Source organism: Carassius auratus, chromosome 37 (assembly GCF_003368295.1).
Source record: "Carassius auratus strain Wakin chromosome 37, ASM336829v1, whole genome shotgun sequence".
NCBI classification, from domain to species: Eukaryota; Metazoa; Chordata; class Actinopteri; order Cypriniformes; family Cyprinidae; genus Carassius; species Carassius auratus.
This window is the reverse complement of record NC_039279.1, coordinates 17660138-17731426: the sequence shown is the minus strand read 5'-3', so window position 1 is coordinate 17731426 and position 71289 is coordinate 17660138. Positions and strand designations below refer to the sequence as shown.

The 71289-nt window shown below is 36.8% G+C and overlaps 6 protein-coding genes and 1 long non-coding RNA gene across 7 annotated transcripts; 3 read left to right on the top strand and 4 right to left on the bottom strand.

Annotated features, from left to right (window-relative positions):
* Positions 1-3978: 3978 nt before the first annotated feature.
* On the bottom strand, positions 3979-6635 carry LOC113056561 (uncharacterized). Its single transcript, XR_003277711.1, has 3 exons — positions 6594-6635; positions 6369-6481; positions 3979-4659 (listed from the first exon to the last, which is right to left on the bottom strand). It is a non-coding gene; the product is annotated as an uncharacterized LOC113056561 (long non-coding RNA).
* Positions 6636-15658: 9023 nt separating this feature from the next.
* LOC113056514 (uncharacterized) lies at positions 15659-23714 on the bottom strand. The gene is made up of 7 exons (XM_026223295.1): positions 23610-23714; positions 22572-22766; positions 18017-20129; positions 17550-17918; positions 17317-17444; positions 16842-16931; positions 15659-16658 (listed from the first exon to the last, which is right to left on the bottom strand). The coding sequence occupies exons 1-3, from the start codon at positions 23712-23714 to the stop codon at positions 18051-18053; spliced, it is 2379 nt and encodes a 792-aa protein (XP_026079080.1). The 3' UTR covers positions 15659-16658; positions 16842-16931; positions 17317-17444; positions 17550-17918; positions 18017-18050.
* A 725-nt stretch (positions 23715-24439) lies between these two features.
* lrrc45 (leucine rich repeat containing 45) lies at positions 24440-34197 on the top strand. The gene is made up of 18 exons (XM_026223223.1): positions 24440-24560; positions 25007-25270; positions 26694-26755; positions 26836-26906; positions 27585-27763; positions 28584-28712; positions 28791-28903; positions 28981-29039; positions 29134-29211; positions 29303-29438; positions 30092-30169; positions 30245-30356; positions 30805-30875; positions 30956-31048; positions 31719-31811; positions 31895-32068; positions 33277-33424; positions 33570-34197. The coding sequence occupies exons 2-18, from the start codon at positions 25039-25041 to the stop codon at positions 33764-33766; spliced, it is 2025 nt and encodes a 674-aa protein (XP_026079008.1). The 5' UTR covers positions 24440-24560; positions 25007-25038; the 3' UTR covers positions 33767-34197.
* Positions 34198-34665: 468 nt separating this feature from the next.
* Positions 34666-40419, top strand: rac3b (Rac family small GTPase 3b). Its single transcript, XM_026223225.1, has 6 exons — positions 34666-34853; positions 36192-36263; positions 37119-37236; positions 38167-38229; positions 38342-38501; positions 39751-40419. The coding sequence occupies exons 1-6, from the start codon at positions 34819-34821 to the stop codon at positions 39879-39881; spliced, it is 579 nt and encodes a 192-aa protein (XP_026079010.1). The 5' UTR covers positions 34666-34818; the 3' UTR covers positions 39882-40419.
* A 2338-nt stretch (positions 40420-42757) lies between these two features.
* On the bottom strand, positions 42758-47811 carry dcxr (dicarbonyl/L-xylulose reductase). The gene is made up of 9 exons (XM_026223224.1): positions 47707-47811; positions 47543-47638; positions 45563-45660; positions 45235-45389; positions 45113-45155; positions 44938-45037; positions 44791-44855; positions 43316-43433; positions 42758-43019 (listed from the first exon to the last, which is right to left on the bottom strand). Exons 2-9 carry the CDS (start codon positions 47592-47594, stop codon positions 42916-42918), a joined length of 735 nt encoding a protein of 244 aa, XP_026079009.1. The 5' UTR covers positions 47595-47638; positions 47707-47811; the 3' UTR covers positions 42758-42915.
* Positions 47812-48485: 674 nt separating this feature from the next.
* Positions 48486-60001, bottom strand: rfng (RFNG O-fucosylpeptide 3-beta-N-acetylglucosaminyltransferase). The gene is made up of 9 exons (XM_026223222.1): positions 59689-60001; positions 56223-56724; positions 53547-53595; positions 53233-53335; positions 52982-53135; positions 52376-52461; positions 51779-51944; positions 50107-50192; positions 48486-50006 (listed from the first exon to the last, which is right to left on the bottom strand). The coding sequence occupies exons 2-9, from the start codon at positions 56652-56654 to the stop codon at positions 49940-49942; spliced, it is 1143 nt and encodes a 380-aa protein (XP_026079007.1). The 5' UTR covers positions 56655-56724; positions 59689-60001; the 3' UTR covers positions 48486-49939.
* A 1344-nt stretch (positions 60002-61345) lies between these two features.
* sgca (sarcoglycan, alpha) lies at positions 61346-67127 on the top strand. Its single transcript, XM_026223221.1, has 9 exons — positions 61346-61466; positions 61580-61708; positions 61799-61953; positions 62575-62644; positions 62732-62930; positions 63962-64124; positions 64197-64405; positions 64499-64525; positions 65345-67127. The coding sequence occupies exons 1-9, from the start codon at positions 61376-61378 to the stop codon at positions 65487-65489; spliced, it is 1188 nt and encodes a 395-aa protein (XP_026079006.1). The 5' UTR covers positions 61346-61375; the 3' UTR covers positions 65490-67127.
* The last annotated feature ends 4162 nt before the right edge of the window (positions 67128-71289 follow it).

Here is a 71289-nt window from a genome sequence, read left to right as displayed (position 1 = left end):
AGACTCGTAGAACCAGGACCTCAACGCTCACTATCGCCGTCTCATGGCCCCTCCAAGAGTGCAACAAGTTCTTCTGTCAACTGAGAGAGACACTCATCCCATATGCCATTAAATCGAGACTTAAATAAGGTAAACTAAGATTCCTTTCGCCATTCGTCCTAATGCAGAAAGGTTCATTTCCATACCTCCATGAGATATCCCAGACCTTGATGGATCCGGGGGTGTCTCCGGTGACTTCCAGGTCTGTGCTTAAACCCATCACACTCTTATCAAATTCATCAGGCGCATAGAACTGTCCTGCATCAGAAAGGATCGCCAAAACAAGTCATTAATCTTCTGTTTTGTGCTTTTAACCAGACAAATATCTGTGCACCCAGAAACTGAGTCAGAGAAAAAGATGTTCAGCTATTTCAGTATTGTGGAGTGTTTGTGGCATTGCATTTTGGGATTCTATAGTATATTTTATTATCTATAATACTGACCAATGCCACATTTATTTGATCAGAAATTCAGTTAAAAACAGTAATGTGGTGAAATATTATTACAATTTAAAACAAAAGTTTTCAATTTTAATATATTTTAAATTATTATTCCTGTGATGCAAAGCTGAATAAAATCAGAAATCATTGCAATATGCTGATTATTATAAATGTTGTGCTTATCTTGTGCTGCTTCATATTTTTGTGCAATCTGTGACATAATTTTTTCAGGATTCTTTGAATAGAAACTTTAAAATAGCAGCATTTATTGTTATTTTTTGTTTATTTGTTTTCACTTTTGATTAATTTAATAAAAGTATGTATTTATTTTTTATTTTTCTTTACTTACCCTAAACGTTTTAATGGAGGTGCATCAAAGTTTCCCCCCATACATTGTGGTTTCTGAAGTAAAGTGCAATTTAACAGAGTCCTCAATTTGAAATGGTCTGTATTATGGTGTTTATGATGTGTTAAGTTGTCATCAGTTCCTCTCAGTTATTATGTTTACCGTGTGCCCACAGATGCTCCACCAGCAGACATATTTCATTTAAACATTATTACCGCTAAATCGAAAAAATATGGACAAAGACACCGCAACTAACACTGAATTAAACATTAGATGAAAGTCTGTAGAAAAACTCTTTTTTTAAACCCATTGAGAACCATACTCTAGACAGTCATTTTATATGTATATTTCACTGTGCATGATTTATGTATGCAGTGACTCTCAGCAAATGGGAATAATGCTGGTAAATCAATCATGCAACTTTAATTTAACAACATATGTAAATAATTACAGCGCACATTGCAGGGATGCATAAAAAGGGCACATTCTACACTTTTTTGGGACATTTTATCATACTATTTTCCCTCCTGAAATCCACTTATATTGTTAGTCATGGTTTATTATCCAGAAACAATAGTTTCCACCCTCTCTCTGACCCTTACAGCAAAACAGGCTGTTTTTGTACTTGTAAATTACCTGTGTTATGATTGGCTCACAAGCCACTGAATACTTATTTTCCAAAAATAGTTAAATGCATAGAGAATTGTCCGTGTTTAGTACTGTGTGTGTACTTAGTACATTAAACCATTTACAACATTTAAGATAAGTAAGGAAAATGCTATTTTTGGCAGGCTCATTTCGTACTAACTTCCCTTGGTGCATCGTCTGCAGTCGTGTGATGGGCTTCTGAAGAGCCAGGCTCCATATAATGATCTCTAGCTCCCAGTAGCCAGAAGTCCCAGACCTGGACAGTGATCCATGGCCAGGATATCCTCGCTGCGCTGATGACCAGACGTCCAGGACAGGTCTGCTTTTACATAGATCTCCTGTTCTCATAGATACACTTCAGTAAATGTCTTTGAGATCTCCAGTTCTCCAGACTGAGCTGCTGTGGAAAACATGTTCTGAACTGGAGACGTGCTTTACATAAATCGCTTCAAACTTACTCAGTATACAGTTTAAAGCAGCTTTCCCTCTGGTCAGATGAGTGTGCTGCTTAATGCATTTGAGACGTGATTTCCTCAGCATATAACTTAATCTTATGATCCTAATGTTAATATTTTAAAGATCACATGTGTTTTTCAGCCTTTACAGGAAATGTTTGCATTGCAGTCTATGTAAAGCCAATTCACACTGCACCATCAGACACAGATGGTCACCAGATTACAGTATGTAACATTTCAGACAAACCAACACCCAAACTGGATATTCAACACGTTCAATCACTGAAAATAAGCTCTGAATAACATCAACAGATACTGATGGGTAACACAATAATTTTGAGAAAAACATACAAAGGTGTCTGCTGCCATTTGTCTGCATCTGTTTGCATGCTGACTACTACTAAAGACTTTAAAAATTACAAAGATTGTCCACTCATTTTACTTATGAATGGGAGAAAGTGCAATGCACAGTATGGCTGAATAGTGCTGGCTTTTAAATAATGGATTGTCCCCAGTAATTTGGCTGCTCTAGCCTGAAAAAATATGGTTTTTAAAGATATTTGAGCACAGGAAAATACATTTAAGAGATGGCCGTTCTAAGATTTTAATGGTGATTATAAATATGATATTTAATTGTAAGCTTGGTGAACTGCTTTGGAGAATTTGATGTTTTCTATTCAAAGAGATGTACCTGAAATAGCTGTCCGAAAGGTGTTTCAAAGAAAGCCCTCGAGTGAAATTACTCGCTTTAAAGGACTTTGCTATTATTAATCTTAAGAGTAACTCTCACACTTGCTTTAATAGTGCCATTCGTGGCTGCAAAAATGAGTCTGTGCTGATTTACGTCCAGTGCCATACAGGAAACCTCCTCCTTACGTGAGTGTTGCTTACTTATCTTCTTAATGCCTGTTTTCACATCCCGCACAGTCAATGTGGAGTCAGCGCAGGCTGTGATTACCGAGACCATGCACATTCAAATAAGAACCTATAATGTTCTGTCCACAAACCATCAATCAAACAAACCCAAACACCGACCTGTTGAAGATGTGGATTAGAGAAGGCGCTGGTGTAAATCCCAGACCTGCTGTTGGATTCGTTCTTGTCCAGATGCAGCACGGCCAGATATTCCCTGCAGGTCACCAGAAGCAGGATCTGCGGTCAGGATGAGGAGCAGAGGAAAGCTGCCCTGCTCTGGAATAAAGCCTAGTTGGATATTAGGGAATTGTCTTTATGCAATGTTGAGAAGGAATGTCCCAGACCGGTGCTTTTGACTTGCATTTAAACTATTTATCTTTGACTTTTCTTGCATGGAAGAGGCATTTCCATGACTTTCTTGCCTCATGCCAACAGTCATCAAACTGGCATGAAACTTTAGATGCAAAACAGGCCTGCTTAAAATGTCTTTATCCTTAGGCCATCCAGTATGTAGATAAGTTTGTTTCTTCATCAGTTTTGGAGAAATGTAGCATTCCATTACTCTGCAGTGAATGGGTGCCGTCAGAAAGAGAGTCCAAACAGCTGATAAAAACATCACAATAATCCACAGCACACCAGTCCAACAATTAACTGGAGAAGACAAAAGCTGTGTTTCTAATGCTAACTTTATACAAAATTTGTTCCGATGATGAAACAAACAGATCAACATCTCAGAGGGCCTGAGGATGAGTACATGTTCTGCAAACCTTCACTTTAGGGTGAACAATTGCTTAAAGACAAAAACTTAAGTATTCAAATTCTTGAAACTCTCCTTAAATAACTTCTTAAAGTTAGGATTACCTCCAGCCTGTCATAACTCCACCAAATTAAGTTATTTTCAGACCTTTTAAGTTGTTTCAAATATTGTAATTAAGAATTAAAACATAACAATAACTGTTTATAATATCTGCACAAGTTCTCTGAAGTGACACCAACAATTGATAACGCAAGCAATGGATCATTCATGATGATTATGCTTGAAATGACTTTTCACTGAATTTGAAACTCAGAAACAATTTTACAGAAACAATTCAAAAAGTGACCTTATTTTTTATTTTAATTTTTTTATTTTTTAACACAGAAGAGGATGCATTCACAAAAAATTCTGTGGATGCATATCTTGATTATCCTGATAATGCAGGCAAGTCCAAGAACACAGCCTTTGAGCTGCTTTTTATTGAGATGATCAGCGAGTCATAGGCTCTGGTTTTCTTCTCTAGCAATTAAATTTGTTACTACTGTGGGGGCGGCTTATGACTTCTCAGAATATTACAGCATGGAAAATACTGGGGAATAGTCCGTTTTAATAAATCCGTCAAAACAACTAAAAGACGACTTTTTATTTAGTGTGAACACCCTGAAAACCACAACAACAACCTCTCTGAATCACGAGTGTGTGTTTAGATTTAAATGCTCTGTGACTGTGCAGAAAGTTGTCAGCTGTCACCTTGTTATAGCTATAGTGGTGTATTGTAATTTTTTTTTAAGTTTGTCTTTTCAGCAGTTTGTGACAAGTTTAAGATGTAGATAACCACACATGGAATACCACAGGCCTCAGTGAATAACTCCTCCACGTCACTTCTCCTTTATGGCCTGTCACTTCTTTCAGAGAGGAGGAAAAAAAAACATCAAAACTCATGGAGCTAGACGAGACTCTGTCACGTGCTCGGACTCTTGCGTGAAGAACGACTCCATCAGTGACCTCAGATGACTCGACTTCAGTGACTCCAACAGATGGAAACTCCGGCAAGCCAAACTGGAGATTTAATGGAGAGAGAAAACATGGTGTGAAAATAAATACACGCATGTACTGTATGAGTTATACAGCAACTGTGATTCAACGTTATCGAAAAGATGATGACCATGAAATGCATGAAGAAAAGACAGAGAAAGTACAGCAGAGCAGAGGTTTGGTAGAGAGAGACAAGAAGTGTTGTGCTTGTCTGTGTGAGAGAGAGACAGAGACCCACTGTGGAGCAAACAGCAAGTGCAGTTACTTTCTCATTGTGTCTATTGTGTATCACGGACAAAAAAAGGTAATGAGCTATTGAAAAAAAAAAAAAAAAGATGGCTCATAACCTTTCATGGTTTGAAGCTTCCTAGTTGTTTTCATGCTTGATGTCAAAAGCCATGCAACAGCAATTTCTAGTTTTATTTTAATTACAATATTTAACCCAGTACTTAGAATGGGAAATTATACTTTTGCATTAACAAAATTTTATATTTTCAGATTCTATGTCATGAAAATGTAAATATATATAATATATATACACATTTATATATATATATATATATATATATATATATATATATATATATATATATATATATATATATATAATATATATATATATATATATATATATATGTATGTGTGTATATATATATATATATGTATGTGTGTATATATATATATATATATATATATATATATATATATATATATATATATATATATATATATATATGTATGTATATATATGTATATATATATAAATAATGATACATTAGAGACTAACGAATAGATATACAAAGCTATGCCCAAATTGTTCATACATTAATACAAAATTTAAATAAAACAAAAAAATAAATTAAAAAAGAATATAAAAGATTAAAATAAAAAATGTATATATTTATAAATATATTAGAAAAGTTATGTGTGTGTGTATATATATATATATATATATGTAAGTAAAAAATAAATTACTGAAATAAATAATTTCAAAGCTTCAGGCATTAAAATTTCATTGTCACAGTGAAAATTAAAATTAAATAATTTATTTAATTTTCAGTTTGGCACATATTTTGTGTACAGTTTCCTAAAATGAAATGAAATTATTAATCTGGTTTTCATTTTTATAATTGAAATTAATGTAATTTGTTCTATATTCAATGTGCATTCAAATATTCAAATGTGTGTTTGCATCTGTTCCTATAAGAATACATTTTAATACAATTATTTTTCACTATAGGGAAAGCGCATTATGGACAGAGAAAGTTTAACCCATGTAATGTAAATGGTCAAAAGCTTGGCTCAGGTCAAGAGATTAAAATAAAAAACACAATTATGCACTAGCTTTGATTCCCCGCATCATACAAAATCAACATATGATTTTTAAACCAATCCTCTGCTTTTTTCTCGCTTTGGACAACTACATTTATTTTAAAACTTAACCTAAAATAGGATATCTTTTTAAAAATCGTTTATCAAATATAGCCTATTTGATAATCCAGAATTAATTATCTTTAAACAACCTCATGTTCTTATTTGATTCACAATATTAATAAGATTAAAAGTGAAAATTTCTCAGTTACAATTAAATCATATGGTTGCAGACATATTATTTATATGTTTTCTACAAGTATGCAAACTAAAAGAATGAATGTTATGGCATGCATAAATGTCTGTATGAGCAGAAATGCTGTGGCAGATGATAACCATGTGAGAAATCAGACAGCACTTACTTTTTTTCCTCTTTGTGCTCAGTGTGTTGATCTTTGTTTTTCTGGTCCAGCCTCTCAGAGCTTCAACACGCAGGTTTCTAGATTAATTATCCATTAGTTACTAAAACAGTGTCCTACAACAACAGAATTAAGGCACATTTTCTGAACACGGGCATTAAACAGACACCATTTATTTTTATCATGTGCTGATGGTTTTTCTATTTGATGCTGGAATTCTTTCCTTACCTTTCTGTGGCACATGAAAAAATAAAAATACATGAATAAATAAATCTGGAAATAAATAAACACATGAATAAATACATTCAAAAGAAATACAAAAATAAGTAAATAAAAGTTAAAAAGAATAAAAATAAATGTACAAATAAAATACAGAAAATATTCAATGTAGGGAAAATGTCATAAAACATAAACTATTAAATATGATTATGAAATTACCTATATTTGTTTAAATATAGCAGATTTTATGTAAAGTATATAAGATAACGTTAGCACAAAGGAAACAAACGCTTGTTGTTATACAACCAAGAAATGCTCTTTCATGTTTGATAAATACACAGTAATTAAGATGAATTGCTCAGTTACCTTTATTTCTTGTCAGTGAAATCTCAGTCATTATTTGAAATTGTTTAAAACGAACTTAACGTTAAACGACGCAACGGTTAGTTTTTGAATTTATGGAGCGCAGTTTCAATAAAGTCACAAACTCCAGTCCTCAAGAGGGCGATAGAGTCACATTCAAATGATTTTGATATTAAATTTAAATGTATGTTTTGCAGATGGCATTATGCGATATCAAGCACGGACCCTTTGTACAGGTAAATTAATGAGACACCCGTCGCTGCAGACTGTAGCGCGGTGACGTCACGTACGTACGTCACGTATGTGTTTACTGCGCATGCGCAATGTGACATAAGGTATATGTTTAACACGCATGCGCGTCGTACATATTGGCGTTACCAAGGAGTATAGAAGCGCTATATACCTAGGGTTACTGCGCATGTACAGGTTCATTCACTTCCGGATGTATGGTGGATTCGAGATTCGTTGGCAGTAAGTCAAAAAAATATTAACTTACTTATGTTTTCTTAAAAACAATGTGTGTTTGTGTTAACGGCTTTTAATTGCAACGATGCTTTGGTCATAATCGTATATTGCAATTGCGATTTCAGACATTTATGACATGTGTTATGATATATGTTAGGATTCAAAGTGACAGGGATTCTGCTGCTGGTCTGTTAAAGGGTCTTTAAAAGTATTTTTTCGCCGACAAATTAGCCTTTAGAGATGTATTTAAATAGAGCAGAAAGACTTGCATTAATAAAGTAGGCTAATGTCACTGATTGTTGCATGTGTTGTTTTTGTATTTGTCATACTTTTCATTAACTAACATTATCAAAGATTAATAGATACTGTAACATTTATTGTTCATTGTTAACTAATATTAACCATTGACAGCTTATTGTAAAGTGTTACCTCTTCAATTTACCTTTGTGTGACTGACAGAGTTCATTTAAATCTGACATATAGAAACCTTAACTTGACTGTAAATGTTCTTTTGTTTAGATGCATACTACAGTCCTCAGAAAAGGAGAAAAGATAACAATAGAACAGTGCATCTCATGCTGTGATAAATATCCCTGCCCATTTTGTGAGACCTGGGTCTACAAACCAGTGGACTTGTACAGTGTCACGAACAAGGGGCAAGGAACTCGGCCGGAAGTTGAAGTCGGGTGGGGGCTGCCATCTTTTAGCAGAACTTCACTTGCGTTAGCATTCCCATTGACTCCCATTCATTTTGGCGTCACTTTGACAGCGAATAACTTTACATCTGAGGCGTTTAAAGACTCTGTTTGTCCATTATTTATTTCTAAAGATACACGACAATGTATAAAGGGCTCCATTACCTTCTATGTTACATTATGGCCCCGTATAAACAGTTTTTGTAAAAAATAGGCTAACGACTGCGTCATAACCACTCGGCTCTCTGTCGCATTACCGTACAGACAGGAGGAGAAGCTCGCAGGCAATTAACTTAATATGGCGTACTGGCGTTACATTTTAAAATACTATACAAAATAATTAATCAGAATACTTACTCCTGCTCACTCACGACAAAGAACTCCCCGCTCAAGCTCGCCGTCTCTGCAAGATTAACGATGGCAGTTTGCACGCACAGCCACTTAGAAGATTTACATCTGGCAGACAGGTTGCTGACGTCGTCAAGCTTCGTTTGAGTCTGCGCGTCAGAAACGGAAGTGCTAAAAAACGCTAAAACTGGGCTTCATTTGTCTCAATTGGGTTCCAATGGGGTCGCTGTGTCCATTTCTTTTACTGTCTATGGTCACGAAGCATGTGCAGGATCATCTGAAAACAGCTGTTCGTGAAGAAGGTGTGTAGTGTTTGAACATCCATAAACATGGTTTTGTGAGTGGATATGTGTTTTACACTGTTTTTTTTTTTTTGTAAATTTCAGATTTTATTATCATAAGATGCAGCTTAAAATGCAGAGATGTTTCTCATTTTCATTGCTGCTATTGTTCTGCTACAATCATACGAAAAGCACAATTTAACATCCATCTTACAAAATGCAAGCAAAAGAAACAAAAGTTTCCATCTCCACAAAGAACTCCATCACCCATGGTTCTGATTGGTAATACACCTCTGCCTGCAGCTTCTGCTCAGACAGCACCCCTTCTTCAACCTCAGCCTTCTCCAAGTGAACCACGCACGTCTGTGTCTCCCACGCCCAGTACTCCACTGTATCAACCCAAAGTATGTAAGGGACCACCACTTCCATCTCCTTTGAGTACCTTCACATCTCTGCCTGCAGCTTCTGCTCAGACAGCTATAATACATTTCAAAATATATTAAAAATCTTTACCTTGTATGACTCTTTTGCCTTTCTTCAAAATGATTTGATTTTGTTTAAATATTGTTTTTTCTTTTATGTAAATTAGGTGTCGTGAACTGGAGTGCATTTTCTGTAGGATACAGACAGGAGTTCCGGGTGCCGTATTCACTGACCCAGTGCCTATGGTGCCATGAAACATTCAAAGACTGCCCACCTGGCTATGTTGGGAATGGCAGGAGGGGAGTCCTGCGTGGATTTTATTCCTACAAAGACTTTGAGGGCTACTGCTCAGTTGATTGTTTTATTAAAGATGGAGGTGAATTTTAGAATGTGTAGGTGCAGATGCAGTTTCTTTTTTCTTTCTCATGTGTCATGTTTATAGTTGTAATCTCTCTTTCTCTCTTTCTCTCTCTCTCTCTCTCTCTCTCTCTCTCTCAATCATATATGTACACACACACAATTATATTTTGTTTTGTACTTTGCAATAAAAAAAAGATTACTGTTATCAGTTTGGTTTTTGGAGGCAAGATGCATAAAATGGGAAGCAGACACTGAAAATATAAAGTATGTTGTCAATTTAACTGAAAAATACTTTATTGGCATAAATATTTCACATGCAGAATTGTCAAAGTAACAGAAGCATGTATAAAATTATACTAAATAAATAAACAAGAACCAGGACAGAGGACAGATTAAAAGAAATAAAGAAAGGTTCAATTAAAGTGTAGTGTAATGTTACAATATAGCTACACAGTGAAGTACTGCTCAACAGAATGTATATATGTATATGTATATATATATTACTACACAGATATTAGGCTACAGAATAAACACTCTAATTCCGTATATTTTTACCTCAGATGAGACATGATTAAAATCATGGATATGCCCTGTACTACATTTTACTGTTTAGAGTTTTTAAATACTCATCTATTTTATTGGTATGGGCTATTCTGTTAAGAATGCGCATGCGTTTTACTGATGTATTAAGTCACACGACGCGAAAACACCTAACGTCACCACGCAATGCAAATTACACACGCATGCGTGTTAGAGACATACCTGGCCTCACTTTGCGCATGCGCGGGAAACACATACGTGACGTCGATACGTGACGTCACCGCGCTACAGTCTGCAGCGAGGACTTCTTGAAATTAAGGGGGGAGCTCCAAGATGGCGCCGTGGATAGTAGTGGTTTTCTAAGCTGAGAAACAAATTGGGTATTTCTCACAAATGGTCGTATACATTCCGTAAAGTTGCTAGCTACTATTGATAGATTGTTAATAGTTGCCGAGATTGAATAAATATTGAAGTTGGAGTGCTGCATCAAAACTAAACTTAATTAAGAAATCATCAGGTTTACTGCACATTTCAGAAAAATGGCTGAGGATCTTGGCGCAGAGATGGAGGTTGATACTATAAAAGAGAAGAGAAGTTTTAACGAAACTCACTCGTATGCATGTAAAGTGAAAAGCGGAGGAAGTTGTGAGTCTTGTCCGAACACACCAAGCAAAAATCAACCTCCCAAAAGACATAAAAATGTCGTTGACTCCTCTTCCAAACAAACTGAACTTTCTTTGAATGACGTGCAGGAAAATATTATCCGAATTCTCTCTGAGAAAATCAATGAGCGATCCGACCAGCTAGAAAGAATGGTTAAAGAGAATTCTTCCAACATTGAAGCTTTGGGCAAATCTCTCACCTCAGTGCATGATGATGTGATGGTCCTTCAGAAAGAAAACGAAATGCTGAAAAATGCGAATGCTCTTCTGGAAAAAAAGGTGAAGGAAATGAACACAAAAATTAATGATCAGGAACGCTACAGCCGCAGATGGTGCCTGCGTTTGTATGGGCTGTCCGAACAAACTAATGAAAACGTGAAAACGAGAGTCATGGAAGTTTGCAAAGCAGTGGTTTCGGACGGGGATAAACGGGTGGTAGCAGATGGTTTGGATGTGGCACATCGGCTTGGTAGGCTTAAAAATTCGGATGATGGCAGAAGAGTGAAACCAAGACCAGTGATCATAAGATTCGTTTCCCGTACAGCCAGAGATTTAATCTGGAAAAACTCAAAAAACAACGAGTGTCTAACTACCAAGGGGCTGCGATTTAAGGAGGACTTGACAGCTTTTGTCGTGGAAGCACGGAATCGTCTTTGGCCGACTGTGGAGAGAGCAAGGAAAGAAGGCAGAAATGCATACTTCAGTGGAGCGAGGGCTTTCGTAGACGGGAAAGAGATTAGTCTTGAAGGAGGCAACGGTCCTACATAGGCTTATGGTCGTCTTGTTGCAGTCTGCACAATTGGCGGTGTTTTGCAAGACATGTTAATCTTTGTTTGGGAAAAGAAGAAAAGAAAATAAGAAATGTATACTTTTGGAACTGAATGCTCATTACTTTTTACTTTCCCTAATGTTTGCAACTTTAAAAATAGTAATAGCTACTTTTGTCGAACTTTTGTGAGGATCCCATTATGTAAAAGTCTAGAGTTTAGGTTTATTTTACTCTTGTGGTTCTTAATTAATCGTTGAACGTTTATGTCTCTTTCTTTATTTTCTATCAATGCCAGAGGTATTCGTGATCTTTTGAAGAGAAAAGCTTTATTTTTGTATTGCAAAGGGAAAAATGTAGATTTTTGTTTAATTCAGGAAACGCACGCATGTTCTTCAGATGCTGTGTTTTGGAAAAATCAGTGGGGAAAAGAGATTTGGTTGTCATTTGGCAGTAACCGCTCAGCGGGGGTCGCTATTTTACAAGATAAATTTACAGGGCAAATAGTAAACTACGAAAAAGATGACTGTGGTAGATGGATATTGCTTGTGTTAAATAAGGATAACGAACATTTTGTAGTAGTCAATTGTTATGCCACCAATAACAAAGTAAACAACGGAATACTTTTTTCACATATTGAATCTAGGATTCAGCATTTTATTTCCCTTTATCCTTCAGCCCAAGTTATTTGGGGAGGAGATTTCAATACTGTGTTTAATGAAACCATTGATAGATGGCCTCCTAAAACTAGAACAGGCCCTTCTAGTGAATTGGAAAATGTATGTTTAAGATTGGGTCTTATTGATGTGTGGCGAAGTAAAAATCCAGACAAGGAAGAATATACATGGAGTAATAAGGACTCGTCTCTTCATTCTCGTATTGACTATTGGTTAGTGTCTAATGATTTAACTAATAATGTGACCTCTGTATTGATAGAACCTTGCATAATGACAGATCATAAAGGAATTTTTATAAAAATAAATATGGTACAAGACAAATTAGTTAAAAATCATGGCAGCTATTGGAAATTAAATAACAAATTGCTTGAAAATGAATGTTTAAAGGAAAAAATTAAAAGTATTATTGAAAAATATAGAAAAATTGCAGAGTTAGAAAAATCATATGGAAAGTATTGGGAATTAATGAAGTTTGATATTAGAAAGGCATTTATTAATCAAGGAAAATTAGAAACAAAGAATAATAATATTAAGGAAAAATCTATAATTGAGGATATTTTTAATTTGTGTAAAAAGAAGAAGGAACTGTTAACTGATTGTGAGTTACAAAAATTAGATTTATTGCAAATTGAATTAGATAAGATCTATGAGGATAAAGCAAGAGGAGCATTTGTTAGAACTAGACTTAAATGGTTAGAAAAAGGGGAAAAAAATACAAAATATTTTTTTGGCCTTGAAAATAGAAACCATGATTTTGCCTCAATTTCTAAATTAATGATTAACAACAAATTAGTAGATAATTCTTCAGTTATTTCAAAATATGTTGCTCAGTTTTTTAGTAATTTGTATTCTCCTATATCAGCTACTTCAAATATGGATACCTTTTTAAATAATTTAGTGAGTGATACCAAAAAAATAGACCAGAACTTTCAGAATAATTGTGATAAAGAAATAAATAGTGAAGAGTTGAGAGAGTGCATTAACTTATTAAAGAATAACAAATCTCCAGGCAACGACGGGCTAACCAGTGAGTTTTATAAGACTTTTTCTAAAGAACTTTTACCTTTTTTATTGTTAGTATTTGTGGAAGCTATACAAAATGGAGAATTGCCTGCTTCATTAAAACAAGGAATTATAACATTGATTCCCAAACCTAAAAAAGACAAGTTATTTATTGAAAATTGGAGGCCTATTAGTTTATTAAATAATGATAGTAAATTGTATGCAATGATTTTTGCTAGAAGATTGAAGCAAGGTTTAGACAAAATAATTGATATAGAACAGTCTGGGTTTATGAAAGGCCGTCATATTAGGGATAATATTAGACTAGTATTAGATATGATTGATTATAATAACTTTATCGAGGATGATAGTTTTATTTTATTTATTGATTTTTATAAAGCATTTGATACAGTGATTCATAATTTTATTTTCAAAGTTATTAAATGGTTTGGTTTTGGAGATATGTTTTTGAAAGCAGTCAAAACATTGTATAGTGGGTGTAATAGTTCTGTCAAACTTGCGCATGGCACCTCACAAAGATTTGATATTCATCGTGGCATTAGGCAAGGATGCCCTCTCTCTCCTTTTTTATTTTTGTTAGTTACTCAGGTTTTAGCATCGCATATAAAACGAAATCAGTTTAATGGTATCACAGCTTTAGGTGTACAATTCAAACTTAGCCAGTTTGCTGATGACACTGCAGTGTTTTTGAAAAACAAATTTGAAGTACCCAAAATAATAAGATACGTTGAGGAATTCACTGGTGTTTCAGGCCTTAAAATGAACTTAGATAAATCTGTATTATTTCCCCTTAAAGATTGCTCCTCTTCAGAAATAGAAAATATTCCAGTTAAACATAAATTAACATATTTAGGTGTAATAATTTGTAAAAATGAAAAACAAAGGAGTCAATTAAACTTTGAACCAATTATTGAAAAAACTAAAAAGAAATTTAATTTGTGGTTATTGAGGGACATTTCGATATTTGGGAGGGTTTTATTGTCAAAGGCGGAGGGTATATCTAGATCTGTTTATACGTCATTATCATTAGATGTGCCTCCCAAAATTATTAAAGATCTAGATCAGATTCTTTATAATTTTATTTGGAGGAAAAAACCACATTATTTAAAAAAGGAGGTAATTTGTAATCCTAAAGAGCAAGGCGGACTGGAGGTCTTAGATTATAATACTCTCAATGATACTTTTAAAATTAAATGGTTGATAGAGTTTATGAAAAATAGAGAAAGTCCTTGGAATGCATTTCCTAATTATATATTTAATACTCTTGGAGGCATAGACTTTTTGTTGAAATGTAATTTTTCTGTTGACAAAATTCCTGTTAAATTGGCCGGTTTTCACAGACAAGCCCTGTTAGCATGGCAATTGGTTTATAAGCACAATTTTTCACCCCACAGATATTTCATATGGAACAACAAAGACATATTATTCAAAAACAAATCTTTATTCTATCATACTTGGTTCAAGGAAGGTATACTTTTAGTAAGACAGTTAGTTAATTCCCATGGATACTTGTTATCGTATACTGAATTTCTTCAGAAATTCCAATTACCAGTTAAACCAAGAGAATTTGCGATTGTTTTTGATGCAATTCCAAAGAGTGTGATGTTACTTTTAAAAAACTGTAACTTAGAAGAAATCAGCATAGTTAATCCTTTTGGTAACATTTTCATTGAAAATACTGATGTTTTAAAGCAAAAGTGTAGCAATAAGATTATAAGAAATGCTCTTTGTTCTGTCTCCTTACCCGCAGCAAGATTTTTTTGGTCATCTTTGTTTGGTAATATCAATTGGGTTAAAGCGTGGAAACTGCCAAATAGGTTTTGTATCAATAACAAAATTAAGGAAGTGTCTTACAAAATACTCCATAGAATTTATCCTGCTAAGCATGTTTTGGAAAGATTTAAGCTTAATATTTCATATTCTTGTGAATTTTGTGGTCAAGAAAAAGAAACTATCTTACATCTTTTTTTTCATTGTATTTATTCAAGAATATTTTGGAAAGATTTGGAATTCTATATTAACAGAAAAATTGAAGGTATGATAGAAATTTGTATATTTGATGTAATTTTTTATACAGAAAACGAAAATTTGAATAGTAAAGAACAATATATTATACAATTGTTTATTTTGTTAGGAAAATTCCATATACATAAGAAAAAGTGGGCTCAATGTAAACCAAATTTTGTACATTTTATAAATGACTTTAAATTATATCTAAATCTCTTGGAACAAACCGAAAACAAAAAAGCACTGAAAACATGTAATGCTCTGAAATCATTGAAATGTATGTAACTTTTTCTCTCTCTCTTTTTCTCTCTCGCTCTCTTTTCTCTGGCAGCTAATGTTTATTTGATTATTTGAATATGTAATACCTCATGTTCTTATGGCATTGAATTAATAAAGCATAAAAAAAAAAAAAAAAAAAAAAAAAAAAAAAAAAAAAAAAAAAAAACTTCTTGAAATTAATCGCAAGTGATTGACACCGACCGGAAGTTATAAATGCTCACGCCACTATTACATCAGAAATAAGGTGCATTTCATGTAGTGATTATTTTCACTACCTGTTTGCGCACATGTGCAAAAACGGCGCTTATTAAGGACGCGCTAAAATTAGTGATGGCGTCTGAACGATCTATTTATTCTGCAGCAGAGCTAGAGAGAACTAATTTGGGTGAGATGCGTTTGTTGCAGCTCCACATTATTAAAAGTTAAAAATATGAGTTTCATATCGAATGTTAGAAGGGGATTTAACACAGTGAACACTAATCGATTTTAAGAGTGTGTTTTCTGTTCATATTTATGCATATTTTTATAGTTTTATTTAAGTTTACATGAACTTGATTATCTTTCCATGTGCGCCATTTTCCCCCATGTGCTTTGCTTCCTAACAAATTGAAATCTTTTTCGAACAGATGGAGGTGTATTATATCATAACATGACAAACTATTCTCTCCTTTCCTCTTCTCTGTGTGCAGGTAATTGTTTGTCATACAGCATTTAAGAATTGACTGTTGTTTAGCAAATGTTTATTGCAAAATGTATTTTTCTAAAAAAATATTTCCATTAACTTCATATGACATTTAACATAAAGTGGATTATTATTAACTAATATTCAATATATTATATTTCCTCTGTCTATTCATATCATTCTTAATTAATCTTGAAAATACATTATACATTCACAAAACATTACATTTTAGAAGAGAGAGAAAGAAGAAAGAAAAGGCGATATTGTATTGGCAAAGTCTGTATAACTCAATTGTATTTCAGATGCTGTCACATTTTCTATAACCTAAAAAACTGAGTATAAGAACATAACTGTTAATGTTTTCTTGTTTTGGATGGGGGGGCTTGCAAGGATGAAAATGCATTAAGCCCATAAAATGATGAGCCAACTGTACATGACAAGACCTGGGCTGGCTGTGACTGAGAACATGGCCACTATATGCCAGTTGTCTTCATATTTGTGCCCTGAAACCCAAAGCAAAAATCAGGTTTATTATTTATCCATATTTTGACTTGGAAACAGATTTTGACTTGGAGGGTCTTCCTACTGTTACAACTAATCATTAATATGTATGAGGATTGAGTATATGACTAACAAAAGGCTTTCAGAATTTATATTAATCTCTTAAAATATTTTGACTTCAGTACCTTAAACCATTCATGGTGCAGGATCTTGTCCAAATCGAGTCTCTTTTTTTGGATCTCGCTGCAGGCAAAAGCAGATCAGTTGGCAGCAGTCTGCGCAGAATGAAAAAGAGACAACTGATTATTACCTGTAACTTCATACCTTCTTCATACCATTTACTTTTATTCTACAATAAACTTTACAACATGACCGGAGGTTAAGAAATCTGACAAACAATCCTGCATAATTTTCAACACTTTTTCTGTTGCCCGTCTTGCTTCTTCATTCTCTTTTGTATGATTTTGAGCTACAATCTGCTTCCTTTGTTGTCATGAAAATCTCACCTTGTGACAAGCCAGTTATGAACCAATGGTTCAGATAGATCATAATCTTGTCATGTTTGTCTGGAAATGTCACATGTACTAGTCAGAACTAGAGCACTCCCAATGAATATACTGTCAATAGCTCAATTAGTCTAGGGTGTCCTTGTTGACCAACCGGGCTTCCTGTTTGATGTCCCGGTGCAGCACTCCACGTTGGCAGCTCATATAAGCGGATTGAGTTGCATGCCTCCTCGTGGTACTTTCCCTGTGATAGAGATTTGGGTGGACAGAACATTTGTGTGCCTAGAAAAAGATTTTGTTATTTGCATTGCATCACCACTGCATTTTGTCTAGGTGTCTATTAGTGTGGTACTTTAGTGATTCTTGTTCTATGGCTTCAATACTTACCCATGAATGTAGTGTAGGCTGCGCATTGAAGGAAGTCCCTGCACCCAAAGTCAATTGGTTTGACTTCTAGGGTGTCCTTGTTGATCAACAGGTTTTCCTGTTTGATGTCCGGTGCAGCACTCCACGTTGGCAGCTCATATAAGCGCCTTGAGTTGCCTGCCGCATGATAACTCAAGCCAACTCTTCGTCGATTCTGCCTCCGCAGTGCTGCACAAAATCAAACAAGTCTTCACAGGGAATGGGCCGCTCCATAACCATGATGTAGTATTCACCCAGATCCTAACAGTCCAGCAGCTGGATTATCTGGGGGGCTCTGGGGCCTTCATTCATGAGGATTAAAAGAGCGACCTCCAATGAAAGATGTTCGGGCTAAAGAAAGAACAGTTTAATGATTGTTAGACAGCGTTGGTTTCCCAAATAATGAATACAGTGATTAAAGAAAAATACAGAAAGCACAGTCTACTTACAAAGTTGATATATTTTGTTTCCTCTGTTTTACCCTTAGTCGGACTCTGGATGGACTGGAGCTTGAAGAGCATCAACACTCCAGTCGGACTCTGCATGGACTGGAGCTTGAAGAGCATCAACACTCCAGTCAGACTCTGCATGGACTGGAGCTTGGAGGGAATCAACACTCCAGTCAGACTCTACATGGACTGGAGCTTGGAGGGCATCAACACTCCAGTCGGACTCTGCATGGACTGGAGCTTGGAGGGCATCAACACTCCAGTCAGACTCTGCATGGACTGGAGCTTGGAGGGAATCAACACTCCAGTCAGACTCTGCATGGGCTGGAGCTTGGAGGGAATCAACACTCCAGTCAGACTCTACATGGACTGGAGCTTGGAGGGCATCAACACTCCAGTCGGACTCTGCATGGACTGGAGCTTGAAGAGCATCAACACTCCAGTTGGACTCTGCATGGGCTGGAGCTTGGAGGGAATCAACACTCCAGTCGGACTCTGCATGGGCTGGAGCTTGGAGGGCATCAACACTCCAGTCGGACTCTGCATGGGCTGGAGCTTGGAGGGCATCAACACTCCAGTCGGACTCTGCATGGACTGGAGCTTGGAGGGAATCAACACTCCAGTCAGACTCTGCATGGGCTGGAGCTTGGAGGGAATCAACACTCCAGTCAGACTCTACATGGACTGGAGCTTGGAGGGCATCAACACTCCAGTCGGACTCTGCATGGACTGGAGCTTGAAGAGCATCAACACTCCAGTTGGACTCTGCATGGGCTGGAGCTTGGAGGGAATCAACACTCCAGTCGGACTCTGCATGGGCTGGAGCTTGGAGGGCATCAACACTCCAGTCGGACTCTGCATGGGCTGGAGCTTGGAGGGCATCAACACTCCAGTCGGACTCTGCATGGGCTGGAGCTTGGAGGGCATCAACACTCCAGTCAGACTCTGCATGGGCTGGAGCTTGGAGGGAATCAACACTCCAGTCGGACTCTGCATGGGCTGGAGCTTGGAGGGCATCAACACTCCAGTCAGACTCTGCATGGGCTGGAGCTTGGAGGGAATCAACACTCCAGTCAGACTCTGCATGGGCTGGAGCTTGGAGGGCATCAACACTCCAGTCTGACTCTGCGTGGGCTGGAGCTTGGAGGGAATCAACACTCCAGTCAGACTCTGCATGGGCTGGAGCTTGGAGGGAATCAACACTCCAGTCGGACTCTGCATGGACTGGAGCTTGAAGAGCATCAACACTCCAGTCGGACTCTGCATGGGCTGGAGCTTGAAGAGCATCAACACTCCAGTCGGACTCTGCATGGGCTGGAGCTTGGAGGGCATCAACACTCCAGTCTGACTCTGCGTGGGCTGGAGCTTGGAGGGAATCAACACTCCAGTCAGACTCTGCATGGGCTGGAGCTTGGAGGGAATCAACACTCCAGTCAGACTCTGCATGGGCTGGAGCTTGGAGGGCATCAACACTCCAGTCTGACTCTGCATGGGCTGGAGCTTGGAGGGAATCAACACTCCAGTCAGACTCTGCATGGGCTGGAGCTTGGAGGGCATCAACACTCCAGTCTGACTCTGCGTGGGCTGGAGCTTGGAGGGAATCAACACTCCAGTCAGACTCTGCATGGGCTGGAGCTTGGAGGGAATCAACACTCCAGTCGGACTCTGCATGGGCTGGAGCTTGAAGAGCATCAACACTCCAGTCGGACTCTACATGGGCTGGAGCTTGAAGAGCATCAACACTCCAGTCGGACTCTACATGGGCTGGAGCTTGGAGGGAATCAACACTCCAGTCGGACTCTGCATGGGCTGGAGCTTGAAGGGAATCAACACTCCAGTCAGACTCTGCATGGGCTGGAGCTTGGAGGGCATCAACACTCCAGTCGGACTCTGCATGGACTGGAGCTTGGAGGGCATCAACACTCCAGTCGGACTCTGCATGGGCTGGAGCTTGGAGGGCATCAACACTCCAGTCGGACTCTGCATGGGCTGGAGCTTGGAGGGAATCAACACTCCAGTCGGACTCTGCATGGGCTGGAGCTTGGAGGGCATCAACACTCCAGTCGGACTCTGCATGGGCTGGAGCTTGGAGGGCATCAACACTCCAGTCTGACTCGATCGATCATAATCTTGTTGTTTCTGTCTGGAAATGTCCCACATACTAGTGAGAACAAGAGCACTCCCAATGAATATACTGACGCTGACTCTAGGGCTGCAACTAACGATTATTTTGATAATCGATTAATCTGTCGATTATTTTTACGATTAATCGATTAATCGGTTTATGTACTTATATATTTTAGTTTTTTCCATTTTTTCCCCGAGTAAATTATTAATAAAGGGTCTTTATCATTCAGCAGCATAGATTTTTAAGAGATTTTAACCATTTTGCATTGTCATATCCTCATCAAAAATATACCTGGAGTTGTTTTATTATGTTAGTAATCCTTTGTCGAACTCTTCTGCAATCAAAACACTGACCCATACTCTAGCAAAATTCACAAGGAGATTTAAAATATTGTTTTCACCATGGCAGTCCTTAGAGCTCCTAAAGTAGTTTAACATCCCAAACAAAGCTTAAGGAATCTTTGAGAACATATTTTCAAGAAGTATAAGGATAAAACAGAATAAAATTGCAGTGCATTGTATTTTATTATTTACTGGAAAAAGCTTTATAGCTTATGCTGTGAAATTGTAAACAATCCTTCGAAAAAAAAGTGCCAATGGCATGAAACCTGAATGGAACTCACAATTTAAAGTAAAATCCATCAGAAGGTTGTCCAGAAAAAAAAAATTGGGACACACACAAAAAATCTGCTGTGTGAAAAAGAGCAGTGAATACTTAGAAAAGAAGTGCATTTTAAATATACTCAAACATTTACCTCTCTCATTCAGTCATAATTAGGCTGCAAGTCTGAATTATGAACTGGTAAACGACAAACTGATCACATAACATGTTTGTAAAGCTTTAAATGTTAACTGTTAAAAAGCAATGTTATCAGCTTTTACGACTAAACATTTGCAAACAACCTTGTACTGGAGAATCTGCACAAATAAAATTCTTAGGGGCCGTTCACATATCGCACCTAAAAACGCGTGGAAAACGCTAGTCGCGCCGCTTTCTCCTTCTTTCCAAAGCGCTCGGGCAGAAGCGCCCCTGAGGCGTCTGCCTTTGCTAAGCAACCATGACGTGCTCTCTCCATGACGTGCCCTCTCCATGAAGACCCGGAAATTTCAGCAAAGGATAAATGGATGCGGTGTGGACGCGCCTGGAAAAACGGGCGCATCGCACCGCGTGCGTGTCGCGACCGCGTCGCTTCCATTATGAGAGTGCATACTGCGCGCCTACATTGGAAATAACGAACTTGAGCTCGCAAAAGACACGATATGTGAACGGCCCCTTAAACAGTTCAGTAGTGCAGAGTTTACAGGTTAGTCTTCATTTTGAAGGCTCAAAGTAAAGTACTCCCACTTCCCGCTGAATGCTGCAGAGACGCTGTTCGGGAAGCACGTGACATAAAACGAGGCCAGCTATTGGCTATTCGCTACTTCACCTGCTGTACTGGCTGAGTAAAACCTCCGGTGGCTCATTACTGCCACACTTTGGTCACCGCAGATTTGAAATATGCACGAAATGAGCCGCTTATGGCAAATAAAATTTATTTAGCGACGAATCGATTACTAAATTAGTTGACAACTATTTTAATAATCGATTTTAATCGATTAAATCGATTCGTTGTTTCAGCTCTAGCTGACTCCCCATGGTACTTGCCCTGTGATCGAGATTCGGGAGGACAGTACATTCGTGTGTCTGTAAGAAAGAGATTTTGTTATGTGCATCACCACTGCATTTTGTCTAGGTGTCCGTTAGCATGGTACTTTAGTGATTCCTGTTTATGGCTTCAATACTTACCCATGAATGTAGTCAGTGCCGGCCCTACCTAATAATCAATATAAACGGCTGCATTAATTTTGTGGCAAAATATTTCACAGTGCTTGAGCATTGTCTGTTATTGCATATAATAATTCATTCTCAGAAAGCAGATATGGCATTTATATGACATTAACATTTAAAAAAGTTTCAAAAATTTGATTAAATGGGTTGTTGCATGACGTGACTTTTTCACTGTCACAAGATAAAAAAAGTTAAATAATTAATATTGTCATCATTTAAGATGTTTTTGTCTTACAAGGAATCAGCATTGACATAAAAACGTATTTGTTATTAGATTTATTATTATTATTATTTTTTAGCTAAATCTCAAAATTGTCATATGTTGTGTCTCAAGGATGTTCAATAAATTACAACTTTTATCAATTTAAAAGAAAAGCATACAACTGTTAATAAAAATACCTCAGGCATAATTTTACAAGATTTATTTTTTATACATATATTTCTAAAAGCATATTAAATTGATACATTGTGACACTAAAATCTTTGTCCTCTGGTGTGACACCATATCCATATTTTTGTCAACTACCTAAATGTATTTTCCTATCTATATCTTAAAAGATGAATGTAGTGTAGGCTGCGCTTTGAAGAAGGTTGCCGCACCCAATTGGTTTGACTTCTGGGGTTTTCCTGTTTGATGTCCTGGTGCAGCACTCCACGTTGGCAGCTCATATAAGTGGATTGAGTTGCCTGCTGCATGATAACTCGAGCCAACTCTTCGTCGATCTGCACAAAATCAAACAAGTCTTCACAGGGAATTGGCCGCTCCAGAACCATGATGTAGTATTCACCCAGATCCTAACAGTCCAGCAGCTGGATTATCTGGGGAGCTCTGGGGCCTTCATTCATGAGGATTAAAAGAGCGACCTCCAATGGAAGATGTTCAGACTAAAGGAAGAACAGTTTTATGATTGTCAGACGGTGTTGGATTCCCAAATACTCAGTACAGTGATTCGAGAAAAACACAGAAAGCATGGTCTACTTACAAAGCTGATATATTTCATATCCTCGGTTTTCTTGACAAACTTCACTGCCATTCGATCAACAAAAGAAAGAACAATTTGTGTGAGAAATATTTTCAGTTAACATGTGTAGAGGTCATAGCATTGCAATCATTAATACAGACATGGAACATTTGTAAATATAATTTCCAGGCATTAATTGAAAAACTGTAGAGTATATTTAAAAGGGTGAATTGTTCTAAACACTGTATATAACATACACATAGAAGTACCTGCAATAAATGCAAAGGGATGAAGATAAATGACTAGCTAAATAAAAAAACTTGAAATGATATCTGAAGGCCATCCTTCACATGCATCCTTTCGTAGACTGCTCCAAATCCTCCTCGACCCAGCATATCGCTGACTTCATAGTAGAAAAAGATATCTATAAAAGATAAATAAGAGTAATTGACATAATTACAGAGTTTATATTTATTTAACATAAAACTATATTAAACATGTTTTCTAAATTTTCTCACATCTTATATAATTTACCCATGCAGTTTTAGGAACTTATTTTTTGGATAAAACTTCATATTCATCAACTCCCCATTAAGTGCATACAAAATTTAATACTAACATAATAATCAATATTAAATGTTAACCTTCAAAGTGCAAATTAATGACTGCTTCATACCTGAGCAAGGATCAAACAAGGGCTTGGTGTGGCCAGAAGTTTGTAGAACGTCCACACTCCATTCGGACTCAGCGTGGACCGGAGCTTGGAGGGCATGATATACATGATATCCTATTATATATTTATTTTACTTAATATAAAGTATATTCCAGTCTGGCCTTTTCATGCACTGGAGCTTGGGGAGCTTTCTGGTGGGCCACAGTGCATGCTGGAGTTTTTACTAGGTCTTAAACAAACAAATATTACCTTCCAAAATGATTTTTCCTTTTTACATTTCTCCTTCATTCTTCCTCCTTTCCCACCATTGACTATACTGTCTATCTACTATAGACTATATATTCTATACTCTATTTGAGACACATCACGTGTTTATTAGTTGCCTTAAGTAATTAACCTCATGGGATATCAAAATATAAGAAGAATATTAAAATAATGTATCACTTTTTCATTACAATACAGTTTATTCTGTATTGTACTGTAGATACAATACATTGTTTACTTATGTTTAAGCTACTCTTTTTGGTCAGCTAGGTTAGTAATAATTTTCTCATGTGCCATACTTGCTAATGTTTGCTTTAAGTACCTATTGAGAAACATTCCAGCTTATCAACCAGGATCTACAACTACACCTACATCTGAAAAACAAACAAACGTTTACTTTGTCAAAGTTAAATGTAGACACTTGTAATATGTAATATAGATTATATTTTCTCACGTTGTAATACACGGACATTTGGCTTAGTTGCTTTGTCTCTTGTCAAAGAAATGTATTTAGTACGCGGACTCATCTGAAACTACATATCCCATAATTCCGCTGTTTCAAACCGGAAGTCGTTTCACTTCCTGGATACTTTAAACTGTCAAGCAAAACAATAGTGTAGATAAAAGGCTGAACAACATCTGCTGTCACAACCGTGGATAAAGTCATGAGTTTTAACTGCAGAAAGAAAGGTAAGTTGCCATTTTATCACTCTGCGTTTAATAATAAACGAGTTTTGCACGTAGAGTATCACATATGCTACAAGTCGGAGCTTCGGCTATTCTAGACTCAAGCAGCGTAACGTTATGTCTGATTTACATTTTATTTTTTTAACTTCTGAACTCAAAGGAAATGCACTATTAAAATTGATTTCCATTTATTTTGTATTTTGGGAGTAGTAGTAAATATTGCAGTACATATATTTAATTATTTATGTTTAGCCATATTGAATTAATGTAAAAATTGAAGAACTGAATGTCAAAGAGACATTCAAAAATTTGGATTTCTGATGAATCGTAACAAAGCAGAGCCCGTTTTAAAAGCAAATGGAAGCAGGTTGTAATTCCACTCATTCTTTCAGTAATCTTTGCCATTTCAATTGTCTTCCTGTCTGTTGAATGTTTTCTTTCCTGTGCAGCCCAGTGAGAGGCGACGGAGTCACAGGGGTTCATGGAGGACTTTAGGAGGTCGTACCTGAGGCTGTGTAAGGAGGGAGGAATAGATACACAGGAATCAGTGCTGGCTCAACTGCACGACACGAGAACAGTGACAGGCAGCTGTAGACTGGACCTGAGGGGACAGAGCATCACTGTGGACACCTGCAGCGTGCTGGGACGAGTCCTGCAGAATGACACCATCTTCACAGAGATCCTCCTCAGCGACTGCATGCTCAGTGAGGAAGGTGGGAGAGGAAACAAGAAAGAAAACAAAAATGCATTGCATTAAACAAAAAGAAAACAAAAAAATGCATTGCATTAAACAGAAAGAAAACAAAAAAATGCATTGCATTAAACAGAAAGAAAACAAAAAAATGCATTGCATTAAACAGAAAGAAAACAAAAAAATGCATTGCATTAAACAGAAAGAAAACAAAAAAATGCATTGCATTAAACAGGAAGAAAACAAAAAAATGCATTGCATTAAACAGGAAGAAAACCAAAATGTATTGCATTAAACAGGAAGAAAACCAAAATGTATTGCATTAAACAGGAAGAAAAAGAAACAAAAATGCATTGCATTAACAAAAATGTCAGTTTGTATGATCATTTTTGCATTGTAGCTTATTTTTTGGGAGTTAAAAAAAATAAAAAATAAAATTCCAGGGCAATATAACAAATATTAACACTATTAATCAATCACAATATTTTGCATTACAGAAATGAACATTTATGGGTAAAACATGCTTAATTGTCATAAACGTAATGTCACAATGCAAAACATGAAACACACAGAAAAATCTTCACAAGCCAATGTATTTAATTATACAAGAAAGTGGGTTTGTTGTACTGTTTTTGCATTGTGATTTTATCATTTATATAAGACACAATTTTACGGAAATTGCTACATTTCAGGAAGTGCAACAAATATTAACACGGTTAAGAAATCTTTTACAATTTTTGCACCATGCACATGAGTACTGATGGGCAAAATATGCATAATTAACATGAACATAATGTCAAAATAGAAACTAAATATGAAAATGAAACACAAAGAAATTGGATATCGAAAAAAACGAGAAAGACAGTTTGTAGATCAATTTTCTGCAATGTGACATTATTTTCCTAACAGAGAATATTATGGCAGTTGTAAAAAATGACTGTTATGTTTGATATATTCACATTATCAAATAAGTCTTTTATTTTTTTTATGCATTAAAGAAATTAGAATATAATGGTAAAATGTGCATAATTGACATGAAAGTAATATCACAAAGCAAAATAAACATTAATACTGCACACACAAAAAGTTGGTTTGTAGGATCATTTTGGCATCATGACATTTTCATAAGAAAGAATTTGATGTATTATAAAAATGAAATGCAAAATAAATGAATGCATTTAATTGGAAATCTTAACAATACATAACATTTATAAATGTACTTATTAAAGATAATAAAAAATGAAATATCTAACTTCTTTTGTTTCGTGTGAAACAAGTCCTGGAATTTCTCATCCAGTTTTCAGAGATTGAATCTTTCAGATGAGGGCATAATTATCATATCGATGTTTGCTTGAGCCAATTAAGTTATTACTATTTTATTACTGTATTTTTCCTACAAGAACTTGTGTGTAGCTGATCACTCACACTGTTCCTGCCGTCTACAGGTGTCAAGCTGCTACTAAATGGGCTTTGCTTCAACACCACAGTGAAAGTTTTGGATCTGAAGGTAAATTTAGATTTTTTATTTTAACTTCTGTTTTTACTCAATCTTTAATACCGTTCCTAAAAAATCTCATTTCTTTTCAGGGGAACAACATGAGAGGAACAGGAGCCGAGGCTTTGGGACAGTTGTTAGTGAGGAACAAGATGCTGCGCAGGTGAATGAGTTTAAGATTAGTTTCTAGCCTATAATTGTTCTGTTCAATCATTCCTATTTCCTCCAAATAAAAAAAAGAGACTGAAAATGTCTAAACGATGTGTCTCAATGATTTAATCACAATATGAGAATGTTTCTTTGCCGTTTGTATATTATGTTTTGTATAGTATGTATTTAACATTTTTAAATCATAATAAAGTGTCTTTTGCAACACATTTTACCTCTGTGACGTGGAAAACTAGATTTTCGTGACATCAAATGTAAAGGAAGTTTTTACATGTTTAATAAAAAATTACAGTGACAATTTTTTATTTGGAATACCAAGAAATGGCAAAAATAATAATAATAATAATAATAATAATATGTGCAATCATTTATGACCTGGAATGACACTATTTGGGGACACCAAATAGTATTAATAACCAAAATAACCACTTCATAGCATAAATTTCATTGGAAATAGCTTTAAAATTATTCAAAAGTACTCTACAATTTCTTTACACAGCATAGAGTTAAGGCTGCTCTGTGTCTGCTCAAAATGCTGCTCTGACCCACCTCTAGTATTAAAGTGAAGAAATTAGTGTAAATGCATCCATGCCACCTCTGAGCAGCATCTGAAAGGTATAACTATCAAGAAGATACTGTACATGTGAAACTCTTGTTTGTGTTTGTCTCGGAGACTTGTGCTGGAGTGGAATGCTCTGGGAATGTGGGAGGAAGGATTTGCTGTATTCTGTGAAGGTCTGGCCTCCAACGCCTCTCTCGCTCAGCTTGACCTGCGCAATAATCAAATCAACCACCAGGGAGCGGCGGAGCTGTGCATCGCTCTGAAGAGGAACACCACTCTAGGAGAGCTGGGTGAGGAGAGAAACACATTCTGTCAGCAAGCACTGTGGTGCTGTGCTGGTGCCCCTGTTATTTGAGGCTGGTGTGAGGTCAATATTTGATGCTTTTTCCTTGCACTGTGCGATTGCAACTGTTGTGTGCAATATTTATAAAGTATTTGTGAATTATGTATATCAATATTAATAAAGCTATGCAATCATTTAAATATATATTAATACCTTTCTTATGTTTGTTAGCACATCTATCTAACCTAAAAAATATATCAATAACTGATAGAGAAAGACACTATTGGTGGCTCATATATATGGCCTATATATATATATACTACCACTGGGTCTGTTAGATTTTTAGTCTCTTCTGCGCACTGAGGCTCCATTTATTTAATCAAAAATACAGTACAAATTATGAAATATTATTACAATTTTAAATAACTGTTTTCTATTCGAATATCTGTTAAAGTGTAATTTATTTCTGTGATGTACAGCTGTATTTTCAGCATCATTTCTCCAGTCTTCAGCATTACATGATCTTCAGAAATCATGAAAATCTTCTGATTTGCTGGAAGATTTCTGATTATTTTATTTCTGGATTTTTTTGATAAATATAAAAGTAGAATAAACAGCATTTATTTGTTATAGAAATCTTTTCGTAACATTATAAGTGCATGTACTGTCACTTTAAATAAATTGAATGCATCCTAATAAAAGATTATGGACAATGATTACATTTTAAGAAGTCTTGTGCATGCATTATTTTTTTCTAGTGAAGCTCTATAATAATCATTGTGTAGAAATGTTTAATTTTGAGTGTGTGTGTGTGTGTGTGTGTGCAGATCTCAGATGGAACAACATTGGGCTGCTGGGCGGTCGATCTATACTGGAGGCAATGCAGCAGAACCACACACTGAACCAACTAGAGATGGCTGGAAACAACATTCCCAGCGACACGCTCCGGGCCATCGGTGAGGCTCGACATCAGCTGTCAGACACATGTCAAACACACAGCCTTTCCTTCATTCTGCAAACTCAAATATTCCCAGAACAGGCCATGAATCACAATGCGGACAGACAGTCGACTCTGAGAGAGAGCCGGAGCAGGACTCAAGTGCTCAGCAAAGAGATCCAGCTCCTAAAGGAGGAGAAAAGCCGACAGGTGAGGAGGACGGGGATTATTGGGTTAAACAGTGGATGGATTGAAACTAACCTCCTTTCTCTACATGTGACCTGAAGTTTCTCAGTCTGATGGAGACCATTGATAGACAGAAAGACGAGATGGGAAGAAGCAGCAGGTCAGAGTCACATTATCAAAAATAATGAATTCACTTTGTGCTTAATGAGTAAACAGAGACTATGGATGTATAACAGGTCTTGTATTTATTGTAGGAATTCATCCATACGTCTGGGGCAGTTACAGGAAGTGCTGAGCGAGCAGAAATCATCTGTAAATTCGCTCACAGCCAAGTAAGCAGCCGTTAAAACCGTCATGTCTGAAATCGGTGCAGCATGTTACGATATTTTGCGAAGTGGCAAGTGTGTTTGTGGTGCTCTTCAGACTGCAGATGACGGAGGCGGCTCTAGCTCTGTCCGAGCAGAAGGGTCATGACCTCGGCGAGCTGCTGACTCGAGTTAAACTGGAGAAGGCCGAGCTCCGAGACCGACAGTCCAGAGAGATCAAGAGAGAGCACGAGGTGTTCACTGTGTTCAGCTTTTAAACATGACATGTGATCCTCTGATCCAATGCATTTTAATTCAACTAAAATAGAATTAATATAAGATGATTGGTTATTAAAGGAAGTGATAATTGCATATTTTTGTTATACATATGAACCACCATTAATAAATGGGGTCAGTCAGTGTTTTTTTTTAAAGAAATTTTATTCATCGAGGATGCATTAAATTGATTAAAACTCACAGTATGAAGACATTTTATAATGTTAAAGATTTCTATCGCAAATAAATGCTATTGCTCTCAACTTTTTATTCATCAAAGAATCCTGAAAAGTTAAATGCATCACCGTTTCCACAAAAATATGATGTGGCACGGTTTTCATCATTGAAAATAATCAGAAATGTTTCTTGAGCAGCAAATCAGCATATGTTCATGATTTCTGAAGATCATGTGACACTGAAGACCGGAGGAATGAAGCTGTGCATCACAGAAATAAACTACACTTTAAAAACATAGAAAACAGTTAATGATATTTCACAATATTACAGATTTTACTGTATTTTTGATCAAATCAATGCAGTCTTTTGAATAATAGTGTATATGATAACAATGTAACACTTGATCATAGCTGTTACTTCATAGTAACTGTTTTGTCGTGTTTCTGCTTTGTAGGAAAGTGCTCTGAAGGAAGCCAAGCTCTTGAAGGAGGTGAACAGTTTGTCAGAGAAGAACCTCCAGCTTAGGAACAAGGTACAGAGGCGAAGCACTTCATATATGAGCATCTTGAGTGTGTGAGATTAAGTACAGGACGTTTAACCCTCACAGCTGGAGGAGAGCGAACGCAGATGTAAAACACAACAGGATCAGATCTTTGAGCTGAAGCAGGATCTCACAAACACCACTGCTGAACTAAAGCTGCGTCTCGCACAAACTGAAGGTGCTCATCACTTCCAACTCGGCTCTGTGGCAAAATCCTCTGCTTTTACCGTATTTTCCGGACTATATGTCGCACTTTTTTTCATAGTTTGGCTGGTCCTGCGACTTCTAGTCAGGTGCGACTTATTTATCAAAACTAATTTGACATGAACCAAGAGAAATGAACTAAGATACATGAACCAATAGGAAACATTACCGTCTTCAGCCACCAGAGGGCGCTCTATGCTGCACAGTGCTCCTGTAGTCTACACTGAACACATAGAGCGCCCTCTCGTGGCTGGAGACGGTAATGTTATCTCTTGGTTCTAAATAAATGCGACTTATGTATGTTTTTTTCCTCATCATGACGTATTTTTGGACTGATGCGACTTATACTCAGGTGCGACTTATAGTCCGAAAAATACGGTAGGTTGTATTTAAAGTTTGAAATGTTTTCTTGGTTCCATTAGAAAGGCTGGAAATGGAGAAGAGGAGATCCAAGCAGGCACTTGAAGACACGGACAGTTTACGACAGAAGGAGGTGAAGCTGTTAAACTCACAGAGAGTTATGATGTAATTCTTAGTCGCTGTTGCTGAAAGTTCATCGTGCTTCTGCTCCAGGTGGATCATCTGACGAGACACCAGGAGGAGAGCGAGAGAGCCCTTCAAGAACGCATCCTCAAACTTGAAGGACAGCGCATCCAATTAGAAGAAGTACTCTAGATCATTCCCAAAACTAACCTGAAGATTCAAGAAATATTACATTTGATCACTTGCAAACCCATATTGCCGTTATTCATCATATCATATTTTGAATGTTTTTACTTAAATTTTAGTTAAAGCTTTAGTTATTTTGTTGCATGTTTTTGTCATTTTATTTTCGATAGTTTTATATCAGCTTACTAACTGAAATGAGATTTATTTATTTTTACAATTAGCTGAAATTAAGTATATTTATTTTTATATTTATCTTCTATATTTTTATATATTATTTTATTTCAGTTAAAGTTTTTAATAAACAAAAGTTTGTTTTTTTTATTTATTTTTAACATTTATTTTATTTTTATTGTTTTAGTTTATAACCGTAAAAATTATTAATATTTTTTTATTTTTATTTTTTTATTAAAAAACTTGGAATATACACACATACAATTTTTAGAGTTCATTTTATGGTTTTTAGGTCCTTGTCATTTGTCAAATTCAACTTTTGTGTAAAAAAAAAGAAAGAAAAGTGAGGTTTGGAATAACATTTTTGGGTGATTTGAAAACTAACATCAGCCTTGTTTTCTTCAGAATGATTGTTGGTTTTGGAATGTGATTGTTGTTAATGACACATAATGAAGATTGACAGAATGAAGAATCGCGTCTGCACTCTTGCATGCAGGAGCTGAGCAGAGCGAGAGCGTCTGTGGTGACTGAGAGAGCTCAGGCTGAGGAGGAGCTGGGGAAAGTGCGCGCACAAGTGCGACTGGAGGAGGTATTGCACACTTTGTGAGTTGTTGCTACACCTGCAGTATTGTTCCTCAAATCCACAAGATCCTCTGCGTGTTCCCTCTGCAGCAGCAGCACCTGACAAGCCTGGAGGAGAAACTGCGAGCGCTTCGTCAGTCTCGGGATGAATCGCAGAACCACTGCACCCATCAGAAACAAACCATCGCTGAGCTGCATGCTAAAGTGGGTCAGCAAAGCATCGAGATGGACACGCTCCGCCGCAGGATAGACGAGTTACAGCAGGTGCAGGATACAAATACAGTCACTGTCAGTCATGGAGAAGCTAGTATAGGAGCAGTTTTACATTTTTCTTTTAGTTTTTTTCAGCTTTTGTCATTTTATTGTGCATTTTTGTGTCTATGTCTATAGTTTTCATTTCAGTTTGGTCATTTTATTGTGCGTTTTTGTTCATTTTATTAGTTTATGTATATATATATACTTTTTTTGTATGTCTTTGTCTAGTTTTCATTCATTTCAGTTTTATTCATTTTATTGTTTTTTTTTTTCTTCATTTTTATTAGTTTATATGTATATATATATTTTAAAATATCTATAGTTTTCATTCATTTTCAGTTTGCATATTGTGCGTTTAGGGTTATGTCATTTTTATTAGTTTATATATATATATATATATATATATATATATATATATATATATATATATATATATATATATATATATATATATAAAATATATTAGTATGTCTGTAGTTTTCATTAATTACAGTTTTAGTTATTATAGTTATTGTAGTTCATCAAGTTAAACTAAATGGAAATGTGTGTAAAGTGGGGGTTTTTTAGTTTGTTTTTTTTAGTTCATTATAATAACCAAACCTTTTTGACTCCAAGGTCCCCTGCTGTCCGCAGCTATTAGTTTTATTTACAAAAGTTGTGCCCATTTATTCATTGTATTCAAATAATTATAAGTAATTGTTTTAACTTATTTTAGTGCATGTTTGATCTAAGATGAAAACATTTGAAGTCATCTTGCAGAAATGTAGAAGTTCTCTGAAGTCCCTTAGTAGAGAACCACCGCACTGTGATTTATTTTGATTCGTTTTACCATTAAATGTCCAACGGCCATGAACATAGATGTTATGATAGCGTCACCTTAAAAAATATGTTTAGTAAAAAGGAAAAATGTATGCAAGTAAATATTGTTGTTGATTATGGTGTCAATTTATGATTTTGTTTTTAAATTAGAGTTTTAGAGTTTAATTAGAGTTATGATGTTGGAGGAATCACAAGCCATTATAGACTTAAACATAAATATTGCATGCTGAAGAAATTCTAAAATCATTTTTATTTCTCGATTTATCATCTCAGAAAGTTTTTTTTTCTCAGTAATATTTCATATAATGAAAATGTTTGTATGGTTTTAGTTGACAAAAATAAGCCTGATTTGAAATAAGTCAATATAAATGAGCTCTTGTTGTATCTTTGAATCTCAGGACCTTGCAGGGAAAGAGCAGGAGAAGGTGGCAGAAGTGACACGAGTGCGAGTGGAGCTACAGGAACAGATCGGCCACCTGCAGGCCGAGAGAACGGCACAGAGCGGCCTTAAAGAGAAGATCTCTGCACTGGAGAGAGAGATGAAGGGTACATATTTGAGTTTGGTAATATAAAACAATAATGCCAGGAATTTTGCATGCAACTCGAGGTTGTTGTTGTGCCTGGTGTGTTTGTTATGTAAGCTGATGCCTGTTGCAGGCTGATGGCTCATTGTGTTTGTGTTTTGGAGCAGTTCTCTGTTCCGCCCACAGAGAGGCCCTTCTGGACAAAGAGAGTGAGATCTCGTCTCTGCTTGAGCGGCTGCGCATTAGAGAAGGAGAGATCCAGCGCATACGTGAGGACGAGGCCCAGAGAGCCAGCTTCCTCCAGAACGCCATTCTCACATACGTCCAGGGCTCTCCTCTCGCTCACTTCAGCCCCAAAAAGTGAACTCTCTTGCTGGGATTTCTGTTATACAGTTTCCATCAGGGTGCTTTGCAACTATGCATAATACATGTACTGCATATTGCAAGTTTTTACAATGTTTTACATATTTGAGTGACATGTTTCCATGAACTAAAATACTTTCAAATGTATACATTTGGTTCGGAAAAAGAGTTCGCCCTGGTGAATAATCAGAAAGCTTTTTTTTTTTTTTTACATGGTAATTTTAAAATTTCACTTTTTTAATGAATATTCACTTTTATTTAAGATGTTGGAGCTCTTTCAAAAATGTGTCTTTTAAATATTCCCAGTGTGCCATATTGTCCATCAACGCTCTTATATAACGGCACTTACAAAGTGTATTTTTTTAATTATTTCTACTGTCGGAGTTCTTCCACTTTTGTAATGTGTGCTATTAAATAAAATGAGTTTTTTGTTTTCGTTACAAAACTCTGAGCTGTTTGTATGTAATGGACTTTTTGGTTTTCTTCATCAGATTTGGAGAAATTTAGCATTACATCACTTGCTCACCAGTGAATCCTCTGCAGTGAATGGGTGCCGTGGAGAAAAAATCTACAGCAAAAAAAAAAAAAAAAAAGGAGAGTCAGTTTACATTTTTTGATTGAACTATTTTTATTCCTAATCCTCTGCTACTTGTAAAACATACTGTACTATAAATAAATATTTGCATAAGTGATGAAAGGTCACGTGACAAACATCTAGCCTACCACTTTTATAAAATATTTAGTGTGTTTTAACTCCAACTGTTACAATTGCTATAAAAAAACTTTAATAGTAGGACATATTCCGTGGTGTTCAGCAGCTACTGTTCAATCCTGTTCGTAAGCGATGACTCGACGCTGTGTGGGCTCCTGTCTCTTTAAATCTCCTCGGGTTTTCCCGGAGAGTCTCGGTGAGGTTCGCTGTCAAAAGCGCTGCTGCAAAGAGGGCAGAGACCGTGTTTGTGCAGATATCTATCATTTCTCGTGATAAGTGGGTGCTGTGGCGTAATAAAACACATTTACTCCTGTGAAGTGAAGCAAACTGCCTCTCCACAAATGCAAGCTATTAAATGCGTGGTTGTCGGCGACGGGTAAGTAGTGTTTTTGGCAGCTGATGGAGAGGGAGCATCCTTGGAAAACCCGTGTTTGGCATTGCAATTCATTCATTCCTAGATCTGGCATTTGCATTTTATTATTCAACGTTGTATCATATATTTGACGCCAAACATGTGCATGTATGCAGAATGCTTGTAAAACTAAAAATATCGGAATCTATATGGCTATTGTAATGGATGCTTTGCAGCGCGAGACATTAATAATTGTTTCTTGTCTTGTATTATTTTGAAGTGTAATGCACGTGCGGCTTGACAGGATGCATCGTTTATTGGACATTAAATGAACGGGCTCTGAACAGAAATGTGCCATTTTTGTCCACTGTATCAGAGAGTGGTTTTAATAGGGTGACCCATGTTGAATGGCAAAAGCCTGAAGCAGAAACGCTATGGTTACCACTCCCTCTTACGCGCGCGAGTGTGCACGAGAAGTGTGTGGAGCGCGTGCACGTGAGCGAGAGTTTCCCCTGCTGTCTAGTGCTGCGAAGTTTCGAGTCGTTCTACGAATCGGTTCTTTTTAAAGAAACATGCTTCGCTATTATTTTACGTCAAAGTGTCATTGCGTACAACTTTAAGCCAATTATAAGATACACAAAGACAAATCAAAAGAATAAGAAAAGATGGTAAATGGCTTCTTGGTAATAAATTACCACATTTTGTGCCCTATAAATAAATATAAATCAATTATTTAAGGCTTCACAGTAATTTACAGTCTTTTATTTGTAATTTCTTTTGATTTGTGAAGGTCTTAGAATTAATTAGTACACGGGGGTTTATTCAATGCCCATTTGTGGATAAAACATATATAATGAGAAGGTTGATATAAAATATAACCTTTATGAAATCGACATCATTATCACATATCACATATTTGTATTTTTCATGTTTTTTAAAGAAAACAGCTCGGTTAAACGAATCAGTCAGGTGGTGATTCGAGAATCGATTCGTAAACGAGTCCTTCATTCGACTCAAAAGAACGATTCTTAGTGGCTAGCGCTCTCGTAGTGCGCGCTTCATTGGTAATGGAGCTCTCTCTCTCTCTCTCTCTGTGTGTGTGTGTGTGTGTGTGTGTGTGTGTTGCCCTCAGGCGAGTGTGAATCTGGGACAGGGTCTGTCACTATCTGACATACTAACATCCACATAAAGAGCACACTAGCAGCATTAACAACTTTTACTTGATGCAACCTTGTTTATCATATAATATGACTTAGTGCTCTTCTCACTGTTATTTCCTCTCCTTCTGTGAGTGTTTTTTTATATGCACACTAATGCATCTCAGAAGTACCTATCTAAGCGTTCTTGTGTGTGTTTCCTCAGGGCGGTGGGTAAAACCTGTCTCCTGATCAGCTACACCACAAATGCCTTCCCTGGCGAGTACATCCCTACAGTGTGAGTATAACGTGTACATCTGCTCGAAAAGAATCAAACTGAGCAGTCTATTCAACTTTTAGACAAAATATAAAAGCAATTATAAGTGATACAGTGTGATATAGTGAGACAGATGCTTCCATAAAATGACACGAATATCAGTCGTCACTCTACATCTCCAAGAATGTCTTTAAGAATGTCTTTCAGATGAGATGAGATGAGATTTAAATGCTTCGTTTTATGATCAAAACCTATAATGCATTGCAATACCATGATGATTGAGAGATGAACAAAAACCATTTTCTCAAACATGATCTTTGTATGGTTTTTATACACCCTCATAAAGCCAAAATAAATGACAATGTTGCAGATACAGCATCTAATAAAAGTGCATTTGTTTTTGTTTTCTGTTTCAGCGAGCCTAATAATTCCTCTGTTTTCATATATATATTTCCCCCCCCCCCCGGGATAATAACCTTGTGCCTGGTTGCTCAAACTCGACTGGACACATGATGTATTGTGTCCTCACTGATGATCTTTGGCCTGATGTGCTGTTATCATGAATTGCATGTGACAGCATTGATTTACATTTCAAAAAGACAATTAATCGAGCATTCTAACGATCTAATGAACTCTATCCTAAAGCTTTCTAGGGAGATATTCCAAAAATGTGAGCTGATCCAACCCACTGACATTCAGGAATGTATTCTGAGGAATTGCTTTATTCGTCATAGAGATGGATGAGGGTTCAGGAAATGGTTAATGGCTCAGAATAGAAGTCAGTTTTGGCGGCGATGACTAATTCCGATGCCATTTGTCTCATTCTGAATGTTTCGCTATGTTTTATTGAGCATTAAGTTAATGTGTGTTTTTCAGGTTTGATAACTACTCTGCCAATGTGATGGTTGATGGCAAACCGGTCAACCTTGGCTTATGGGATACAGCAGGACAGGAAGACTACGATCGCCTCCGTCCCCTCTCGTACCCGCAGACGGTGCCTGTCTTTCAGTTCTACATTATATTTCATAATATTCATAATATTTTATAATAACTGAATTATAGTCTCCACACATTGTCATGGACACACATGAGCACATAAAGTAACTTTTTAGTCAGTTTTATTTCTACAAGAAAACAAAATACTTGTAAGCATTCTTTAGAATTTAGAAAATTGACTTGTATTACCTCAAAAGTCAATGGAATTTGATTCTTAAATACGTTTAACAATTTCATGGACATTCAACCAAAATAATAAAAAAAATAGTTAATTAGCATTTACATGCTCAAATTATCACCAACAAAATACTCTGATTTATTATCCATCTATCTATCTATCTATCTATCTATCTATCTATCTATCTATCTATCTATCTATCTATCTATCTATCTATCTATCTATCTATCTATTCGTTTGTTACTGTTATGTAGAAATGTTTCAAAAAGCAATGATTGATTTGAAAAATATCCCATATGTTATGTGATGTGACTTTTTCACACACACACACACACACACACATGGACACAGACACACACACACACACGGACACACACACACACACACACACACAGTATATAAATGGGGGTGTGTATAATATACATATATAAGAAGCAAAAAAAAAAGAGAGAGAGAGATATCCGTTTTTCCACAAAATAAGAGTGAAGATTTTTCAGGAATCATGTCTTTGTGGCAGTTTTTCCAAGGATTAAAGAATAATACAAGACTTCTTTCCTTTACAAACGGTAGTTAAAATGCATGTTTTATGAGAAAGGGTGACGTGCTCGAGCAAATCAGACACTATTTTTGGATTCAGCCCATCAAAATGAGTAGAAAGCAAGTCTTGGACTTCATTCAGTAGATATGATGCAGATTAAAGTGGGGTTGCGAATATCATTAAAAACAGTTTTCCCTCCGTTTTCTCTACAGGATGTGTTTTTGATATGCTTTTCATTGGTGAGCCCAGCATCCTTTGAGAACGTCCGTGCAAAGGTCAGTGCAACTCATTTTTCTGTTTTCTTTTTTCATACAATGGAACTGTATTCATTCAAATATAATTTTGATACTAGAATGTAATATAGGACTGTAACTTTCTATGCCCCAGTGGTACCCCGAGGTGCGACATCACTGCCCCAACACACCCATCATCCTAGTTGGCACCAAACTGGATCTGCGAGATGATAAGGACACCATCGAGAGGCTGCGGGACAAAAAGCTGTCGCCCATCACCTACCCTCAGGGTCTGGCCATGGCCCGAGAGATCGGTGCGTAGAGAGAAACACTGGACGTCCTCTAGCGCAGCTTGTTTCTGTCTGCAGTTATTGAGCAGGGTTCTGTGTGTGAGTGGGACGCTGGTCATGCTGTCCGTGCAGTGGGACGCACAAAGATGCCCATTGTCTTAGTGGTTCAGGTCCAGCGTGAGCCGGGAGCATTGGGGAGGAATGGCAGCCGGAGGAAGATGTGCAGAAAACACAATGGCTTTTCCTCCGTCAGCCGGAGAGAAAGGCTCTTTGTGGTCGTGCTCTGGATGCTGCTAGAAGCTGAGTGTGACCGTTTTCTCAAAGCCTGCCAGAAACTGTAAAAAGCCGACTTGGGCGAGACCAACACCTCTGATAATCAATGGTCTCTGGAGTTTATTCACTACACATTACCGTTCAAAGGTTTGGGCTTGGTACGGTTTAAAAATGAGGATGCATTAAATTGATCAAAAGTGAGAGTAAAGAGATTCATAATGTTACAAATGTTTTTTATTTCATATGAATTGTGTTCTTTTGATCTTAAAATGCATCAAAAATCCTCAAAATGCATCATGTTTTCCAAAACATTTTAAGTGGCATAACTGTTTTCAACATTGATAATAATCAGAAATGTTTCTTGAGCAGTAAATCGGTATATTTTCATGATTTCTGAAGATCATGTGACACTGAAGACTGGTGGAATGATACTGAAAATACAGGATTGAAATCTTATTTTACTATAAATTAACAATCAAACAGTTATTTGAAATTGTAATAATATTACAAGTGTAAATATAGTAATATTGTTAAACTTAAGAGTCTTCTTTCAAAAACATTACAAGAATTGTACCCCCCCCCCCTCAAAAAAAAAATGCTTAAAAAAATGCTGTAAGATTTGTGAGGAGAAAAATGCAATTGGGATTCAAAATGTGATTTAACGTTTTTTTTTTCACGTTTGCGGTGGTTGCTTGTTGTTTTGTTATGAATAAATAAAAATATAGGCTAAATAAAAACTAAATAAATATTACTATTGTAATAATATATATAACAACAATAATTGTATTTTACATTACAACACTAATAGGCTATTATGGCGGTCTTCATTTCTTATTTTTCAAATGTGTTTTGACTGAAAACCGAAAACTTTTCTTGATGAGCATTTTTATTTTGAAGTATTTATTTTTTGTTGTTTCCTCAAGTAAAACTCTTCCAAGTAGAACAAATGTTTAAAAAGAAGCAGGCATTTCATCCGTCTTGTCTTGTCTTTATGCCGCAGGTGCAGTGAAGTATCTGGAGTGTTCTGCTTTGACTCAGCGCGGTCTAAAGACTGTATTTGACGAAGCCATCCGCGCCGTCCTCTGCCCTCCACCCGTCAAAAAACGCGGCAAACGCTGCACCCTCTTCTGAGTAAACGCCACAACAGTTCCTGGCACTCCACACAAAACTACAATATTTTTAATCAGCCTCTTGGAGAATATATTGTACTACTCTCACAGGTTCGGTGACAGCCGTCCATCAAGTTCTAATGCACATTACATGAAGATGAACCATTGGCTAGATGCGTCCAGTCGGAGGGAAACCTTGTGGTAGATGACGTTTGTTTTAGTTCTTCACAGCCTCACACGCCCAGAGACGTAATATTCCATTTCAGATCGTTTAGATGAGAAGTTTTAGTGGTACGGTGTAATTGTTGACATACTGTAAGGAAGTGTTTCTTGGTGTTGTAAAGGAAGCCTGTCAAAGAAATGGAATCGTGTATAAAGCTAACCATTCGCAGTATTAGCATTGCTGACGGCATTAAAGTCAACATGAAACCACATTCGTGTGACATAACAGGATATTCAGTGAAAAAGAAATGTTGCAAATGTTTGGAATGTGAGAAGTGTCGGTGGTCATGGAAGGGTTAACGTTTTGCATACCTTCTCACTAAGTTATATATATATATATATATATATATATATATATATATATATATATATATATATATATATATATATATATATATATATATAACCTTATGTTCTCCAGTGTTTTTGAATGTTTTAATACGTTTTTGTTTTCTTAGTTATGCTACGTTACGTTTTATCATTTTGCAAACATTATGAGAATGTTACGTTTGAATGTTCGCCGAACGTTCTGAAACAAGTGGTTACATTTAAAAAACAGAATGTTTCAGAAACCAAACGTTCCATGAATGATGTATCATTTTTATGGTAACATTTTAAGAACATTATTAAAGATGCTGAATGGACACTGAATTAATATTAATTTTCTAGCATGTAACTTTTTCTGGAATGTTATTCAAGCTAGAGTTCCTTGTTACTATTTTTTTTTTTCTATCAAGGGAACATTCCATTGTATCATTTTGCAAACATTATGGGAATGTTACATTTGAATGTTCTCGGAACTTTCTGAAACAATAGTAACTTTCTAAAAAGTTCTAAGCGTTTCAGAATTAAATGTTTCTGCTAACATTATTAAAGACCTGATACCTCTGAATGAACACTGTAATAATGTCACTGGAAGAACATTTGTTCATAACTTTGCAGAACTCTCTGTTAGCTGGGAATATTGTCATTTGGAAAAAGATTTTGGAATAACGTGCATCGCTGAAGAACTGAAATAGGGTCTGTTTGATTTCATGTTGACTTTAAAGCCTCATGCATTTATGAACACTAGATGTTTTCTTCTTTTCAACTCTTTAACAACTGGGCCGTTCCAAACTCTGAGGAGGGAAACTGTGAAACTTGCACATTTATGTTGATACAAACTAATCGATGCAGCTTGTGAATACACTGGTTTTGGATTTTCTTTCTTTTCTAGCTTTCTATGTACTGATAAACCACGGATGAAGGGTTTTCTGGTACAGCTTCACGATCTGAAGTCTCTGCTGAACAAATGTCCATCAGTTTGTGTGTACGAGTGAGTTGCATGCCACAACCAGAAGCCTGACCGTGTCTGTAACTGAAGGGCATGCATGGGCATTTGTTCCTGATTTTGAAGTTAATTTGTGTCTGCATGTGGTGTGAGTGTAGGCGTTCGTCTGTGACGTGGTTGTGAGTCTACATGATCACAAACAGTATCCTGCATCCGTCCTTTCTCTCACCTGACTTTGTAAATAACTCTCAAAATGCAAAAAAAAAAAAAAAAAAGATCTTCATAGATGCCAAAAGACATTTCCATGATGTAAAATAGTATATTTACAAAATGTTTTAGATGATCAATGCATTAATTAATAAATCTATTCATGTTTTACCCTTCATTTGACTCTCTGCATTCATTCATTTCAAGAAATTACCACAAAAGTATAATGATGACCTTGTGCATTATATCGCAAGTCCTGTAAATGCAAAAAGACCAAAACTATTTTTTAATATGGTCATTTGCAATGCTTTAAACATCAAATGCGTCTTCTATTTGTGTGAGCAGTTTAATCACGGCGAATACATTTTTCATTTTCAGTTGAGGCCCTTTTGTTAATAAAATAAATAGTAATATAGCAAATCTCAGGTGTGTGATCGTTGATATCACTGCAAAATGTAAATCATATTATTGCACAGTATAAAGATATACTGTTTAAGTATAATCAACTTAATCTACATACATACAGTGCACTCACATAAAGCAAAAAATAATGTTTAGCATAAACTTAACTGCTTGATTGTTTATATAGCTGCAAAATGCAAACTACAGTATCATCCAGCTGTAATCTGCTAAATGCAATTATATGGCAAGAAAATAATAAGATATAAACATTAACAACATGATTTTCTGTAAATCTGCTTTGAAAAACAACTGTATTGTGTAAAGTGCTATACAAATTAAACTGACATGACTCGATTAAAAGTTCAAAATTTGATCAGGAAAATCTGGATTTAATCATTACATTGTGCATGAGTGAGTGTGAATCAGGATGATTATTATTATGAAAAATTAAACCTTAAAAAAAAATTACTTGAAATAAATGTTAACTGAAATAAAATAACATACATTTTTAAAATAAATTTTAAACTTATTCAACTTAAGTTTCTAATTTCTTATTTTAACAAAAATTTAAGAAAAAAAGATAGACATATAGACAAAAAAACTAAATTACTAAAACAACTAAAATTTAAATGAAAACAGAAATGACAAAATATGAATCAAAATTATAGTAGTATATCAATGATACTAAAATAACAGCAGTGTTAAAACTGATCTCTATTGGCTGCACAGGACATATCTATTTATCTGTTTATACATGTCTATTTTGTGTAATGCAAAAGGAGATATTCAGCAGAATGTTCACACTGCTCTTTTTTCCATTTATTAAAAACTCAAAAGAGGAAGCAGATGCGCTGTAATCCAAGCCATACGATAGCTTTGTGTGAGGAACAGATATGTAGTAACCGGTTACAGACATCATTCCACCTCATTCACCCGTGCATGATGATGTTTGCTCTTAGCAAGCCAGAAAACCTCCATCCACGGGCAGGATCACCCCGTTGGTCATGGCGCTCTTATCGCTGAGGAGGAAGAGGATGGAGTTCACCACATCCTCCACTTCTAAACAACACGATAAGAAAGATGCTTGTCAAACAGAAACACGCTACACAAACCAAAATCACTAGAGACTGTGGTTGTTGACAGCCTTGGACATTCTGGTGTTTCATAAGCGTCAAAGTTTCACAATCTGCCACTGATGTCACTAAAACAGGCTTACACAATCTGCACTAAATCTCAAATGCAGAAAGAGAGGCATTAAATAACCCAAGAGAGGAACAGTTTGACTGCACTGGAGATTTATTGTTTACTCTTGATGATGGAAACGTTTCATCGCTGACCTACAGACACGCACTTACCTGCAAACTTCCCCAGTGGGATGCGTGACGTCATGCTTTTGGCTTTTTCTGGGTCACTCCATGCAATCTTTCCCATCCTAGTCATCACTACGGTCGGGTTCACTGAGTTTACTCTGATCTGTCGAGGTCACGTTACATAAGACAAGCTGAATTCACATCACTGAATATAGTTATCCATCTCATATACAGAAAACTGGCAAAGATTTGATCTTAGATCTGTCCTTTTTAAATCAAATTTGACTTTAACCATAATAATAACATCATCATCATTATTATGGCAAGTTTACGTTTTCTATTTAATAATATTAATGTCTTTTTTTAAATAATGATAATAATAATATAACGACCATATAAAAACGTTTTTTTTTAAATATAATAATAGTTATAAAAACAGAAAAATTATTGTTATTAATATTAATATTGTTAAATTTAGCTTTTAGTTTAGGTTTACCATATAATAATGATAAGAATAATTGATACTATTATTATTTTTTTTAAATGCATTCATTTGTGGTAAATGTTTACCAATAACTACAAACCAACATAATAATAATAATAATAATAATAATAATAATAATAATAATAATAATAATAATACAAATTTAAAAAGATAAATAAAAATACACCAAAATGAGTCATTTTAACTGCAAACTATTTTGGAGTTTTAAGATTTTAAATATTATTTAAATTTAAAATATATTATTTTTCAAATTATTATTATAATATGAAGATAATAATAATAATAAGGATATTAATAATTACAATAACATCATTATATTCACAACAAATTAAAAAAATATAAAAACAGAAAATACACCAAACTTGGTAATTAAAACTGCCCTGTTACGCATGTGACTGTATTTTCTGTCTATTATTATTATTATTATTATTATATAAAGATAAAATCATAACTCATGATGATCATGTTTCAATTTTCATGAAAAGGGTAACAACTGCATTCAAGCTAACTTGGTTCATTAATCACATCGAGCTCTAAAGAGAAAAATAAATACTGCATTGTATATATGTCCTCATCATAAGTTAAGATAAAAAGTATCATGAGTTTCATTAATCTGACATTCCTGGAATCTGAAGAATGTGTACTCTGCTGTCCAATCAATTAGGAACAGCAACAAAATCTAAATTAACATACCACCCAACCCCATAATTTATGGCGATACACAAACAACTTTGACATGAATATGCATCATTATCTGTCAGCAATTACAGCCACTTCTTCAAGTAATTATAAAGCACACGTAATCACCCACGAGACACTTAGCAGTCAGATTGATGTGTTTAAGAGGGAGCTTGTTGATTGGCTTGAAGCCTCCTGGAAAGACAATGTCCAATTTAATTTCTCAAAGCCGTAAACAACATATAACGAGCTCAGTGTCTGACAGATTTCATAAACATGATCCCACCAAACTCTGGACTCCAAATCATGATTTTATTAGCAATGAGGAGAGACGAACCTGATGCGGCCCTAACTCCAGCGCCATCACTCTGGTCAGCATGTCCAGCGCTGCTTTAGTGGCACCTGCGTAAAACACCTTCAAACCATCATTTCAAAAGTGCAGAGGCAATGTATCCAGGTTTCCACGATTTGACGTTTGACTCACAGTATACAGCATGCTCTTTCAGGGCACACTGTGATGCTTGACTCGAGATGTTCACAATAGATCCTCCACTTCCCCTGGCCTTCATTCCTCTAGCCACGATCTACAATAAATGCACACAACACCATTAAAAGTGTATCTAGCATTTCTACAGCTCTTTATGAGATCGTCTTCTTACTTGGGCAACGTGAAGTGCAGCTTTCACGTTGACATTGAAAGACCTGCGAAAGCAGCCAGAAATGCACTCCAACCATTTTAAAACACAAACGATAGCGTGTGAGTGATATTCCAAAGCCCTACATGTCAAACTGATCTGGCGTGACTTCCAGGAAGGGCTGAAGATTAGGGTAGGCTGCATTGTTCACCAGGAGGTCCACCGGACCGACGTCTTTCAGCGCCCGCTCTGTGGCATCCCAGTCTGACAGGTCCACGCAGACCGGCTTGATGGAGGGACACTGGGGATCAAAAGCATTAAAGAGATTGTGCATTGTCACAGTCTGCCTGAATGAGACCTATAAAGCGTAAAAGAGCAGCAGGGATGCAGACGAATGCTGATGCATGCTGGGAGACAATAGATCCTTAGGGTTTTGTCTCGGGATGAGTTGGACCGTGACCGAGGGGTCATTACCTCCTGCACCAGGCTATCCAGGTCAGCCTTAGTGCGTGTGACAGCCGTGACCTCTGACCCACAGCGAGCCAGAGCCAGTGCCGTGGCCCGTCCGATCCCTAGGAGGCATTGAGGGAAAGTCAACGATCTGGTGTATCATTACACTCAACACGACTCATTCGGAGAGTTCAAAGCATGCATTCTATGCACTCATTATGCAGATGTGACTATGCACTTTTAAACGAAGAGCTCACAAAAAATTCTGTTGAACACAAACGAGACATTTTAAGAGTATTGTGTTCTCTGTGTTATGCATAAGTAATATGCCATGACTTTTACTGTTAACCTGGTCATTTCTATGCAGTGATATAACTCACTAAACAGCAATTATTATAAATTAAACAAAACTTCATAGGTCTCTTAATTCTCGATATCACAACATAACAAATTAATAATTTCAGTTAACAACAACTATATGTATATCTGACTTTATCCACATACATATACAGTAACTAAACTGTTTTGGTTACCACTAAAAAAAATCTAAGTATCTTCTTTAATGTTATAAATTTGTTTTAATGTTAAGGAAGAATAAATAAATAAACAAATAATGTTAAACAAACAGCTAAAACCAGCCTATGAAAAAATACTATAATCATTTATAGTAATACTAATATTTATACTAAATTATAGTAAATACCATAGCATAGTTTTTTAAATCATACTATAGTAAAGTGTACTCTACTGTATATATTATATAGTATTTACAACATTTAAAGAATGCTACGTCATACTATAGTATTAACTATAGTGAACTGATAAACTGTAATAAGTACTGTAGTATACTTTAGTTTTTACTAGGGTAAACTGTAGTATAATATACCCTATAGTTGTTAAAACAGTATTGTCATTTGTTTATATTACTATATTTGTTATATTATCACATCAACTATAGAATTAGCACAACAAATTAATACAAGTGCTTTACTATAGTATGCAGTGTTGAGGGTAAGGCATTACAAGTAAAGTGAGTTATGTATAATCAGATTACTTTTTTTTCCAAGTAACAAGTAACCCATTACTTTTTAATTTACAAGAAAATATATGAGTCCCCCCCCCCCCCATTATTGATTAATAGCTATTCTGTCCCCATATTGAGAGAAACTGGGAGTAAGAGGTCACTAGAATAAATGCTTACATGCACTAATTAATGAGATTAATGCATTAATCTCACTCGCAAAAAATAGATGAAGCATTCCACAAAATTAATAAAAACAATGAAATGCTATTTAGAATGTGATGCAAACCTGCAATAATTAAATGTTAAATTATACACAAATATAGTTTATGTATTTAATACCATTTTATTAATCTGTGTCTTTGGTGCTGTCGTTCAATGATCCAATTCAACCATACTAATAAGCAAAGACTCTACATTTGTGCTTGTTTTTTCATAGCTCAAGTGTGTTGAACTTTATTCTTTTGTGTTTTCTTCTATTGTACAGACGTGAATTTACTTTCTCTTCAGCTAGACACTTATTCATTTAGCTTTTGGTGTGAAAGGGTTTTTATGTTCACCAAAATAAAATAAAACTTTTTTATATTAAAAGCAAACATGCAAGCCCTGCCCCAGACTGAAAAAGTAACGCAAAAATAATGTAACGCATTAGGCTACTTTCAATAAAAAGTAACCAAGTAAAAGTTATCGGTTACATTTTTAGGAACTAACGCGATATTATAACACATTACTTTTAAAAGTAACTTTCCCCAATACTGATAATATGGTTCAAAACTATAAATTACTATGGTGTTTTTGTTCACGTGGGTAAGCTGGTTGTGTCCTGACATTTACAATACATTACATTTAAATTTATTCATTTAGCCTGACCAGTTCAAAAAGTGGCCAACCTGCTGACCAGCTAAAACCAGCTCAGACTGGAATTAGCAGTTAGTGTGTTTGTTTTCAGAAGGGAAAATGTCCCTTTAAGTATGAAAGCCTACCTTTGCCAGCTCCTGTCACCAAAGCACGCTTCCCGCTAAATGTGATCTCCATACTTTCTTGATGCAGCACAAGTCGAGAAGCGTCACGCGCAAACACTGCAGGAGAAACACGTGTTTAACAGCGCACACAACGTTGCACGAAAGCTTAATGATTCTCTACAAACCTCCGTTTAAATCTGAAGTGTGTTTGTCTGAGCGAAGTTCACTCTGGACAGGAAAGAGTATCTGTGCTTGTCACATGACCTCCTCACATAATGCTGTAGTTTTTTTTAAATATAATCTTGTTATTGATGTGAAGATCCCCTTCCACGACAGAAGGCAATTCACAGTTCATACAGTTTCTAGTTTCAGTTTAGTTTTCATTAATGATTAATATTGTTAGTATGGACTATGGGCAAATAATCATAAAGCAAGTGCTTCTTTTTCGTGGCCCCTTATGAAGGCTTGAGGACAGGATTGGAATTGAAATCTTCAGTAAACCTGCATTTTTTATAATCACTATAATATAAAGTCAAAGACATTCTTATATCTTAAAATAACAAGCAGAGTAACCATCTTGAACAGTTTCTATGGGGTCCTTAAAGATCATTATATTTCTAAAATATCAAGATTTGAGAGCAAAGTAATTCACTGTCATGCATTAGTAAGAATAAGCAACTTTAAAGGAACATTTTGTCAAACCCTGATTAAGCTACAGGAACTAGTGTAGTGGGTCATTTGTTATTTGTACATAGTTTTTCAATAAATTGGTTTTTGAAAATATGTTAAAAGTGCATGATTCTCATAAGACTGAATAAGAGTTGATCAACACAAAACACACACACACAGAAAAACAATCTAATAAATCAACTACTCTTCCATGAAAGACATGCTAAGTATTTCTGTATATATTAATAAACCAGCAGCATTTTTTAAACAAATGAATCTCGCATACACTGGCACATGCATAATAAATACATTTATTAAAGTGAAAATCATACATCATAATCAATTCTTCAGATTAAAGAAAACAAGAGGTGCAAAAAAAAAAAAAAAAAAAATTGTCAACTCCAACAGCATTTGTTACGGAGAGCAAAATGTTTGTCACTGTTAAGGAAAGAGAAGCCATAATGTAGTTTTGGCACGTTTACGCAAACCACTGGCCTGCAGTGAGGAACGTGTTTGTGCATATATCACGAGGATCATGTGAACAGCATATTAAACAACAGTCACCACACTCACACTGGTGATTAAATGCAAATAAATCAACGCTGATGAGTGGATACATGATTCAAACCTGGACTGATTACCACTATTTCTTTTTGGTCTGTATAAAGAAAGTCTAGAGACATACTGAGTGCAAGTGCAGTCTGGATCCACAAATCATGAACCGAGAAGAACACAAGCTGAAAAGCACTGGCAGTAGATGAGCTTTGCTGCAGAAATCTGGAAAACAAAATACTATAAAACTGCATCTATACTGTTTTTCCTCATACTTACAGGCATGTTTGATTCAAAGGAAAAAAGAGGACTTTAAAGATGACAAAAATGTCTCTCGAATCATTTAATTGAAAAATCCCCCAGTGAATCTACGAGACAGCGCAATCCTGTCAAAACACTCTGACAACAGGGACTCGATATGTGAAAAATGGCAACACAAAAATGTGTTTAATAAATGACAGCCACCCTGTTTCACAATAAAAATGTAGAAAGTACCAAACAAAAATGACTTGAATGAATGGTTCACTCATAAATTTCTATTTTTCTCCATCGGAACAGATTTGGAGAAATGTAGCATTGCATCACTTCTGCAGTGAATGGGTGCCGTCAGAATGAGAGTCCAAACAGCTGATAAAAACATCACAATAATCCACACCACTCCAGTTCATCAGTTAACATCTTATGAAGTGAAAAGCTTCAGGTTTGTGAAAAAAACAGACATTTTTAAATTCAAACCATTAATTCTGGCTAAAACACGAGCCCTTTCTCCGTAACACTGCTTTCTACTAAAATGAAAAGTACACCTCATCTGAATCAGGCGAGAAATATGCACAGATCAAGCACTGTTTACAAACCAAACATATTTTTTGGGATGTTTTAAATCAGCTGTTTGGACTCTCATTCTGACGGCACCCATTCACTGCAGAGCATCCATTCATGAACAATTGATGCAATGCTACATTTCTCCAAATCTGATGAAGAAACAAACTCATTTACATCTTGGACGACTTATAGGTGAGCACATTTAACAAATTTTTATTTTTGGATTCCTTATCGCTTTCCTAAATGTTTTACTCCCTATTGCCTTTAAATGCATTTCCATGCTGCAAACCAGCTCATTTACTCAAAGTCTTATTTTGGTATGAAGCGATTTCTGAAACGGTCTCTGCTCCTGATGAGGCGTACGTATCCCAGCGGTCAGTGACGAGTCTTGTGTGGGCACCAGTCTGTGTCTGGGTAGAGTAGGCAGTGAACCGTTTTAAACCTGAACAGATAACAGTTGCTTAGAGTCTTGCATTAAAACCTAATTTTGAAGTAAGAAAAACAAAAGTGATGTTTTTCAAGACTGTGTGTATTTAGTGTACCGTGTAGGGTCTTCAGCCAATGAGAACGCTCCTCCAACACTGACCACATTCCTCCTGTTCTCGAATCCACCATAACTGAGGGTCACCTACAGAGAGCAGCAAAGAAACACAACCTGATGAGTATTATGTAAGTAGGAGACATATTTACACAGATGGTGGACATCAAGTGAGCGGGAACAATCTGGGATCAAAAGCCAAAGCCAGCGGTACAGGACACTATCAAACACTGCTTTAGAAACACACCGACTGTGCTAGTTTGGACAAACAGGGATTTCACAACTTTGGCTAATTATTCTGGTGACCAGATCACAGATTTTAGGGTGGTAATATCCAGAATTTTGTGGGTTACTTTTATAATATTAACTATATTGTGTATGGGTTTATATGTGCAATGTTCAAACATAACAGGAAAGGAAAAAAGCAGAAATCTTGTTTATTTTTGCATTTTTTAAACTTTTATACAATATTTTATTATGTTATTAAAAATAAGAACAAACAAATATATAAAGATACAATTGAAATCAAGAGTGTATTTTTTTTCAAGTAGATTTAGTAGAAATTGAATACTTAAATATGTAAAATCCATATTAAAGCTACTAATATTACTGAATTGAGAGCAGTGAGATTTTCTTGATTTGGTTAACATTAAATGACACAGACAGCGATGGGTATATTAGGCTAGAGTCACTTTAAGACTGAATTCACAGATCAAGTATACTGACATTGCAAATGTTTATACACTTAAGCACTATTCGGACAGGACTAGTTTTCTAAACTACGTTTGAGTTTCGACTCTTACCTCCTGACGTCTGTGATTTTCATGTACCAATTCGGACGGGACTAACATCTCCGTGTTTATTAAAGAGGTGGGAGGGTCTGTTTTGTGCATCTGTATGCTGGCATTGCATTCATTCAGAATGATTGCCTTAGTATTATTACACAATAAATACTAAATGGCTAGTATAGCAAAACCATGTTAATGTGTGGTTCCTTTAGTTTAACTTGTTTTTTTTTATTTTTTGTTTTATTAAATGTAATTAAAACATTATGTAACTGAGTACATAAATGAACGTGAGTAATCTTACCTGATGCTGATATTACAATAGCCGGTATTAACCGTTTACGCAATCTTGCTCTTGATTTTATTATTTGTATTATTTTTTATTATTATTTATTTGCCGCTAAGCAAATATATCAAACATCTGCGCGGTAAGAGCATCTACCGTAATTCACGTTGGCCAAAACACACAAGGAACCGCGTTGTGAAATAAAATATCACCGGCATCACAGACATTGGCATTCGGACGGGATTAGTTTTCTCAGAGGATCACTGAGTTTGCTGAAAAACGGTAGGTAATTTGCTCTGGAATTATCACAGAGGTTGTGTGAGAAAAACACAGACGTGGGATTAAAATCACCAAGTACGGCTGTGAAACGCAGATTTCTCTAATGAACCCCTGTAAAACTAGTCCCGTCCGAATAGGGCTTAAGTGTGTATTTGACTGTTTAAGCATGTGTGCACTTAGTAACTTTTTTTTTTTAAAACATCCTCACTTTTTTATTGATTATTTTGTGCTTAAATGGCAAAAAAGTCTAACTTCTGAAATGTGCAGTATATCTGTATTACACATTATGCTGGATGTCTGGAGAGCGCAGGGTTGAGTGATCTGACCTGTTTGAGTATGCTGTCTGTTGGGAGTCTCTTCAGATTCTCCAGGTGTGAGTGGAACAGGCCTGTGTGTGTCAGAGGAACCTCCAGCAAAGCCTCGATGATGTAACCCACTGTACAGTCGTCCGGAAGACGGATCTTCTCTGCAGTCGTAATGAAGTTTCCAAGACTGTGAGAGAGAAAAATGCAATTCACACAAGGCCTTTAATCCGCTGTAAAAATGTGCATGAATGCAACTACATTAAGACATTTTATCGATTTGCATGTAAACCTGTTTTAGAGGCCTTCCATGGAAATATACATATAAATGTGATTTTGAAAGTATGGTGTCTTGAATATATAAATATATTTTGTTAATGTGAAAATGACTATTTAGTCAGTCATGTGCATGCTGAATAAAGCTGACAAGAATGGTGAAAGTTGTGTTTAGATGTGAAGCACTGAACATGTGAATTTATGCAGTCCGTTACGTTTTGCTTAAACAGTGACCTTTCCTAACAATAAAAAAACACTTTATGGCATTTTCACGACTATACACGATTTCTGAAAGCATAGTCAGTGTAAGATCACTAAAGAAAGGAATAAAAAAAATGAACTTACCTTGCCCATGGACTCATTTTGAGAGCCAAGCCCCGGCTGATGCAGAATCCAGCTCCTCCAGTAGCAAACCAGAACTTGACTGATGCCTGCAGAAGATAAATGCTCTCTAAACCACTGCTTTTCTTAATCAAAGATGCATTAAACTGATCAAAAGTGAGAGTAAAGACAGATTTCAATTTCAAACGAATGCTGCTCTTTTGAACTTTCAATTCATCAAAAACAACAACAAAAAAAGTACCACACAAACTGCATCGTTTTCAACACTGATAATAATCAGAAATGTTTCTTGAGCAGTAATCAGTATATCAAAATGATTTCTGAAGATCATGTGACACTGAAGACTGGAGGAACAATGCTGAAAATACAGCATTGCATCACAGAAATAAATAAGTTAGTCATCTACTTTTTTTTCCTTTAGGACTGGTCATTTTTTGGTAACTTAAAAACATAGATAAGTCTAAGCTGTATCAAAAGATTAGACTGATTAACCCCTGGCTAACTGCTAGACTAGATTTAAGGACACTGTCTTGACATCATGGCTTCGTTTATGCAACTGTCCCCTGGTCTCCTCCTTCTCATTTAAATCAAAAGACAAGGAGGGCTCACCGATCCGTCGCTCTTGACCCTCTCAGCGGCCTCTATGGGATGGTCCAGACTGGGTCTGCCCAGATACACGTCCTGTGTGTGAGAGTAGGACGACAGCAGCTCCAGCAAACTGGGCAGGATCACGTAGTTATCATCATCCATGTGACAGAACCACCTGCAGAACAGCACACATGAAACCACTGCCTCGTCGCCGGTCATGCATGTACGGTAAGAGCTTTTCTATTTAGCAGCATGAAAATCTGGCACACAACTTTTTCTGTGACTCGATGAACTTGTCATACTCCACAGACATCTTGCAGCACAGGGCTTGACGCGTGTGAGCCGCGGAGCAGTTGGTGTTGATCATGTTCAGCCCTGGAGGAGACAAAGACTTATACCAGAGACATTCAACTATTTCACACGACATTGTCCCTGTCATGATGAAATTAAGCATGTATGAGGTTCTTTTCACTAGGCATGGGTCAGGATTTCCCGATTTTTCTAGGTTTCCCTCTAAATTTGAAAGTGCTTCTTTATCTGCTCAGAGCAGGTTTAAGTGTCCCAACAGCTTCCATGGGAAAGTTACCTGCTTTCTGTCTGAGCTCCTTATCCTCGCTATCAGTGAAGATAAACGTCTGAAACAGAGAAAGTCAAAGTTCACTGCTACATGAAAGATCAGCATTCACTCAAAAACATCCTGCAGGGGTCTGAGATGCAGGGAGAAGAACTCTAAAATCTCTTAAAATCACACAATTTACACATCAGGGTTTGTAAAAGCGCTAGCCTGACGTCCCGTGGCTCTTGTGTTTTCCAGTGGGGCTCCAAAACGCATCACTGTCCCAATCGACTAGCAATCTTACATAGATTGCAAGTGTTCATTTGCACGTGTTTCGAAGTCTTGCCCATTTAAACATTCAAGCATTTTAAACAATTCAAGCGCAAGAAAAGACGAAAGAGAGTTCAGTATTATGTGGTTATTTGCGCACACATAGAGCAGCATTTTATTTTAAAAAGGAAAAAAAAAAACACTCACTAATGTTTTCGATCATGCTGAGTTGTCCACAGTGAAGTTCAGTCGATTAACTTTTTTTATTCAGGCTAGTTAAATTCATTTTGGGTTACCGAAATCTGAAGAATGCCTGGCCAGGGGGCTACCAGGAAATTAGAAATTTGGCGAGTCCTGCACATTTTGGTCAGGTATTTACAAATATTATTTACACTGAAATATTGTTGAGAGTTGACTGTGTTTGACCTATTTACTTTAAGTACTCGCTGAGATTTTAAGTTATTATTTAGTATTATTCGATTTCAGTTACAAACATTCATTTATTTATTTTTGGGGTTTTAGTGATTGTTTTAGTTAACTATAATAACCCTGGGGTAAACAATTAAAATTAGTGTTTAATGTGGACTTTTAGTTTTTATTTTAAAATGGATTGATTGATTAAATTTGGGAAATCCTGATTTGGGTTCCAGTTTACACACACACACACATACACGCACGCGCGCACACACACACACACACACACACACACACGCACCCACAGGCACGCGCACACACACACACACACACACGCACCCACACGCACGCGCACACACGCGCACACACACACGCGCGCACACACACACACGCGCACACACACACACGCGCACACACACACACACGCGCGCACACACACACACGCGCACACACACACACACGCGCGCACACACACACGCACACACAGATCATCCAGGGTGAAATGCCTCAGAGGGACAGAGTCATCTCAGGATCCAACACTGGCTTACTCATGATGTTTCTGACGAAGAGCATGTTTGAGCAGATCCTTTAAAACAGGGAAAACATGAAACACCGCTTGTCATTTGTACAAGTTGTATTTTAAAGTAAAAGCCACTTTGAGAATGTCTAGGGTTGTTTTTGCCATGAGCACATAAAGTCTCCAACAAAATGACCTCTTCAAAATGTATGCATTTATATCTCTGAATGCTCATTGGTCCCTTTCAGGAAATGTAACCACAAAACAGCATCCAGGTTATTTAAGTAGAAAGTCACATAAGGAAAAAGGCTGATGGACTTTGTGCTAAAATCTGAACATTGCGATTCTAATCGGGAAAGAATGTTTCTTCTGGCATGAGCTGAGCTGGCACTTTATGCTGAAGCTGTTTTTACCAAACACAGTCTTGCTTTATGAGCAAAGCTGAGCGCTTGAAATCTCTCCTGGGCATTTGGCTCGGTTGTGCAATGGCAAAACAATGGAGCTGCGCTGTTTTACAGGTTAAGTCAATCTGGGGGCCCCTCCGGACCCCACAGGAGAGGCCCGGGGAAGGGGGCATGTGCTGCTCTGGCGCCTTTGGCAGTCGAGTGAATGATCTTGGATGAAATCAAACACACGTTGTCTTGTGTCTTGTGTCTGTGGCTCTTCCTCTTGCAGGGGCCCTGAGGGACACCAGGACTGAACCCCCCGTTATCAGCCACACCGCCAGAGAGCAGCGGGTTAAATCTGTGCCACAACAGTCCAGCTACTTTCAATAATCTTCAATCCACAAATCACCAACATTCACAAATCAATTCCTTTAGAAACACAAACTGTCTCTGTGTTATTGTGACAGAGATCAGAAGACGACAGAAACACAGATATACTGTCGTAGGAGTGTTTATTGTTTATCAAAACCTTTCTGTCGTCTTTTGATTCTGCTGTCCATCTCGGGTATTTCCGTAATAATTAAATATATTTGTCATTCACTAGCCTTTTTTTTTTTTTTACACTCTAGAATATATTTTCTGCCTCTTTCTGTGATAAGAAGCCGTTTCAGAGCAGAAGAGGAAGTTTTCACTCATCTGATGTTGTGGTGTAAAAACATGAACAAAATTTATAATCGCAACGTATTTCTTATTTTTGGTTGATATATATTTGATGTCGATAGGAACAAAATTGAGAAAAGCTTTAGAAGAATTGTCAAAAACAGCCACAAAGTATGTGTGTACCTATAAACCTCTGAAATATGGATTAGCCAAGTCCTATAAAACATTATAATATTTTAGAAATAAAAACGGTACAAATAATTTAATTTAAAATACAATAAAAAACAATTCACACGTGTGAATTAAACCGTGATTGTTGTACCAAGCCGATTCAACATTATATTGAAAATGGTGGCATCCCTGGTTAAAAAGATGAAATATAAAGTATTGGGAGTTTAATCTCTAGTGGATGGCAAAATAACTGACTACGGAGTATTAATACACAGAACACCTCCATACCTGTTCCTTGGCTTTGGACACCCAGGTCTGGGACAGGAGCTGCAGTCTGGACTTGTGATATTTCCTGGTGGTCTTAACAGCAATAAAAATGTCTCTCAAATCCAAAGAGTCTCTGGAACGGGACCCAGGGGATCTGGGGCGTGCAGCGTCTCTCTCTAGCATCCTCTGTGGGTCCTCGGGTCGGCCTCTAGGAGGAAGTGGGTGAATGAAACTACCATCCTTGGCATCCTCGCTTCCTCGGCCGGGGTTCCCGTAGAGGTCATGTCTGTGTCCGGCTCCGGCTCTGATGGGTTTGGTACGGGGCCGGGGTTGGGGCAGATCTTTCTGACGCTGCAGGGGTTGTAAGGAGGGAATAAGCAGCACTAGTAGGGCACAGAACGCCAGGGAAAGCAGGAAGCAGATTTTATTGGTGCCAACATGGGATAAGTGCATTCTTCCTGTACTCAACCTCCCACGCCTGCCTGACTCTCCACAACACCAGCCATCTTCACTGCATCAGACCCTGCGAGAACAGAACCACATGAGCATCAGCAAGAAATTACGTTCCATCATCTTTAAATTACCCTTACACCGTCTTAAAGGAATAGTTCACACAAATTCAAATGTGCTGCAAATGTACTTAACCTTAAGATATAGATGAGTGTGTTTCTTCATCAGATTTGGAGAAATGTAGCATTGCATCAGTGTCTCAGCAATGGATGCTCTGCAGTGAATGGGTGCCGTCAGAATGAGAGTCCAAACAGCTGATAAAAACATCACAATAATCCACAGCGCTCCAGTCCATCAATTAATGTCTTGAGAAGAGAAATCTGTAATTACCGGTAAGTCTAGTATGAGTCCAGTAACCATTATATTGCTTTCTCCAGTGAAAAAGTCATCTGGTGTGAATCAGGAGATAAATATAGTCACCGTTTACAAGAAACGGTCTAAAACAGCTCTAAACAAATATTTTACGGACTCGTGTTTTGGACTGAATCAATGGTTTGAAGTTAAAAACATCTTGATGATGGTTTGTTTCTCACAAACACACAGCTTTTGGCTTCACAAGATGTTCACTGATGAATTGGAGTGCTGTGGATTATTGTGATGTTTTTATCAGCTGTTTGGACTCTCATTCTGACGGCACCCATTCACTGCAGAGCATCCATTGATGAACAAGTGATGCAACGCTACATTTCTCCAAATCTAATTTAAAGCTGGACTGAGGATGAGTAAATTCAGCAAATATTCATATTTGGGTGAACTGTTCCTTTAATAAATCCTTGTAATTCATCTGAAATTAGTCACTATCTGAACATGAACAAACCTGCCAGGCTCTTTAAATGTTCAAACGTGTTTTCTTTTATTCCGCCTGAAGTGCATTGTGCAATCCAAAGAAAGCATATGCATTCGGTTTCATTTTGGCACTGGCGAGTCTCTTTCAGCCCTAATAACAGCCTGAGCCATCAATGCGAGCCACTTCCTGTCTTCTATTTTCAGAGCTGAAACGATACCTCAAGCAGTCACAGATGTGAAGCTGAAGGTTGCAGTGTCAGCATGAACTCATATGCACACTTAAAACCAGCTAAAACTCTCCTAAATGTGATGCACGTTAAAGCAAATATTTAATTCTTAGTATTTATATATATATAACAATGCTTGTCTTTTAATTTGACTAGCATAACAAAAGTGCTGACTTAACATTGCTTAACTGCAAGATGTTTGCTCACAATTTTAAAAAGAAAACTCTGAATTGTTATATATATATATATAACAAAATGCAAGATGTAAAATCAATTCAGATAAATGTAAATGTTTTAAACTCACAATTATGAGTTTATAACTTGAGATTTTGAGATATACACTCACAGTTATGAGAAAAAAAATAGATATGATGTCAAAATTAGCTTTTTTATTTGCTGGCAGAAATAAATGTTCATGTTCCAGACCAGAGAATGTGAGTCTCGTTTAAGGCTTATTACACTTCTATAAGTTTACGTATCCTGAACACACATAATCCAATCATATTTTCTTTTCTTTTTTTTTTGTTATAGTTTAACTAAACTGATTGGAAAGTACTTTTAGTACAAAAGTTGTTCACTTGGTGAATATGATGCCAGAAAAAAAATCATCACATAGTAAAAACTAAAATGGTTTAGGATTATTTTATTTTTTCTTTATATCATGATAGTTTTAAATATGCATTAATTAAGATTTTTGATAATTTCTCATGTTTTCAGATAACAAATCTGCATCTGGGGTTAAAACTATTATTTACACTTTGCAGTTTACATGCATTATTTAGTCTTACTTATGGCTAGTGTTAAATCATTTAGTAATAATGAATTTGAATTTCATATAAATTATAGTAGTCGTACTATTAATCACATATGTAGATTTAACATTTTTTAACTATTACACTATACATTTTTTGTGTATAGTAATTAAAACAAAACTGAACGGACAAGGTGTTTAAAACAGCCTGCATGTATGTGTGCATATATATATATATATATAAATATATATATATATATATATATGTTGAATTGAATGCCTTTATTTATAAATGTGTGTGTATGCATAATTATATATGCATACACAAACACACACACACACACACACACACACACACACACACACACACACATATATATATATATATATATATATATATATATATTTATAAAAAAACACACTTTCATGTCTTAAGATTAAAAAGTGACTGGGACAAGTGTTAATGCAAATAAAAGTTTTTAGATGAGCTATAACACAAAGAAATGCCATTAGTTAACTACTTTAGTTAACATGAACTAAGCATGAACTATATTTCTACAGCATTTATTTTTCTTAGCTCATGTCAATTCCAACATTTACTAATGCGTTGATAAAACCAAAAGTTGTGTTTTTAACATCAGTTAATGCACATGAACAATCAACGACTGTATTTTTATTAACTTTAAGATTAGATATCGAAAGATACTGTTAAACATGTATTGTTCAGTGTTTGCTCATACATTAACTAATGGAACCTTATAGTAAAGTGTTAACGAAAATATATCTTAATTAAATAATATTAAAATAAAAAACTATAATAATAATAATAATATTACACTTGAGACATAAAAGTGTGACAAGTTTAATAAAGTAATGAATGACTTCTATATCCAAATGCCCTGTTATTTCAATGAAACTTCTATGTGCATCAACACTACCCTGGCACTTTTATGTTACATGAAGTCCAATACACAACAATGAAGCCAGATTTTGTCCAGAAACCACTTCACAAAGAGTCCTTTGGGCTTTGTCTGAGCTGAAGTGGCCTGCACTACAGCCTTCGAGCTCATGAAGCCGTTCATACACAGTTTTTACTACATTTCTGCATGAACTAAAAGTTCACACAAACCGAGCAAAGGTCAAATAAAGCCATTCAACTCGCAAAGATAAGCAAACTTAGTCGGATTCGGCCAGGCGTGAGTTCGTCTCTTACCGAGAGCCACCGGACGGTCATCCTCGAGAGTTTTAACCGAGTAATAAAGATCTCAGCCGCTCGTCGTCGAGTCAGATCAGCGCGACTCTTCCAGTTCCATCTGTTTATTGTTCCTGCTTTGACTTCTTCTCTTGGTGCTTCCTGAGATTATTATCTGTTAATACCGGACATTTATCACCGAGCTCGTCCCGAGGTCCGCTCTGAATCACCGCTGCGGTCCTGCTGTTGTTTTAATCACCTCTGTGACTGTGACTGTCTCAAAGATACAATATAACAGCTACATTGTGTTTCTGTAGATCCCAACGCGCATGTTTTGATATTAGCGCCCTCTGGCGGACGTGACGTGATGCAGCAGAGGATGTCGTCACTTAGTCCTAGTGACGAAAGCCTTGCAAATCAAATGTCACAGTTGTTTTTTATTCCAAATAAGATATTTGAACAACTTGTTGGCCTGTCTTTCTTACTAGTGACCTATTTTTCATTAACTTCAACCAGCAATGTCTTCTTTCATGGAAATTATGTTTTGTCCATGGTCACCCCCCCATATACATTACATTTACATTTATTCATTTAGCAGACGCTTTTATCCAAAGCGACTTACAGATGAAGACAGTAGAAGCAATCAAAAACAACAAAAAGAGCAATATATATATTCAAAGCGATTACTCATTTAACGGTCATACCCGTCGTAAATACTCAAAAAAAAAAAAAAAAAAAAAAAAAAAAAAAAAAATATATATATATATATATATATATATATATATATATATATATATATATATATATATATATATATATAATTATATTTATATAAATATAAAAATAATTTATTATATATATAATTTTTTTTTGCATGTATCTGCTTCATGATTCTGTACTTTTGACTAATATAGCACAGGCTATATAGCTACATTTACTATTATTATTTTTTTATTTATTCTTTAAAAAGTAACTTCTTTACACTTCGCCGCCATGCTGAAGTAAACACGGAGGACATAAAGTAAGCGATTATGTGTTTATTTCTAGTGTGATCTGCAGCAGAAGCCAGCGATATTATGCACTGGCAATATATATATAAAAAAATAATAATAAAGACAAGGATGTGAGTAATGTAATGTAATCAGAGTTTTGAAACGTAATGTTTTGCTTGTAGTAGTCTCTGTAATACAAGAGTTCTAACACAGATTCGGATTTAGTACCACATAATAAAGTGGCACAAATCAGAATAATAATCAAAAAAGATCGGATTCCACGCGGTTTGTGCTGTTCACACTGTGTTGACAAAAACAGATCTGAGTCAGACGTGAGCAAAAAACAAAAACAAAAAAACAATTTGGATGCAGTGTGACCGTAGCTGATGTCTGCCGCCCTCGTGTGTCTGTAAGATGAAGTGCAGGTGAACTGGTAAACTACATAATAAAATAACATAAAAAATTGTTTTGATTTCTTTGCAGCATTTATCTGTTTTGTCTGATCTCTTAAGACATCAGGTTGTTTTATAGAGAATGCACACACACACACACACACACACACACACACACACATACACACACACACACACACACACACACACACACACACACACACACACACACACACACACACACACACACACACACACAGACCACAAAGCAAAGGGACAGCATGAGAGCAGGATATAAATAGCCCTGGCTGTATTTAGGATGGGATGGGTTACTGCACTCTTGAACAAGTGCTTCTGTCAATCAAGACTTTAAACAAGATGGCACACAAAGGGATCTGGGCTTTGGCAATAACAGGCAAGTTCATTCACTTTCTTTTGGGTCTTTAAAGAGATTTATAAACATTTCAATGCCAAAACAAATGCTTCGGCAGGCTGCAATGTACTAAACAACGTTAATGTTTTTTGCAGTCTTCACAGCAGGTCTCCTGTTGGTCCGGGCCGACATTATCACAGAAGCCCCGGTGGGTCAGCTGTTCGTTTATGAGCTACACCGAGAGGTTTTCCAGAGTGAATTTGAGCCTTTTCATAAAGTCTTCGGTATGTCTGAGCATCAGTGACAATATTTTAAAGCACAGTTCAAAAGTAACAGCATGTTTCATGATAAATGTGTCTTGTCCTGATCTGTAGGTCAAGTTTTTAATGATCCCATGGTGTTTAAATGCAACAAGGAGCGGTTTCCAGATCTGCCCCGCTGGCTCCGCTTCACCCAGAGAGACGCCTACGACAACGCATTCCTGTACGGGACGCCTCTGCCACGGGACCAGGGCAGGAACATCATAGAGGTGCACATTTAAAACAGATAATATTGGATCATATTTGACGTGATCTGTAAGGCGTCTAACACTGCTGAAGCACTTGTTGCACACAATCTACAATCATGTTAAAGTGAGTATAAGATATGATCATCAGGCTTTTGAGGAACATAAATGTTCGCTTCTCACTCATAATTGCATTGTTGCATTATATAATTTGATCATAAAACTAAGCCCTTAAATATCATCTTGCTTAAACATTATTGAGGATATCAGTTGAGTGAGAATTGATATTTCTAACACATGTAAGCAGTCTGTTTTACTGTCATAAAGATCTCATCAATTTACATTACAAGAATCAGAATTACTTGTAATATTTTTGCATTTGCATATTTTTTTCCTCAGTTTGAGCCTTCCTCCTTGAGTTTGAGCTCCACATTCTCACTATATCATACTATACGAGCCATAAAAGCCTGATACTCAAAAAAGAAAAGAAAACACACCGGGAGACATTTAGATATTTTTTTCTATTTTGTCTAAAAGTTAAATTGTTCTATTTAAAAAAAAAATTGGACAGACTTTACAGGGTTAAATTTAAGTCAAAATATTTAAAAGTCTAATAAAAATATCTTCTGAATCTTCTATCTTCAGATTTTCGTGATCAACAAGCGTAATTACGAAACGTTTAAAGAGAGGCTGGTGATAAATGTGGGTCCTGCAGGTATGATGTCATTCACTAATGAATCTCAATCTCTGATGTATTTCCTGGATGCATGAGATTTAGAAACATGGTTTCGTTTCGTCCCAGTAAAGCAGATGCCGTACCAGGCTGAGTTCTTCATAGAGCGGAGAGAGATTGAGAAAGTGCTGCCCGCTGCTGTTCAAGCGGAGATCAAACTGGACATGCAGAAACTGTGGAGAACCAGCCGTCTGGAGTTTGTCAACATCAGCTCTGCTCTGGAGAGGGGCGGCCGCGTGCCCCTGCCTCTTCCAGGACACTTCGAAGGGTGGGCTACAGAGAAACTCTGAATGGATCTTAATATTATGGTGCTGTTGTTATCATAAATTAACTATAAATTACTTTAGTTTATACCAATTATTATTAGATGCTGTATAATAATAATAATAATAATAATAATAATAATAATAATAATAATAATAATAATAATAATAAATTGGACCCCCCCACAAATATTACTATATTAATAATAATAATTAAAAGTATTAATATTATTATAAGTCATTATATGTTTTTACCAATTATTATTAGAGTATATATTATACTAATAATATATACTATTACTACATTATACTAAATAATAATCATTATTATAATAATTATTATGGTTATTAGACTATATTATATATTATACTAAATAACAAAAACAACAATAATATCTTATATTATCTAATTATTATTATTATTATTATTATTATTTTGTTGATACATTATTATAGTTTTTACTAATTATTATTATAATATATTTTATACTAATATATAATATTACTATATTATGAATAATCATCATTATCTTATTATATATATATATATATATATATATATATATATATATATATATATATATATATATACTAAATAATAACATAATTATTATAATCATATTATGTTGTTTTTGTTAAAGTATTATGGTTATTAGACAATATTATATATTATACTAAATAACATAAACAACAACAACAATTATTATTATTATTATTATTACAGATTTTTAGTCAGTAACTTTGTCTTGTTTTCCAGTAAATATATCTAAATATCCTTTATTTGAGATGCAACATTTTGTATAAGCTATTAAGATAAATTTTCTTGAATTACATTTATTTTTTCAAATTGTGAGATTTATGATTATAACATGACAAAATAAATATGATATATTCCAAGAAACAGACTAGTCCTAGTATCCTCCATAATTTTGCTTCTGAACGTCTATTTATCTTGATTTAAAATCCTGATTTGAAATACTTTGAGATATATTTTGTGTTGAACTGTTGATATATGTTGTGTCTGTGTTTGTCTCAGCGTGTATGTGAAGCTGGGTTCAGACCAGCCGTTTTCTCAGTGCATGCTGAGACTTGAGACAGCGGAGCATCAGAGAGATTGTGCATCTGGACAGAAGATCACCGGAGACTGCAGCAACTGTGAAAACCCCATCAACTGCATCACCTGGTGCAAATCTACCCTGGTCAGACACAACACACAGCCTCAGGTGTAATGCATACGTCACCTCCATCCTTACGTATCTTTGATCCCACAGTTTGACCTGTCCAGGCCCGTTCCTCCGGCTCCGGTCCCCACCGTGGGCTCGGGCGTCCTGGCGTGGGGAGGAGAGTTCAATCCTCCGGAGTCTCCTCCTGACAGAGATTTCTTCCCAGACTACATTGTCACCGTCATCGTTCCCTTGGTTCTGGTTTTGATCCTCTGTCTCATCCTGTCCTACATCATGTGCTGCAGGAGAGAGGGAGTGTATGTACACTAGATTCATGTTTTGGACAAAAACAAAAAGTAATTCTGTTTGGATAACCATTTTAAGTTTTATTTTCTCGTTGTTATTTTCAGTCTGAAACGAAATGCCAAGACTCCGGAGTAAGTACCCTATACTGTATCACCAACAAACAATATGTTATAGTCAGTGGACATATTGATATATGTATTATTATTTTTATTTTTTCTAAGAAAAGACACTCCAGACAAAACCAGTTTTAAAAAATATATATATATATTTTTTTTGATTTTGTGCTTCATGCCATCTTTCAGAATAGTGGGGGGAAAAATGAAAATTGTAATTATAATGTGCCGATTTTGAAAATAGTGTCTATTTTGATTGAGAACCTCACGATTTCTCAAAATATGCATTTTGTCTTAATAATTTTGGAAAAAAATATTTGTGGGAAAGATTTATTGATATTTTTGAACTCAGCATCATCAAATGTGGTAATATTAGGAATTTTTCTTTATTTTTATTTTTTTTGCAAATCACCAGTATTTTACAGACAAAGGGCTGTTATTGTTGTCTATTGATTTGAGTTACAATACTTATCTTTAAAGGTTAAAACATAAATTTTTTCCCCTATATAAATTCTGAAGGTTTTTACAGAGGGGTTTGTTTATCTAATATTTAAATATTTAATTAACAACAATTAAAAAAAGAGAAATCCAAAATCCCTTTTGTAAAACCCTTTAATATGTCAACAAAATGAAACAAGAATTTTGATCAAGGCATTATCCCATGTTCAGATTTCTGTTTGGGAAATGTATGCAAATGCGTGCATATTTAATTAGATCGAATTTTAACACAGAAAGTGTTTCTCAGTGTACTGTGAAAAGTTAACTGATGGTGATATTTATTGGTTTCTACCCTTTCACCCGTGGTGTCTGAGCACATTTTCCCTTTTCTCATCTCAGTCTGCAGCTCTATCATCACCACACCATCCAGGGTGATGCCAACGAGCTGCGCAGGATGGCTGGCGGAGACAGACGCACTGCAGATCGTCCTCGGCAGTGCTTACAGCCGCTCCTCATGGCAGAGCAGGCAATGGCTGAGAGCTGAGGGACACCAGAGCCGGCTGTAATAATCACTGTCTGTGGAAATGTGTTTAAGGTTCACTATTTGTTTCTTGCTTTGTGTTTCTTCAAGGAATACATCACTCAAAAATTAACATTCACCTAATAACCGACCCAAAAATGTTGCTCCAAAACCATATGCTGCTGTTTTTTCTCTATTAAATATAGGAGCAGTTACTAAGCTCCAGAAACATATAAAACCCATAGTAATTATAAAAACCATAGCTCCAATTGAGCTGTGCTGCTGTGCAGTGTAGAATCAGTGATTTGAAGTCTTTGTGTGATTAAAGGAACACCTTTTTTTGAAAATATACTCATTTCCCAACTCACCTAGAGTTAAACAATACAATTTTACCGTTTTCAAATGCATTCAGTCATCCTCCAGGTCTGGCGGTTGCACTTTTTGCATTGCATGCACATCATAGATTATTGAATCTGATTTGACCATAAGCATCTCGCCCCAAAAATGACCAAAGAGTTCCTACATTGTTCCTATTAAAAACTTGACCCTTCTGTTGTTACATCATGTAGTAAGACCGATTGAAAATGAAAAGTTGAAATTTTCTAGACTGATATGACTAGGAACTATACTCTCATTCCGGTGTAATATTTAATATTTAATGTTGCTATATATTTTCAGGCACTGTGTAATATCACTGGCCTGATGCTCCCATGGTACGACAGCAAAGTTCCTAGATTATTACGCCGGAATGAGAGTCATTTTTGAGTGAGATGCTAACGGTCTAATCAGATTCAATGATCTACGCTAAGCTATGCTAAAAGTGCTACCGCCAGACCAACTGAACGGATTCGAAAACGTTAAAACTCAACTGTTTAACTCTAGGGGAGTTGGAAAATGAGCTTATTGAGCCTAAAAAAGTGGAGTGTTCCTCTAACTAATTGAATTGTAATTGAATTGTACTTCACACAATGCTTTTATCTTTGATCGCTTTTAGTAAGGACCATGAATATCACTGTCAGTTTGCGTTGGTCAAATCTGACTAATCAATTTAACCCTCTGGTGGTCTTTGGTCATATAGTCAGGTAAAAAAAAATGCATTTTACATTTTATTTTGTCATTTTTGGTACTAATAAAATGTGGACATTATTAAAAAAGGCTGAAAGTACATAACTGTAAATACAAAAAATAAAAAAAATACTCAAGTAAGAACCAATATTAAAGAACAAATACTCATGCAACGAAATATATAATGAAACGTCTTTCATTACTTTTGACTGCTGAGGATCACAAATGAAAGTGAGGAATATCTGAGGGTTAAAATAAGATTGTGTTTTAATAACATCTACACTTATCCCAACTGTAAATCTACCCCTTACAATAATGCAAATAAAAATAAATTGTAATAAATTACGCTAAATTGATGTGCGCATGCCCAGTAGTTTTTGCTGTATCCCTTCTAGCTTTAAACATTAAAAAGGTTGAGTATTGGTGCAGATAGCAATCCAGAATCTGTCACTCTTATAACAACTATAAGATTAAATGCGATGTACAGTATGGTTTGATGTGGAAAATATATTATTTTGGTTCTGTGCATGCTGGGTAATGTGTATCCAAATTAACTTTGTCTGCATTTAACATTAAATACTTTGATTGGTCTGTTTAGAGTTGCTTCTGTATTTCTTCTTTGTGCACTTGAATTATCGATGCTAAAATGGTGTTTGACGCTGCACTGCCATCTATCGACGTTCAGAATGACAACCTCTGAATTTTATGTAAATAACATTACATGGTTTTACAGATTTATCACCTTACCTGTTGAACTATTCACAGTCTTTAAAACCTTTTCTGCCTCTCCAGCTGTACACCCTGTTGAAAAAAACAGCACATGCTGGTTAGGTATGTTTTGAAGCATGGCTGCTGGCTTGAGCTGGTTTAAAATGGTTCTTAGCTCATGTGCTGGTTCTAAACTGGTTTTAAGAAACTAGCTCCTGATCAGGACCAGCTTAAACCATTAAACCATGCCTTATGGGTGGGAATTAAATTACTAAAATTCCATTGAAGATCTGCTGTACTTTGTTCCCACTAAAAAGTGGTCTCTCGACCTGGCATTAACGCCTTGGGGGCTCCCTTCCTTCCTAACCTACCTGAAATCTTATTGCGCAAGGCCAGTGAAGTTGCAACTCTCACTGGCCAATGCCAGCCAAGCTGGTGAATGAGGGTGTGGCCCTGCAACTTTATAATGCGCTGTATTGGCGACATAAACGGAGAAACTTCCTCTTTCATGTATCCTACTGAAGACAGCTGTCGAGACGATGCAAGAAGACGGTTTTCCCTCTCTGCGTTCCAACATGTCAAATTTTTGCACGCAGTGTTCAGGACCCATCGAGGCCCTGGACACCCATGAGATCTGCATCCGTTGCCTGTGTCTCGCCCATGCAGAGGCAGCACTCACCATATTGGGCTCAGGGTCCTCTGTGATTTCTCTCGTCAATGACGACAGGCAAACGTGGGCAACTGCACAGAATGGCACAATTCACCCCCTCCCCCCGCTCACCAATGTGCTAATCAGTAGAGAATCTTCAACCTGCCTCTGGTGCTTCGGAGATTATATAATTCGGTGTGGTGGGGGATAACTATGATCTTGACGAGGCACTGTCCCTAACGACGTCCAAGAAGGACTGGGCCTGCACTCTGCATTTCAAGATGAACTTGTCCGGATTTTCACCAGGGCCGTGAGTGATCTTGGCCTAGAGTGGGAATTGCCTGACAAACAAGCTAAGAGCAAGCTGGATTCTTGGTTCCTTTACTCAGGTGGTTGAGCTGCTGCTCCGAGGAAGTGAGCCTCATTCCTCCCAAGCTTGCAAAATGAGGTTGCTAAGGCGGGGGCTGCGCCCCAATCATCTCGCGCTCCCGCTAGTGGGTAGGAGACCTTTACCAAAGTTGATGGAGCTTTCTCTCTTCTGCCTCCCTGAAGACAGGTGCTACATTGCCGCCAAGGCCCTGCTGTCTGACAGCACGCGTCATGGACAAAGTGTACGCTGCCTCGGGAGAAGCAATCTCAACTCTGCCCACGATGGCAGTGCTCCAAGTTTTTCAGGCACAGCTTCTGAAATCCCTGGATAAGGGTGGGGCGGATCCCCAGGCATTTAAAGATGCACAGGAATGGATTTCGCACAGAGAAATTGGCCAAGTTGATCAGATAGAGCATGGGCTACATGGTCGTGCTACACCGGCACCTGTGGCTGACACTCACCAAGCTAAAGGAAGTGGACAGGAGGGCACTGTGCAATGCTCCTGTATCTTCATCTGGCCCTTTTTGGAGATGCAGTGGAGGCTATCGCAGAGCATTTATCAGAGGCAAAGAAACTCTCTAAGGCGAAGAGTCATTCCTGCCTTGATGGGCTACTGTGCAAATTTGGCTGTTCACGCCAAATCTCAGTGGCAGAGGACATCAAAGGAAAGGCATCATAGCTTCAAGAAAGGCGGCCATACTGGGGGAGCCCCTCCAATGGAACAAAAGCCTCGTTCCTGACGGGATGGTTCAGAGGAGGAGAGCACTGAGTGGCGTGCCTACCACGAAGCATCTGAGACCCTGTCGATCGACGAGGCACAATCCTCTCTAACACAAACAAACATGGTTTGGTTTAGTGCGTTGTATACAAAAACGCTTTCAAAATGACAACGCTAAAGCAGATACTTGCGCAGATTCGACCTGGAGATTGGTTAGTTTTGGTGGACCTGAATTTTCTTTTCTTTCATATCTATACCGCCCTTCATCACAGCCACTTTCTGAGATTTGTGTACGAAGGCATAGCGTATCAGTTCATGGTGATGCCGTTTAGGCTAGCACTGGCGCCACGCCAAGTGGTCACGATGGAAGCATCGACGACGGGCTGAAGAGCTCACCGTGATGGCTTTCTGGCCTCGGGCTACTGGACAGAGTTGGAGAGGATGTGGCACATAAAGCGCCTTGAGCTGAGAAAATCTTTTTGGCTCTTATGAGTTTTTTCATGCAAGTCCGGTGGCATTACATCTTGATTCGCACAGACAACATGTCGGTGGTATCGTACATAAACTGCCAGGGCAGAGTACATTCAAAAGCCCTTTACAGACAGGCAGCACACCTTTTGCTGTTGGCCGATCACCATCTGCTCTCCATTCGAGCAGCTCATGTTCCAGGATGCCTGAACAGTGGCTCGGATATGCTTTCGAGGAATGGGATTCCTCGCGGGGAATGGAGACTGAACCCTGGGACAGTGAGGCTGATCTGGGAATGGTTGAGGAAAGCGGAGGTAGACTTGTTTGCGACAGAGGAGAACAGGCATTACTCTCTATTCTTCTCTCTGCCACGCTCTCCACTGGGTGGGGACACACTCACTATGCCATGGCCGAATGCCCGTATGTATGCATTGGCCCCGCTGAAGATTTTGTCACAAGTGCTGCACAAAATAAGAGAGGAGAAGGCATCAGTGTTTTTAGTCATTCCGCACTGGCTGAACAGGCCTTGGTTTCCCGATCTCCTGGAAATACTAGTGGCTCCCCCGTGGCCGATCCCGCTAAGAAGAGATCTCCTGTTTCAGGCGGACGGCTCGATAATATCAGTGTTTGAGAGATGGTGTGAATCGATTGGTTGGGACCTGGGAAACTGCTTCGTGTCTGACATTCTGTATTTTCTGCAACAACAAATGGACAGTGTTAGTATCCCCGTCACACTTAAGGTTTACATTGCAGCTATCTCAGCCTTTCACACTGCTATTGATGGGCGCTCCTTGGGGAAACATTTTTGCTCAGTTTCAGCAATCTGAGCAGCTGTTTGTATGCTTCAGAGGCAGCGCCAAAGGGCAGCCTGTCTCCAAACACTGGGTGGTCGATGCTATTGCCTAGGCATATTCTAGTCATGGTATGGAATTTTCTATTGGTGTCCAACCCCATTCAGTGAGAGCTGTTGCCTCCTCATGGGCATGGACTAAAGGAGTTTCTATCAAAGATATTTGTATTGTGGCAGAATGGTCTACACATATTCTACAATTTGGTTGTGCAGTCATTAGCCTCACAGGTCCTATCGGTGAGTACGACCCGTGGTTCTACCTGCAAATACTAGCCGCTTGACTGCACTGGTGGTTTCGACTAGGTCCTGTAGGGAGAGATTTGGGGCCGCATAATCATCAGGTTCAGACTGTGGCACCTCAACGCGACCATTCTTTATGTGTGTTATATTGTGCCCGGGATTGCCGCTCACATACTTGTTGAACTGTTTTTCTACATGCTTGTATGTATTCACCTGACTTTAATGTCTTATCTTTGTATGGCGATGGCACTGGACCTCTCTCTCAATAAGAGACCTGTTATCAGACATGGTTTCTAAGGGTGTACTCACACTGCCAGTTTGAACCGTGCCCGAGTGCGTTTGACCACCAAAGTGCGGTTCGTTTGACTAGTGTGAGTGCTCCGAATCGTGCCCGGGCGTGGCTCGATTGGCCGGCCCTGGCCCGCTTGGAAGAGGTGGGCCAGGGCACGGTTCAGTTGGACTCGGGTGCGGTTCGCATGCAGTGTGAGCACTAACCGTGCCGGAGCACGGAAAAGGACGCTTTGCATCACGGTTTTTGCGACGCTCCAAAACCAACATGGCAGGGAAAGGGTCGCTTTGGTCTACGGCAGAGGTGCAAAACACATAAAAACTAAAAACTGCAAAGTCCTTGCTGCACTTCAGCTGGTACCTTGCAAACATCCTCATACGAGCAGCACGATTACGTGAAAAGTTCGCGCCACTAAGGCGACACATCTGTCAAACAACAGGCTGTGGACCAAACAACACAAAATTATC

Excerpts from the sequence above, each read along its gene's own strand:
- rac3b (XM_026223225.1), top strand. The coding sequence starts at position 34,819 with ATGCAAGCTATTAAATGCGTGGTTGTCGGCGACGG. Across the intron at positions 34,854-36,191 it reads TGCGTGGTTGTCGGCGACGG|GGCGGTGGGTAAAACCTGTC; the intron begins GTAAGTAGTGTT and ends GTGTTTCCTCAG. Across the intron at positions 36,264-37,118 it reads GGCGAGTACATCCCTACAGT|GTTTGATAACTACTCTGCCA; the intron begins GTGAGTATAACG and ends TGTGTTTTTCAG.
- lrrc45 (XM_026223223.1), top strand. The coding sequence starts at position 25,039 with ATGGAGGACTTTAGGAGGTCGTACCTGAGGCTGTGTAAGGAGGGAGGA. Across the intron at positions 29,040-29,133 it reads GAGATGGGAAGAAGCAGCAG|GAATTCATCCATACGTCTGG; the intron begins GTCAGAGTCACA and ends TATTTATTGTAG. Across the intron at positions 29,212-29,302 it reads GTAAATTCGCTCACAGCCAA|ACTGCAGATGACGGAGGCGG; the intron begins GTAAGCAGCCGT and ends GGTGCTCTTCAG.
- rfng (XM_026223222.1), bottom strand. The coding sequence starts at position 56,654 with ATGCACTTATCCCATGTTGGCACCAATAAAATCTGCTTCCTGCTTTCC. Across the intron at positions 53,596-56,222 it reads TGTCCAAAGCCAAGGAACAG|ACGTTTATCTTCACTGATAG; the intron begins GTATGGAGGTGT and ends TCTCTGTTTCAG. Across the intron at positions 52,462-52,981 it reads GGGTCAAGAGCGACGGATCG|GCATCAGTCAAGTTCTGGTT; the intron begins GTGAGCCCTCCT and ends TATCTTCTGCAG.
- LOC113056514 (XM_026223295.1), bottom strand. The coding sequence starts at position 23,714 with ATGTATATCATGCCCTCCAAGCTCCGGTCCACGCTGAGTCCGAATGGA. Across the intron at positions 22,767-23,609 it reads CTTGTTTGATCCTTGCTCAG|GATCTGGGTGAATACTACAT; the intron begins GTATGAAGCAGT and ends CTGGACTGTTAG. Across the intron at positions 20,130-22,571 it reads CCAGAAGTCAAACCAATTGG|TCAGACTGGAGTGTTGATGC; the intron begins GTGCGGCAACCT and ends TGATCGATCGAG.
- dcxr (XM_026223224.1), bottom strand. The coding sequence starts at position 47,594 with ATGGAGATCACATTTAGCGGGAAGCGTGCTTTGGTGACAGGAGCTGGC. Across the intron at positions 45,038-45,112 it reads CTGCACTTCACGTTGCCCAA|ATCGTGGCTAGAGGAATGAA; the intron begins GTAAGAAGACGA and ends CATTTATTGTAG. Across the intron at positions 44,856-44,937 it reads GAAAGAGCATGCTGTATACT|GTGCCACTAAAGCAGCGCTG; the intron begins GTGAGTCAAACG and ends TGTTTTACGCAG.
- sgca (XM_026223221.1), top strand. The coding sequence starts at position 61,376 with ATGGGTTACTGCACTCTTGAACAAGTGCTTCTGTCAATCAAGACTTTA. Across the intron at positions 62,645-62,731 it reads GATAAATGTGGGTCCTGCAG|TAAAGCAGATGCCGTACCAG; the intron begins GTATGATGTCAT and ends GTTTCGTCCCAG. Across the intron at positions 64,125-64,196 it reads CCTGGTGCAAATCTACCCTG|TTTGACCTGTCCAGGCCCGT; the intron begins GTCAGACACAAC and ends TTGATCCCACAG.